General features: G+C 40.6%; 3 protein-coding genes across 5 annotated transcripts in view; all 3 read left to right on the plus strand.

Moving 5' to 3' along the window:
• The first annotated feature begins 20,165 nt into the window (after positions 1–20,165).
• Positions 20,166–35,053, plus strand: LOC119646186 (odorant receptor 56a-like). Of its 2 annotated transcripts, XM_038046568.1 has the most exons (10): positions 20,166–20,378; positions 25,602–25,652; positions 27,313–27,430; positions 33,395–33,612; positions 33,673–33,891; positions 34,046–34,170; positions 34,222–34,321; positions 34,383–34,481; positions 34,655–34,807; positions 34,873–35,053. In XM_038046568.1, exons 1-10 carry the CDS (start codon positions 20,202–20,204, stop codon positions 34,924–34,926), a joined length of 1,314 nt encoding a protein of 437 aa, XP_037902496.1. In that variant the 5' UTR covers positions 20,166–20,201; the 3' UTR covers positions 34,927–35,053. The 2 variants fall into 2 exon arrangements, with proteins under 2 accessions (XP_037902496.1, XP_037902497.1); XM_038046569.1 differs by lacking the exon at positions 25,602–25,652.
• A 6,786-nt stretch (positions 35,054–41,839) lies between these two features.
• LOC119646160 (odorant receptor 56a-like) lies at positions 41,840–58,571 on the plus strand. 2 transcript variants are annotated; one of them, XM_038046532.1, is made up of 9 exons: positions 41,840–42,075; positions 49,892–50,009; positions 50,417–50,634; positions 50,717–50,935; positions 51,073–51,197; positions 51,258–51,357; positions 57,877–57,975; positions 58,159–58,311; positions 58,359–58,571. In XM_038046532.1, the coding sequence occupies exons 1-9, from the start codon at positions 41,899–41,901 to the stop codon at positions 58,410–58,412; spliced, it is 1,263 nt and encodes a 420-aa protein (XP_037902460.1). In that variant the 5' UTR covers positions 41,840–41,898; the 3' UTR covers positions 58,413–58,571. The 2 variants fall into 2 exon arrangements, with proteins under 2 accessions (XP_037902460.1, XP_037902461.1); XM_038046533.1 differs by lacking the exons at positions 51,073–51,197; positions 51,258–51,357.
• Positions 58,572–68,088: 9,517 nt separating this feature from the next.
• The window catches only part of LOC119646765 (odorant receptor 56a-like), an 8,074-nt gene continuing 4,073 nt past the window's right edge, over positions 68,089–72,089 (plus strand). Inside the window, exons 1-2 of the mRNA XM_038047344.1 lie at positions 68,089–68,104; positions 69,960–70,077. The gene's annotated coding sequence lies outside the window, so the exon portion shown is untranslated. The remainder of the gene's footprint in view (positions 68,105–69,959; positions 70,078–72,089) is intronic.

Below are 72,089 nucleotides of genomic sequence, written 5' to 3' on the forward strand. Positions count from 1 at the left end.
AAGCTGCAATATGTATTGTGCTAAAACACCAGTATAGATGTGAATTACAATGTCTCCAAGTGCGAAAAGCCTTTGAAAGCATCTTTCGCCATAGTCGAAAATTGTGGGGAAAAGAGGCAGATGAAGGAGACAACAAAAAGCATCTTGGTTGTAGTGCCAATACAGGCCCGATAATTAATACCAAGATTGCAGAAAATGCACCCTCTAGGCGGACAAGGAGACTAGCCTCTAATTTCGGGGATCCCAGAGTTTGTAAAAAAGCGAACAAAAATAGTAGGTCTCCAAGGAAAGGAAATTGTTGAAAATACCAAAAGTGGCTAAAGAAACAAGAGAACAAGTCGGGAAACCGGAAGCTAGACGCTTCGGGTATGAAAGGTTTTCTGTATTTCTTTTATAAAGAGATTTGGGTGTGCATTTGTCCCATTAGCATGTAACACGTAAAATATGCATATATTATGTGAAAATAGCCACTTTCAAGTGATATTGACATTCATAGTCTCGAATTTGCAGAGAAGCGACAGCTTTGACTTAGTATTACTTTGTTAGTAATAGTGCGATTTTCACCAAATTTGACAGGATCATGCTCTATGCTGTAGCCTATATTGTTGTGATTTTACAAACAAAACCTTAAAAAGCAAGATAGAAAAATAACCTTAAAAGACGACAGTAGGGCAAAAGCAGTTGTAATCAATCCAACAAAAGCTCGTAGTTACAACGAAGTCTAAGAAAATTTAGAAAATTAAATGAATGAATCCACGAGGGTAAAGGGTAACGTTGTCGGAAGTCAAGAACTGGCAACCTACTTCTAGAATTCCGTTGAACAACTGAATCCAACGGTTGTAATTGAGGAGCGGATCTACAGCAATGTGAAAGAGAACGTGAAAAATGCTTTCGAGGTAGGCTCCAAATAACCTTCAGGTGGAAACAAGATTACAGTTAAGGAAACAGGATAAAATTACAAACGGCAGAGAACAGAAGCGCGTTTCATGAAAACGTACGGAGGGGAGCCAGAATGGGTCACTGCCTACAAGTAAAGAAATGCTATCTATATTTTGATCGGGTTCTTCTAGAGATGGATCACGACGAAAAAGGGTCCAAGAACAAATCGTGCTGTAAAAGACAAAAAATCTGTTTGTATGAGACTCCGGAAATACCCTGCGTGCTGACTTAAAGGAAATGAATTTCCAACTGCACAGAAGCAGAACTGTGAATACGCTAATGGAAAGACTTGTTGCACAATTTGGCACAAAGGCCAGCAGAATTTTATTTTAAGGCGAAACTGATGCAGCGGCGACCTGATAACAACAAACTGACTTAAACATAAAATGGAGCTGGAAATGCTTTTGTATAAGTTAAAACAAAAGATTTTACGCCGATGGGCTGCTACGTGAGACCCAGTGATAGCACAAAATCCAAAGCAGCAGAGTTGGAACAGTAGTGGGAATTTTTAAAAGTAAAATAATTCAATGGGGGATGCAAATGCCAGATTCAAGGGAAACACATGCTTTAGATGTAGCATTCAGGCTGCCATCTGTTGGTAGATACCTCTACCATTTTAAGATATGCGTGCAAGATATGTGAGCACCCTCGAATACTATACGTTCGATGGACGGTCGGGTAGTAGTGCGCCGCAGTCTACAACGAACTCCGGTCGACATAGCAGATTTGCAGAAAAGCCTACGAAATGTCCGTATATCGCGACGCACTCAAGACATTAAGGTAGGAAACGCGGCGATATCAATCCCAAGCGTAGCACTTCGTCACCTAACTGTTTAACATCCCCTTAGCTGGCGCAATTTTCTAGTGGACACAGATGCGGAAGTCTTGGTCCCTTTCCTACTACCAAATCCAAAAATTTAATTCCCAAACACTTAAAATTAACTCCACGTCTATAAACACTTACGACTACAAGCAAGTAGACGTGAGTCTTACTTTACATAGGCATTTTTCATGGCGCTTCATTTTAGCGGACATCAGTATCCCAATATTGAGCGTAGACTTTTAGTGTCACTACGAGCTGCTGGTGGACATGCAGCATAGGTCCCTGATTAACTCCACAACCTCTCTTAGGTCCTCGGGGATAGTTTCAGCCTGGCATTATTTTTAAGGACCTTGCCGATCTCCCAAACGCGCACTCATCCAAAAATCCCGGAATATTACTACCGAATGTAGTATATCTCCGCCAATTAAGCATTATATTCAGCACCACATCAATACTGGCTCCCAAAACTTCTCAAAGATGCGTACTTTACCACCTCAGAGGTTCGCTGTTGCGGGGAAAGAATTTGAACAGCTCCTTAAGCAAGGGGACCTTCCAACAGTTGTTGGTCATCTTCACTCAATCTGGTGCCAACGTCTAATGACCAATGCTAACCTTATTATTAGATTATATTTCTCCCAGAACGTGATCTTATGAACCTCAGCATTCGGACAGCAAACTGGCTAGTTGCTAACAAATATTTGTGGCCATTGATGAACAAGGACGTTAATTCTTGGGCCCGAGAATGCATCGCATGCCAGAAGTGTGAAGTCACTAGGGAGGAAGTAGTATAAGTAGTTTCGGACAACTAAGCTTCCACACCATACATCTCGGCATTGTAGGCCCTTTGCAAGACTCGCATGGATACAAGTATTGCCCCATGATCGGTTTACACGGTGGCCCAAAGCAGTATCTCTGAATGACATTACAACACTATCATGTGCTGAAGCACTTTGTCGAGAGTGGATTTCAGGCTTTGATGTCTCAGTAATAGTTGTATACCAAGGAATGCAATTTGAATCTGTTATCTTCTGCGAGCTCCATAAGCTCCTCGATTTCAAATGCCATCGGGCAAGTGAATAACATTCGCAGCCCAAGGGGTGGGAATATTAGCATCGGAAGCTGAAGACCACTATTCCAGCGCCTTGAGCTCGGGTCTTGCCTTTCGTTTTGCTTGTATTTCGTACGAAAAGTTTACTGACAACCCTGCTGATTTGTGCACGGAAAAAACTTACGGTTCAACAGCGACCTGGTCCTCGACAAGAGAGGCGATCTTGGAGAGACTGAATTGTTACGTCTGCTACGAGAGGCCATTGCCAACTTGGAGCCGCCTCCACCATAAAGTCCTCCAGCGGAGAGATTGCTCGTTCGAACTGGACGCATAGGACAACCCCAAGACGGTCTCCTTATACAGGCTGCGTTTCTTTAAGAGGGCAGATGTCACTGGGAGAAAGAATAAGCATCGTGTCCCTTTTAACATCCATCAGTCAGCCTCTGCGGCGTTTTCTTGATAAAACTCATGGTTTTAGTTGGTGGCTGAGTGCTGTAGCCGGGCGAGACTCGGTCCCAAGTAATATCGACCACGGAGCTTGTTTTTCAATTTTCCATTTTTGATTCGAGGTAACATTCAGATTTAAAATAAACTGATAATTAACATAAAAAAATGAACATTTTTTATTCGGTAAAGGCAGGAGAGATGTCACCCACCTATCTCTAGGTAGATCCCTCTGTTCGCTAGATATAGCTGTGCTGCACAGCGCCAAGCTATTGAAGATTCGAAAATCAGCACGGAAACCTGGAAAACGTCTGATGATTTGCCTCTGCCCTAGTAAGAAACCGTAAAGTCGTCATCGCCTAATAATCTGGAAACATGGCTTGAAGATGTAGTGACTAATGTGGAAGAATCTCAACGTGAAAACTACATTTCGAGACGAGGCATTCAATAGCCTCAGGTAGAGTTATGCCACATGTAAACACGACACACTTTTGAAGTTTCTGAATATTTACCAAAGATATAGTAGACTTATTCGAAAGTTGTACATTTGAGACAGGTGATTGCCCAGGAAGAAACCAAATAACTTTTGGTGGCATCCAGGAATCTATTCTAGATCCCTATCTCTGGACCAGATTCACATTGAATTTAAGAAGATTACAAAGCCCCTTCAGCAGTCTATTGGACAACATAGAAGAAGTCTCTGCGTCGGAGTCTCCTGCCCTCCACCATCGCAAATTATTTGATAAATTCCTATAGCCATGAAGTTCAAATGACATAATGAAGCACATCCTGGAATTTTCATTATAAATCAATCGAGGAATTCGTTTTTGCCAACAGCAAATCTTCTGACATGCCTATAAAAACAAATACAAAAATAACAGTATTTGAATTATATGTTTGCGAATTTTGGTTTATATTTCGGATCGATATTTAAATCCGGTAGCTGAGGCGGTTGTACTTCAGCCTCTCGATCTCGTGTCCTCAATTAGAGTCGTCGTTTTAGTCATAAATGTTACACTTAATTTTATCTTTATATCAAAATACCAAAAAGGCAGGATGAGACGTTAAAATTGAGATTGGTAACAATTTTCCAAAATACTGCATGCAAGGTTAATGGTGGTTTGGAATAATTCATTATTCGCCTCCTTTTATAATATTTTTATATTTTTTTAACAACTACAACACTTTAGAATTTTTCTTCTACTAACAGGCTCGCAGTATTTGGCTTCATTCGACTGATTTGGAAAAGCTAAGTCCCGCCTTGTGTGCCAGCATAACTTATGTCAACGTGTTCACTAGGGTCGTTGCATTCTACTACTACCGGGAAAGTAAGTTCATATGGTATTTAGAATTAAAGTTCCAAGTCCACACATCGGTCCGCTGGACATTCTGAAATTTCAAGCTCTCATTCGTCCACTAATTTTTAACTTGATTGCAGATCAAATTTTCATGGTAAGCACTTGTTTCCAGCAGGGGAGTTTTATAGAAGCGTTATCAAGGTGTAGCAGTGTATACTATGCTGCAACCCTTTCATGATATAGAGAGGAATCTGGCCTACGGTCACTGCCACTGCCTGTTTCATTGGAACCGGTCCTGAAAAATTCAGTTTTTTCGGATTCAATCTGAAACCGTGTTGTATAAGGCGATCATTCCATTTTGGAACAAGTTGATCGGGATCAGCTTGACTATGAGACACTAGGAAGACATCGCCGATATAAAGTAGATGGATATAGATATTTCGTGTGACGGTGTCGAGGAGCGCGTCCTTGAAGAACGCTGACATAGATAGGAATTGATTTTGATACACCCGCATACACTTCGAATATTTTCCGGATCATGTTAGAGCAATTTAACCAAGCACACAGTTTTCATAACACTAGAGCATACCAGATGAATTCGTGTGGTACACGATCAAACGCTTTCTCCAGATAAGAAAAAGCAATGTAAAGAAGGATATACTTCTCCATCAGTAACCGCGCAGTGTGTATTGTGTTAGTAGCCCCGCAGTCTATAACAAACCCAGATTTAATTCATGTTTATTTGAACTATGTCGCGAACACGGTTGTCAAGAATGTGTTCAAAACTCTTCCTGGAATGAGACAGCAACCGGACCGGACGTCGGAACTGTGGTACTTTCTTGCCAGTCAGATTCAACTTCGTCATGACAAATAAATGATTTCGGTAGTCAAAAGACCATCCTGAGCGGCCGGAAAACACCAAAAGGAGGAGCTATCGCAAAAGCTTAAAAAAATGATGAAATTGACGGTGAAGGTCCGCCCGTAAATTTTGACGCATCGGAGTGCTCCTTCTATAGATGCTCCCATCCCTCTGTTCTTGCCAGGCTCGGGAATGTGGGGAAGTCCTTTGAGCACTTCGACCCCTCACGTGTCATTGCACAAAATTGACATGTCCTTTACAGTACGTGGGTCCGCACCGGATCCTTGAGATAAACCAAAAATACGAGAATTCGCGAGCTAAACCTGAAAATAAAAATACAAAAAAGGGCCGTCGACCGCGCGTGTGGAGTCATACAACTCCGAACCCGAGTACCGCGACTGAAAAGGAGGATTCACGACGGATCGCATCCTCGATCAATGTCTCCCCTGCCTCAAATGTTCTGTGAAATGTGGGCTCAGAGGTTCCCACCCTACATCGACATCCTGAGGCCGTGATATTGGAGGATGTCCCTCAATATGAGCTTTGCCGTTAAGGAAGAGGAGGGTGGAAGAGAGTCCTTAAATTGAATTGAGTACTTTTCCAAATTCATGCTAAAACCTTTATTCATTCAATCAATAATAAACGAGTCATACAGTTCAATCAGTCAAAGAAAAGTAATAGAACAAAATAAAATAAATGAAAAACAATATAAACTGACTAATATGAAGAGAAGAAAAGAGAAAGAAAGGAAAGAAAATATTAAAAAAGACAAAATGACAAAAATACAATGAAAGCAAATGCGCACATTAAAGAAAACAAAGTAAATGAATAAAACACCCAGAAAGAATAAAAAAACCTCACCCAGACCGCGATCACATATGTTTTTTGTTTTTAAATAATTTCCCAAATACAATACTACAACCAAATATTATCCAAAGTTTATATAATCACTGTACTTAGGGATATCAAAGACATTCACTAACGCAACGAATATGGATTTGTTGAATGAAACTTAATGTTTCTTTCTGACTTATGCAATAACCACTTGGTTTTTGGTCTGACATGTCTCCAAAAATAGTAGAAACGCTTCATTAATCACTCGTTCGGATCCAGCGCATGAGGTTCGTCTATTTGAAATGGTATTGAAACATCTGATTGATATTGGTTCAGCATCAAATTCGTCTTGAAACGTCTGAATCCTTCGACTCTCCCTTTAATCATACACCGATACTTTCCCTTCAATTAAGCCAGCGTATAAAACACTATAATTACCTTCGTCAAATTTAACTCCACAAATTGTTGTTCTAACAGAATCGTCCACCTGAATATTATTCTCTTTTGCTAGTCTTCTCTTACCAATTTGAAAACTTCCACTCAATTCTGAGATGTCGCTGCGCTTACTTCGTCAAAAATGTAAGACACAGGTGGATTTCTATGAAACTGCTACCTCATCAACTGCACGGAATTTAGTCAGCTGAGATTGGATCCTGCCACATCTGCATGTATCTGCATCCATCCATCCATCCACCGTCTTTTCTGAACTTAAGTCATTTTGATCTGAAAACACAAACAGAACTCCTTGGACTACTTCACTTTAGCTACACGTCTACTCTCCCAGTTCGGATGTTCCGCTGTTCATCGATCAGCCGAGCCTGGTCCAGCTAATTTTCATGCAAAATGCATTTTCACTCACCTCAACCAGATCAACCGTTAACCCTACATTCCGAAATATATGAACTGATCTTTTTTTAAGGTTTTGTGTAAACACAAAACCTTATTAAAATCGGTTTACCGTCTGTCTGTCTGTCTGTCTGTCTGTCTGTCCGTCTGTCTGTCTGTCTGTCTGTCTGTCTGTCCGTCACACGCATTTTTCTCGGAAACGGTTATAGCGATTGACACCAAATTTGGTAAAAAGGTGGGAACTGTGAACGCTCACGCATACAGTGAGTTACATCCTCTTACGTCGAATTTAAGGGGGGGTCCCCATACATGCAAAAGGGGGGTGTAATTTTTTTTTTCATCAAATATAGTCATGTGGGGTATCAAATTAAAGGTCTCAGTTAGTACTTTTCGAAAACGGTCTTAGTTTTGACATTTGTTGGAAAGGTGGGGAGTGCGGGGGGTTGAAAGTGACCATTCCTTTACGGGGGCCATTATCAGAAACTACCCAACCGAAAAATCTGAAAAAAATCAGGAGGCTGCCACTATATGGTGCCTGGGCTTCAAAATACCTCCCACACTGATATCTGCACAAATAAAGTTAATAATAGTATATTACTATAATTTTTAGTAATTCGCTGCAAACTCCCCCTTAAATTCATGCTAGGACCACGAAATTTCGCAACAATATAGGGTGTAACGTAGAGCATGATGTTACCAAGTTTGATGGAAATCGCACTATTGCTAACAAAGTTATAATACGTCAAAGTTGTCGCTTCTTTGCAAATTCAAGGCTATAAATGTCAATATCATCCGAAAGTAGATATTCTCACATAATATTGTATATGCATATATTACGTGCTACATACTAAGAAATGCACAAAACCTTTCGTACCTGAAGCGTCCAGCTTCCGGTTTCCCGACTTGTTGTTTATTTTTATTCTTCTCGAAGCATTTTATTTTATGATTTATATTTTTTATATATAAAATTTAATTCTTCATTCCTAATTATTTTCCTCCCAATTTGTTTCCGTTTATACTTAATTTATAATACAGGATACCACGAATTTGAGCTAATTTTTTTTTAATTTGAGGACTTCCTTCCTTTTTCTTTCTCCTTGACCACGCAAAACCTTATTAGGGATATCCGCTACATAAAGGCCCGAGGATGTTAAGGATGGGGGAAACCTCAAGACCCACGCCTCAATAATCATCTGAGGCAGAAGAGCAATGATCGGGACTGTGATCCGTCGTGGATCTTCCCTCTCGGTCGCGGCACTCTGGTCCGGAAACTTACGGCTCCACGCGCCGGGTCAACGGCTTTGCAATCAGTGACGATAGTTAAATATCGGTGTCTTATGAGAATATAGTCGATTTGCGTTCCCACTGTAAAATGTAGAAAGATGAGACAATCATTTGATGGGCTATGTATTCATAAGTACACGGTAATGGGTGCTCGCAAAATCGACTATACGCTCTTTACCTCGCCTTTCATACCCCTTTCCCTATGGCACCTGCTGCCGTCTGCCTTTTACTCATATGACCATTAAAGTCACCTGCAATGATAATATAGTCATCAGCAGGTATGGTACAGGTCTTTGCATCGAGAAGTTGGCAGGCCTGTGGTGCGTATGCGGTGAAGAAGTGAATAGTACGATTAGCCGATACGATGATGAGCTTTATCAACTATCAGGGAAACCCTCTAAGATGGCAATGCCAAGACCGTATTGACAGTTTTGGCTGCCAAAATAGAGAAGTTTACAGCATTCTCATTGTATGTCGTAGCTTTTGGCACTAGACCATCGGATTTCTTGCAGAGCGCAGATATTAATGCGCCTTTTCAGAAGCGTTCTTGCGAGTCCCTCGATCTTTCCGGTCAGGGTGCATTCAAACACATATTTGATTTGCTTGAACTAATTTACCTAGATTCTGATGCCATCCATGTGTCAAAAACCCTTGCCCATTTCTCGACAGGACCGGGGATTATTTAGCCGCATTATTTAAGGTGAACTCTCTAGCGTTTTTCCAATTGGATGCATTTGCTTGGTCGGCCTGCATCGGGACCTATCACTAAAAGATATAAGGTAGGATTTGTTGTAATATAGTGGAGTAACTTCAACTATACTTTATTTATCTCTTTCCCTGATTTCAGCGTTTTATTTTTGTTTTACTGGGGATAGTACAGTTGCTGACCAGCAAATGTAAATAACATGGCCGAGTTATTTTGTGGACTTTTAGTTCTTATAAATCATGTGTATTCCTTCGCAGATAATTGATTACTATTTTTTCATCCGAAGGATACAATCAAATACTGACTGGTGCTAAAAATGGATTAAAAAAGGTTCTGGCAACAAGTTTATCAAAGGAGAACCGAATATACGACAGCTACACAAAATATATCACCACCATGAATTACACAATTATGGCTCCACTCGTACTGGCAATGCTACTGATTTCCATTGAAGGAGTGTTTTTCATTATAAACCACTCACAGGAGTGGACACTACAACGACAGGTATGTGAAAATAAAATGTGACTTTAGAACATATCCTTCCTTCCTTCATGAATCGAACTCTATTTCAAGAATAATTCTTTATTTTCCGAAGGGGGGAAATTCGACAAAAGCGAAAGGAATGAACCATTTATTCGTGTTGTACTGCACAGGAAGCTTGAGTGAAAGCTTCTTTTTCACCTTCATTTTACCCTATTATATGGTACTCGTTGGGGGATCTTCTTTATTCACTTGGCCAACATTCAATGCAGCGATAATGCGATATATTTCTTTTCGCTTAGATGTGGTAAAATATAGGATTGAAAATATGTCGGTGAGTAATGTTGATTACTCTCTTTAGATATTTATATGCATTCACTTGAGGGGAAGAAACCAATTGCATGATCTCACGAAATCAGTCTAAAGGGGATCGCAAAAGATTAACTCCTTTGACTTTCCTTTTACAGGAATATGCAGATAATTTATCGAAGAATGCACAGCCTAACACACACCACCAACTTGCCTCATCTCGTCCTACATATTTGAAGTGTGCCCTTGTCAGTTGCGTGGAGGATCTCACCGAAATTAAATCGTAGCCTATATGATGAAATTATATAACCACTTTATAGGACAGTATTTTCTTTATAGGTTCGCCAGCAATTACGAATACGTTTCAGGTATAACTGTTTTTATTGAATCTTCGACGATAAGTGCTTTACTGTGTATGCAACTACATATCATGGCAAAAGTAAAGATATTATGGTAAATACGAGTAAAGCTAAGTTTTAATATTCTGTTCTCCTCTTTAGGACCCCATGGTTGGAGATGGTCTATACGTTATGTGGAGTTTTATAACTCTGGGAACGCTGTGGATCTATTATTGGCATGCTGATGAAATTTCGGTTAAGGTAAGTGTTACTCAGATCCAGAAATCGAAAATCCCTCATAATCCTCCAATTATGAAAATACTTGAAAAATACGGAAAATTCTCTACACTTTTATTTTCAGAGCGACGGAATAACTAATGCGTTGTACACATTCAACTGGTATGAAGCGCCGCTTTCCCTTCGAAAGGATATTGCAATATTTATGGGGGCGTCAATGAGGACAATAACTCTGAAGAGCTTCTTCATTCGCATTAATACAAGTTCGCTTTTCACAGTAACCATATTTTTCTTGAATTTTCCGCTGAATGGAATCAGTAATGTTCTTCTTTCAGATACTAAAAACTTCTTACAGTTACTTCACGCTTCTTCAAAATTTCGCTAAGTAGAAGATTACCAGCTTGAATTTTCGATTTTTCTATCACCAAAGAAATTTTAGAACCATGGCTGAATAAAAGCTAAACCACCTCTTGACAAACATTTAGTAGTTGGCACCAGCACCACACACTACAATCGCTTGTCATTTCATTCTTCGTTGAAATAAAAATAATTGCAGCATTCCAAATATATTTTATATTTAAAAACAAATACAATATTAGCAAAGGATAAAAGGTTTCTATCATCTGTCTGACTGCTTTGCGTACCCGGTCAAGCGGTCTTCCCAACACTTGGTTAGTTCACAATTGTCAATCTTTATTTTGACCAAAGACTACGATATGCTAACAATTTGTATTGAATAGCATGTCATGGACTTTAGTTAACTTAGTTGAGCAAACATAAATGCTTACTTATCTCAGTGGTAAACACCCGATAAAAAATGGTTTGTTTAGTTCATAGTAAATAAAACATATACGGTTTCTGTTCACCCTTTGTGGGGTTTAGCACGACAACCGCACCTACCCCCCAGAATTATCCGAGGCACCCGCATTCCTCTTCTACTGCGCCAAATGCTCTTGGGGCGGTTCACCCATCAGCCATCTCGGGAGAGAGGATTTCACTGCCTGGCATAGCAAGCAATACAATTGTCGCCCCTCCTTAATGTGTGATCTACCCACTTCCACCTTCCAACAACATCACCAGGGTGATAGGCCCTGTGCGTAGACCAAGTTCTTTATTTGAGCCCAGAATGCTCTGTTGATACGACGCAGAGAGGTGTTCAGGACGGCACTGAGTTTTTGAGTAACAATGGGGTTCACTTTCCATATGGTGCTCTAATAAAGCTATACAGAAAGAACAACTTGAAGTTGGTATTTCGTTAATTGCATTTCCAGATTTTAGATAAAGCAGCGAAAGCCCAGTTCGGCAGAAACCGTGCTTCATATACATGGAAATCCACGCCACTGACACTCTGCCCATTAATGCGGTTAGGGAGAATGCGTTGAATCCGTCCGACTCAGAAATTGGATTTTATTGGTGTTTATCTTCAATCCAACTCTACGTCCCCCTCTTTTCAAATCCAAAGTCACTTGGCCAAGGACCATGACTTGGCGAGAGAGCAGAGCGATGTTATCAACCCAGTTGAAGTGTTTAAGGAAGGATATCATAGCCCCTTCAATTCCTCCACATCCTCCATACAAGGCAGCATGAAGAACATCACCGTTAACAAGAAGAATGAATATGGACGTCAAGATGCAAAACTGGCGAAGTCCTCTTTGGACCTGAAAATCTTCCGATTTTAGCTCGCTTTGCGCCATCATATGTGTTTTTGATAACAATTATTAGTTTCTACGGAATGCAACTCCTGCGTAGAGAACTCCAGATATATTCACTCCATCGAAAGCTTTCTCGAAATAAATGACTAGCAGGAGAAGCGAAGATCTAACCTCCGCGCACTATTTCAACATGATCCGAAGGGTGTTGACGTGGCGAAGGGTGTCCAAAACCGAAACGGGGATGCTTGACGCCTTCCAGGATTTTATTATTATCTTTGCTCCAGATTGGGGGTTGGGTAGAGCTGACAACTCTACACGGAAAACAACCTATTACGAAGCCACAACAGTAGCCTCGGACTGGATCGATAATACAACGACAAATAACGATTTGCGCATTTTCTCATGGAACGTGGGCTCCCTGTATAGAGATATAGGTGCCAAGCAGCTAGCCGATACCCGGTCCCAATATAGGGCCGATGTATCAGCGTTGCAGGAGACGCGTTGGGCAGGGACCGGTTTCCTGGAGGTGAGTCACTAAACCATATAATAAAGTGTCCATTAAGTAAACCATGTGCTCGGAGTAGGTTTCTTAGTCAGCCAAAAAATGAAACCTGTTCTTCTTTATCGGCTTTGAAAACATAAGCGAACGGCTATGCATTCTGCGCTTGCCAGGATAAAACTGAACACGGCTAAGGGAGAATTCGGTATCCCGACGAAACTGATAAGACTCACTAGGCTGACCCTGAGCAATGTACAAGGCAACACAAAAACAGCCGGCTCACTCTCCAGACCATTCGACATCAATAACGGTCTATGACAAAGGGATGCCCCATCATGTGCCCTCTTCAACCTAGCCCTGGGAAAAGTGACTCGTGAGACTGAGATAAATGCGAGGGCTACGATACTCTTGAAGTCCACCCAACTACTAGTCTATGTTGACGATATCGATATCATGGGAAGAATGACCCGAGATGTACAAATTGCCTTCATCCAGATCGAGCAGGCGACACGAGCTCTATTTCTGCACATCAATCAAGGCAAGTCAAAATAGACGGTGGCAACGTCAGCACCAAAAACCAACCAACAAACAACATCAAACCGCACTGGTCAAACGGGAAGAATAAAGAGAGGTGGCTACAACTTTGAGACCGTTGATAACTTATCGTGTCTAGGGTCGAAAATCACAATCGATAGCAGCTACGACGATGAAATCCGCGCACGGTTGTTAGCTGCAAACAGAGCCTATTTCAGCTTACAAAAACTGTTCCGCTTGAAACATTTCACCATAGGGTCAAAGCTCTTACTGTACAAGACAATGATATTGCCAGTCTTCATGTATTCCTCGGAGACTTGGGTTCTTAGCAAGCAAAATTGCGAACTCTTCGCTGCGTTCGTTGCAGTGGGCGGATCACTTAATCCGTTGTGATGAGGATGATCCCACCGGAAAAATCTATAAGGGCAATATCTATAGAAAGAAGAAGAGAGAAAGGTAGAGATGGAACGAGATGGAACGGTGGCGTAGGCCAGGACGCCACGTAGCTTTTAGTGATATCGAACTGGTGGACCTCGGCGCAAAACTGGGATGTCTGGGGTTTGTTATTAAGGCACGCCTAGACCGGATACCGGCTGTTGTGCCGTTGATGATGATGATTGTCTTTGCGACAGTAGAATGCACCCAGATAACCCTCCAATTGTCGTTGTTAGTGCTCTCCTTTCGAATCTTAATGATCATCCCCTTCTTCCACTCTTTAGGAAAGGCCTCAGGTTACGAAGATTTTTGTATAAGTGAAAGTAGAAAAGCCGCAGAGGCTACAGGTCCGGCAATAAATAACTCTGAGGAACTACATTGGATGTGATGTGATTAAGAACCGCGGTGCATTGTTTGCTCCATTTCTTCAGCTGCTTGTCTCGTGGATGGGGGGTCGACCTTCAACGTCTCTCATATGAGCAGCGAAAGATTTGTGACCACATGCAAGTTCTTCCGTGGTGTGGTGTCATTGTACTGTGCGGTATCCCCCAGTAAAGGTAAATAAAAGTCCCAACCACAATAGACATTAGAGTATATAAGTAGATGTCAGTTTCTTAACGAATGCCAGCATCGATTTTCGTCGAAACGGTGCAGAATATATGTTGTCCCATAAGTGATATGGTTAAAATTTCAAACTTTGGCGTATTTTTAAGGTGACCCCCACAATACTTATAAAGACTTAATGGATTGTGTACTGACCCACCAAGCTCTCAAAAGTTGAGTAAATGGCCAGAGCTACCCCAAAGATCTAAGGAAATGGCGAAACTGAGCTTGAACGTGCGCTCATATTTTATCCAGCTCCTTGAAGCCAAAATAATAAAACCGTTTATATTGTTTTTTTCCAAAGACAGTGATAAATTTATTTCCTGCTTACGCGCATTTCGGGTGCCAGTTATGACCTTCTTCAGTACACTCTTAACTACTTATATTGGGTCCACCATCCGCTCTTCAAACTTGTCGTCTCTCCTGCATTTCTTAACTACTTAAACAACAAAAGAAACCTTTGTTGCTGAATAATTACTGTCAGGTAGCTATCATGTGATTATTGCCAGATGCCTTAGACTTGTCAGATGTCTTTGAATCTGATGCCAGGTGATTATTGCAAGATATCGTACTTGCCATATTTCTGAGTAACTTCGATTATATATCACTCATAGCAGCTGTGAATCCGGTCTGAGGTTGCTTCTGCCGACTACGGTAAGATACGCTCTTTTCACCTGGGAGCTGATTTCCGACAGACCTTCACGATTCCAGTCCACGTTAAGGAGTATCGGAATATAGTGCAAAATAATACTCTCTACGAGCAATAGCACGAGGTTCAGGAGAGGATTCCCAAAGGTGACGACAGTGGGAGTGCTATTTTGCTGACCGGACAGCGGATACACTGAGTAACCAACCTGAGAATATTGTAAGGATTAAGCTGCCATCAAGAACGCTATTTTTCGAATTCTAGGCTGGTTGTCGACCACGTTCCAATGAGGCGTGATAACATTTGGTTGGCTGCAGAATAGAGAAAGCCAATCAAAGAACGGAAGGGCTTCAAGCCTCTGCTGAGCACTGCGAGCGACGCATGACGCGCTAGATCTTCCATGACGAGCCAAATCTCAAGAAGTTCATCGTAGTCTACACCGTGACAAAAAGGAATTTGTTATTGTGCTGGTCAGGGAACACAATGATTGCAGAAATGTATCATGAAGAAGCTTGCACGTAGTCGCAAATCTTTCGACACTCACGGTCGACTTCTCATCTACGATGATGAACAACTCCAGAGGTACATCCTTTCACATAGGTTTTTAGCCGTATCCATATTGTGGGGTTCCTCCCCTTGTGGATGAAATGGATAGTCACCGTAGCATGCGAATACGGACTGTTTCTCCACGAGAAGAGAAATTATTTCGAACAACAATGCACTCAAACAAAGTAAAGCCGCTGCGCTTGACGGTTTCCTGGCAGTGTTATTTATCGATGCACCTGCATTTTTTGCAGATCTGCTAGTTCCACTCGAACTAAAATCTTGGGAATTCCCAAAGAATGAGAGGGGGTGATTCTAAAGATTCCAAAGAAGAGCACCCGTTCTGGGTGTGGCAATTGGAGAGGTATATGCGTGCACCCTGCTTTTGCATAAAGGATTACAAATCCATGGTGTGTAATTTCGCATATGAAGTTAATTCTCGGAACCTTTTATTCCGCATTAACCAAAGGGATTTTCAGAAATATAGAGTATGCTTTATTCGAGCTTTATTATCACAGACATCTAAATTCATGATGTAGAATGGCGTGGTCAAAGGGTACTATTAGTCCCAGAACGAAACGTAGATGATGATTGATTATGGAGCATAAAACATGGGAAATGCCTGCTGAACCAACACCACCTTCACGTCATGATCGTTGGAAGTTCTTTCTTAATGAAAAACTGTAGACAGAGAAGGATGAAGGGGACAAATTGTATCAACTAGCCCTCCAGGTTAGCGGTTGGATAGGGTTGACAACCCTACATGGAAAACTGATGTTACGAAGCCACGAAAGGAGCCTTGGACAGAATGGACTTTATAACGATGAACCGGGCAACGAAAACGGAATAAGGATTTGCGCATTTTCTCATGGAACGTGCGCTCCCTGTACAGATCGAATGCCGATACCCTTGTAGTTCTACCATGTTTGGTAAAGTAACTCAATATTCATATTAATCCTTTCACATTTAATAACCGCCAATATTCAAGTTAATTCTTTTACATTTAATTAAGAACATTTAAATAGAAAATCTTTAAAATGCTTTTAAAATAAATCTCATTTCTAAGCTTATCAATATTAATATTTTTAATTCAAAAATTAATTAATCGTCATTCTACTTTTTTCTCCTTGACACCACAGGCTAATCCCATTTTTTTCTTAAACTGACATTCAAAAAACAATGTCCTAATATAAGGCTGATGTAATAGCGTTGCAAGATACATCATATATTACAGTGGATCCTCGGAGTAGGTTTCTTAGTCAGACAAAAAATTAAACCGACTGTTATCGCAACACAACCCCTATAAAGGGGAAACGGATTCCGCAATAATCGCAGCTAACAGATGTCCTGGAGGAGTCAACAAATGATCTCCTCAACCACCAAACATGGAAGAAACAGTCCATGCAATCCATCGGCTTAAAAACTATAAGTCGCAAGGGACCGATGGAATTACAGCCGAATTGGTTAAATATGGAGGCGACCAACTATACCAAGTGGTTCATCAACTTGTTCTCAAGGTATGGGACAGCGAATCAATGCCTGACGATTGACAACTAGTCACAACAAACAGGGAAATCAGCAACAGATCAGATTTTCTCAGTGCGGTAATGCACCATCTTTTGGTGAAGATATCAGTACAGGAGACACCATCCCCTTGAAGGCCACCCAACTACTGGCGTATGCTGACGATATTGATATTATGGCAAGAACAAACCGAGATGTACAGTCTACAATCATCCAGATCGAGTAGATGGCGCGAGATCTGGGGCTACACATTAATGAAGGACAGGTGAAGTATATGGTGGCAACCAAAACGCCAAAAACCAAACAACAATATCGAATTAGTGTATCTCGGCTCAAAATCGGAATGTCTGGAATTCCTTACTAAGGCAAGCCTAGATCGGATACCGGTTATTGCACCGTTGATGATAACAAATTTAGGTCTTTCTATTGACAGAGACAAGCTCGTTGGATGCATTACTCTCATTTTGCCAATACCTAACTTTTCATGGAACACTAATATGGTGACTGCGAAGTTAAACGTCAGTAAATGCAACGAAGCGGAAATAATCTGTTTTCGAGGTTTTCTACCACATAAACTTTTAGGAGCAAATATAATATTTTTTTGTGCTAGATCACCTTTATATCAATGTCTCTATACCTGTCTGGATCAAATCAGAAGTGAGCGTTGGTTTTGAGCCAGTTTCTTCAGTAAAATCGTCTTCGTCATATAGTTAATGACACTTACGCAAATCTCTGAATGTGAAGTGGTATTCAATAGATGGATTGTTTTCAAGGGCTGCATCTTCATCAGCGATATCACCATTTGCTTTAATGGTGGGTAGAAGAGCCGCAGCTAGACCTTCATTGCAAATTTCATCCTCGTTCGATTCAGGGGTTTCTAACAGCTCAAACGAGGTAGTATTATAACTAAGAAACGAAAATAATATCTCCAAATACTGTAATCCCTTTAGAAGGATATGAAAGTTTGCAGTTATGTCGACTAATGACATAATCTATATAGCAAATAAATATTTAGATTATTTGAAAAAAAATAACACTATACATTTAACAATTCCCACATAAACTAGACCCAAAACTAAAGAAGACCGTTAAAAGTTAAAGGGAGGAAAATGCCCCTCCTTCACCACAGCAACTTCTACCCTCCTGCTTGAAAAGCCGAACTATTTTAAACTAATTCAAGCTATCATAAGGATCATAAGACCCCTGAGTTAATGAGATAAAGCTGTAACCTAATAGTTGACTACAATCGGCTACAATGGGCATTTCCTAAAGAGGCTTTAATACTATCTATTATTTGTGAAAATAAAAAGGATAAAATTTACGAATGTAAAACTTGGCGGTTAGTGGTAGATCTCGTCTAATTTTTATTTATTTTTCAAAGATATACGTATATCAAGTTCCGGGAATTCAGTTATTACTTAGGAACCCTGCGTCACTCGTAAATATGCGTCTGAAAAGAGGAGACTATCTTCTAGTTGCAGGTTAAGGCGGTGTTGTATGCATGTTTTTCAACAGTAGCTTTTTTAGTAACGTTGTGCGAAAAGCAACGTGTTGTCGTCCAATTTTTACCGAAATCATCTGACGTGGTGCGCAAAAGAGTGAGCATGTCGAAAGTGCACATGTTTTTCCAAGGAGGGATGGGAACCTTGCCACGCTGATTTCTTCTAACCAGTACGGATGTGTTCGTACTTTGTCTGACATATTAAACATCAATAAAGAAATCGCTCATAAGATATTGTATGAGAATTTGAACATACGAAAAATGTATGTAAAGATAGTGTCAAACCTCCTTATGCATAAACAAAAAGACATGCGGAACGAATTTGTTCTTTTGAAAATCGTACCCCCGCATTCAAATCGACGACAAAGATTGGATGAGTGAAGTGGTCACTGGAGAAACCTCCATATTTGATTGTAACCACGAAACCGGTGAACAAAATCTGAAATAGGTGGAAAAGGGTTGGGTGTGGGCCTATGAAATCGAGAATGCATGTAAGTTCTGGCTGAAAACAATGTCGATCGTTTTCCTCGATATCCGTGGCATCATTCGCCGTGAATGGATTCCTTCTAAACGCGTAGTGACTTAACAGCTCCATATTGACGTCTTGTAGCACCTGCGATACGTATTTTCCGTATGCGAATCATATTCGTCAAAAATGGTTGCATCTTAAACCACGACACGCGCCGGCCTATTCCTGGTTAATTGTGCCGGTGAAAACGGGTATTCCAACATTTCTGTACCTACTCTATAGTCGCGATACCTTCTTTTACTCCCCACGGGCTGATGGAGTCGATTTCGGAGGATTACTAAGAGAATCATTTTATAGAGTCACAGTGAGACCATTAAGGAGGTCAATAATGAAATTTTGTTCGTAATAATTTTACTTGGGTTTCATTGAGGAATTCTCAGCACTGGACACACCTCGAATGTATCTTAAAAATATTACGATTCGATGTAAATTTGTGGCCCCAGTGTAATCCACACAATTCGCGAAAAGACTTTGCAATCGTAAAAATCCATATAGGTTGCATAATACTTATGAATAACGGAAATGAGAATGTAACCTCCAAGAAGTCACTTCAGCGGTTCCCGAAGAATGCTTGGCACATTTCCAAGGTCTCATATAATGGAGGACGATGGTGCAATTATTACAACCAACAATTATTTCAGTTGAAATAATATGCTACTGTTGCAAAATTAGGCCATTATCAGGCCCGTCAATAGTCAGTCGCTGCATGACGCATGTTACCTAACCAAATGGCAACCTAGTGAATTAATTAAGGGCTGACAGGCTAGATTACTGGAAGTGTAGTAAGTACTTCTTCAGGCGAGATCTGAGTGTTCGTGAGAAATTGTTCAGGTCGCATTTTAAGGCTTTAATTAATTATCAGATTTGTGCAGTTTAATACTAGCAAGGAAATCGTCAAAAATTTGTTGTTCGACTGTAAGAAGATTTCCGAAATGTGTTGACACAATCGAATTAAGAGCTTCCTCAAAGTCCTTTAACGTTGCTCTATTCATTTTAGAAGGGACTCCCCATAATTTTAAAAAAACTGGGTAAACCGTTTTTATTCTTGAAACCTGCAGATAGTGGAAATATTTTCAGATACCTTTGCGCATTTCAACTAACTTGGTAAAGTGACAATCGAATGGCCATCGATAGGTACCAAAGAAGATATTCTCAATTACAAATAACTTCCTTTGTGCTCATGCGCATGCCTTAAAGTGTCCATCTAAACGTTTATAAAGATATCTGCAAGTAGATCAACCACTAGTCTAGTAACAAGAGTGTCCGGAATTTACTTTCATTCGCAGAAAAATGTTGGAGAATTTTGCTTTAGATGCTGAAGTGTTCGACAATCCCCTTATCAAATGGCAACTAGTTGCTTTAAGATTTATGGGATATGTGTTTGCCCGTACAGATTCCTTTCCTTTGCTGCATTTTCTCCGTGGGATCTTGGTTTCGATCTCAATATTTGTACTGGTTTTTGCACAGGCAAGTTAGACTTAATATTTGTTTTCAATTTATATTCAGTGATTGTATCTTCAAAATGGAACCAGACTATTATTATATATTAAATATATCTGCATTCGCAACATTACCATTCCACATAATTGGTACTCCTCGATAAACGATAGATAATCCCAACAGAAAGAAAAGCCAATACGTGTATCCTTATTGTTTTACCGTGATCACAACATACTGGTCGAGACTAAGTGCGGTACATAATCGAACAGACCTGATGTAAGGAAGCAGGCTTTCGGTGGAAACAAAAGTAATTTTAGAAGTTCAATCATACAATATTGATATTGTCCTTAAATACCCAGTTAAGAAAATTCACGAAAAGTATTTCATTGATGATCCTAAATCTTGTTATATCCGGTCGACCATATTGCTGTTCGGACACAAGTTCTTGTTTCTTATGTTTTGTGGTTTTGTGTAGATCATTGAAGAAGAAACTAACCTTTTCCACGTTTCTCCGCCCATCTTTTCATTGCATTTTACTTCACAAACTATTGTCGTGGAACGATTGAAAATTTTCGAATCACAGTGGTAAACATCCTTACAAACGAAACGAAATATCTCCACAGTATTTGTATGCGGAGACTTCGCCCGATTGAAAACTGCTTCTCTGCCGCATGACGTGGAAGCGGCAGAAAGGACTTGCCGTGCTGTCCATTAAGGGAGTCCGACCCAGTTACCAAGTCAGACGACTCCCGCCGGTTATCCGTACTGGACCTTAAGTTCCTTCTTCTTCTCATTTTTGGATTTACATTTTATACCTAACTGCCAGGTGTGGCGATAGCTTCTTCAGTGAGTAATCTGCAAGACTGCAAAGTTGCTGCACTTTCCTCACCTACCCCACGCTGCGGTGGCGTACAGCTGTTAACACTGAAGCTACCTATTCCTCCTCCTTTCAAAACCAGGTTTATTTATCTAAAAATATTTGGGTGCACGTGGTGTTTTCAACAAAATCTTAAAAAGGTGTAATTCCACAACCCCATTGGATAGTACAGTCAGAGGATTATGCCTTCTCAATCTTGTGCAGGTAGGTAGGTAACGAAATAGGCAGTCTTACCGTCCTTCAGATTCACCCACGGATTTAAATTGCAGATAATTCGTGCAGTCCATCTGTCTCTTGAACAATTTTGTCAGGGAAGTTGCCACTAATTTGGAGTATGTTGCTGTTTTTCACGGGTCTTTTCCCTTGCCCTGGCAGATGGCTTTAGGTTCCTTAGCAAGAAGGGGAAAGAAAATCACTCCTGCGATCGCCATCATGAAGGGACATAAGATGGAAAGACAATCTTATGCAGTTAAGAGTATTTCTGACATCAAGCGTTACGAGGCACACCACCCGTCGAGATCAGTGGCTGTGTACCTCAACTTGATAAACCGCATTCACGAGTTACATTACAGCATCCATTGTGGATCTCCTTGCCCTAAAACCGAGCTCAGTTGGAAATAAGTCCCGGCGTATCAAGCAAGGTGGTCGGTATGCATAGGGTGGACTCCTTTTTCTAATTCTTTCACGAAAAAAAGTAAGCAATGCCTGGCGCCATCCATGCCATCTACCCCCAAGAGATGCGTGGGACATAATGCCTGCACAATACACTCTGATTTTTCGGGTTACCTGGTTATAATCAAGTTTCCAAAGGCCCCCAATCGTCTCATCGACCAGGTTCTGGCAGCATCGGGGTTTGCTTTTATTTATCGTACTGTGGATTCTCGAAGGGGTGTAAGCGTTGTGTTTAGGACGGCCCTTATGACACTTCTTCCTTGGGTCGGCAGTTTCCACCTTCCAGAAGGATATTGAAGGCTTGTCATAGCTGGAACAACTCTGCGGAATAAAAACTTCACAAGCTGTTATTATCGAGTTCATCACTGAATTTACAATGGGGGCAGCTGCAGTTGCACTTCGGTGGATATTGATCTGAAAAATGCAAATCATGCTAGCTGCGTCCTAGCTATCTCAGAATCCGCTATGAAACCCCAACCCACAATATATGTAATGCTCTCGCCAAACGCACCACGATCCCAGTTAAGATCGCAACTCTCCTCTTCGTGGCAGGTATTTACATTTACCATAGACCTGGTTGGTACTGCCCGAATACGTCTGCGGCATACTATCCAACCATTTCTAATTTTCCCGCTGTTAGACAGTTTTCTCACGTTTTGCTAGGCAACTCCCAGTGAGTTGTTTGAATTCGTAGAGGTCATTTCTATCCAGGCATTGCTAACCTTAAGGTATTCACGCTTGATAGTCTCTTCGATCTTTTCTGTGAAATAATCAAAATTTCGGGTGTCCACAGAACTAGAGTCTTCTCTCCGAGGTATCAGAGAATCATTGTCTGTTGCCTGCGGACTTTAGTTTTCCGAATGGAAGACTCTTGCTTCACGGCCTTCAGGCACGATCTTATATCGGATTTCACCGAAAACTTCCGTAGTGGTTTTTCCTCTCCCCCCGTTCTAATGAGCCGAGCTAGAGGTCAAGTTCTCCTCCATCTCTCCACCCTTTCTTTGGATGCTGTACCGCTAGTGTACGGAGAGTTTAGGCAGACAGTTTTTAGCGGCGCAATGTGTTTTTTCCTCTTGCCTTTCTTAGCCTTTCAGGGCACAAAGCCCTGGATTACCTGGGATGCACCTTCCACTTTTCGCTTTCTCAACGGTTTGCTTTACTACGGCGTTTGGCGCAAATGGTGGTCTCTACGGGAATTACAGTTGCTCCTGCTCATCGTGCATTTTCTGTTGCTCCCCATATCCACTTGAAAAGAAAAGGCGACCCAGAAATTGCTCCAGCTCAATAAACTAATTTTTCACCTGAATTGCTGAATTTTTCTACGGGAAGGTTGCAGATTGCTTCAGAACTGCCGGTCATTTCCTAAAAAGCCCTTCCTTTTCGACTTTCGCAACGACAATCGACTACATTCCCATTCAGCCATTTCAGCGATTTCTTCTGTACCTTTTTCCGGAACAGCAGTACTGCAAACCTTCTTAAAATCATCTGCCAATCTGCCACACCTGATTTACTCTGAAACGGCTGAACCAATTGCCACGAAATTTGGTGAGAAGAGGTGATCTATGAGCCCCTTTACATATAGCAAGAGGCGCTATTTTATGTTGAGTTTGAGCGGCGCTCTCCATACATACGAGAGGAGGATGTGGAGTATAAAATGAAAGGGCTAAATTAGTAATTTTCGGAAATGATCTCGTTTCTGACATTGAGTAACACATAAGGGAGTAGTAGCTCAATATGCGTGCCCAAAAACTGAAGCAGGTCTCGTTATGAAAACCTATCCAACGGAACAATCTTAAAACATTCACAATGGAGTACTATTCTTTCCTCGATGATCAGGCGAAGATCTTCAGTAGCTGGAGATGACCTGAAGAGCTATCCCAAAACCTAAAATAAATAGCTCAAATTGACCGTGGAAGTCTGCCCGCAAATACTAAAGCTCCATCCAAGCGCTTCGTCGACACGCGGCTGCACACCTCTGTGCTAGCCAGGCTCGGGAATGTGAGAGGGGGTCCTTGGAGTGCTTCAATCCCTCACCTGTCATTGTACAAAATTCAGACATAAACATGGGCATTCGCGCGAGCCTAACGAACTAAATAATACGCGAACTAAAACTTGAAATTAAAAATAAAAAAACCATGACTCGACCGCGCGAGTGCCGCAATCGAGAAGGAAGATCCACGATGAATCACAGCATCCATCCTTGTTTCTCCCGCCTCTGACGGTCAGTGAAGGGCGGCCTTGAGATCCCGCCCACCCTTGACATCCTAAGGCTTTTATTTTGGAGGATGGCAATAATTTGTGAGAGTTTTGTGAGGCTAAGGAGGAGGAGAGAAGAAAGGAGTCCTCAAATTAAAGAAATCTACTTAGAATTCATGGTATATTATATAATTAGCACTCAAAAATCAAAGCACGAAAAAAAATTCTATTTCAAAGATATGTAATAATAAAAGTATAAAATAAAAATAAATCAACAAATAGTAATGGAAATAAATCATTTAAAAAAAGGAAAAAAATAATGTATATTAAAAATAAATACGTAAGAATAATAGATAAGATAGATTGCAAAGAGCAACTCAATATCGACTCAGTAGTTGTAGGACAAGCAACTAGAGGCCAAAGAAACCTCTTTAGTTGCTATATCGATTATGCCAAGGCTTTCGACAGGGTCCCACATACCTGGCTAACCGATGTCCTACATCTGTATCGCATTGATCCGAAACTAATAAAGTTTTTGGCGACAGTCATGGAAAGCTGGCATATCACCTTATCAGTCCATACATCTGAGGGTGCTGATACAGCATTTAATTAACACCAATTACTTCAGATAATTAGCTTCGCAAACAAAAAAATTATTTCAGTATTACACTATTTTGAATTTTTTGCTATGTACGAACGGAAAACCGTGGGAGTTCCTCACATAAGATCTTTCTACCAATGGAAGCCTTGCCTCGTATCCCTTTAAATGATATCCCAAGTGAAAGTTAGGAGGGGCAAGTCTGGCTAGTGGGGCGGGTGGCGTAGAACATCACAGCAAAGTGCAGCAGTGGTGTCCCTAACTGGTTTTGATGTGTGTGTTGGGGCGGTATCGTGCTGCAAATTTCTCTTTCATGGTTGGTATTCCAGTCTGATCGCTTTTCAAACAATGCATGACTCAAATTTTTCATTACTGTCTGTAGAATTACATTTCAACAATTTCATCTGGTTTGGGAAGCTCACACCCTTGTGATCATTGATTTATTTCCAAAGCGATTAGGCTTTGCAATCGATATTGATGGTTCGCCTGCATCGATCGATGATTTCTTTCCATTTAGAATTCTTGAAACACTTCGTCCCCCGCTGCTGCTTCCGCTAAATTCAGAGATGCTCGTTGTGTCACCTTCAATTGTTCTGAAAGTTGGTTTTCATCCATTTCGTTTGAGTGTCTTCCTCATCGAGCATTGCTTGCAGTTTGGCATCTCGAAACTTTTTTGGTGGTCTTCCACATTCTTCGTTTCTCAAATCGGAATTGCTACTTTTGTATCGTCGAAATCAATCCTTGTACTCTATTTGGCATAGAGCGTACTGTATGCCTCCACCAACAAACAATGACTTAGTCGCGCTTTTCTTCAAACGAAAGAAGGTTCTCAAAAATTCCCGCAAAACCACATTTTCTGGTCGTGGATTCAAAGCAAACTATAGTACTTTTTTTTTATTTTTGTTAGAATTGCGGGGACCGAAATCCGTATCCACTTGATGCCGGACGGGACCAAATGGTGAGCAACTTACTCCCTCTTTTTTTGGTACACGGATCCCTCGCTTAGGGCTTAGTACCCAAACTTTTAAAAAATATTATGCGATGTCGGCTTCACGGTTTTTTATCAGAAGCATCAAGTAGAAGCGGGCATAGGACCCCGTAATTTAAAACAAGTCGGAATACCGGAAGCTCGCGCTTCGGGTATAAAGGTTTTGTGTTCATCTTATCTAAAAAATTTCAATGCACATTTTTCTATCCGTATATAGTTACAAATCCAACATACTCCTCCATATTTTTCCAAACTACGAGACATACGTCCATATTACAGCCGTAGATATTACGCTCAGCCTAAACAAACAAACTGCCTATTTCCGAATACTGTACACATATATGCACGTATATCAATTGATCGTACCCATCTTTCCGATTTACTTCTTATATCTATCTGAATTATCCGCAAAGTTCATTAGCACGCATATACTATATACCTACATACACACATGTCTGGTTGGAGTGATTGATATTCATATACAAATGACTAAAAACTAAAACAAAATAATCCTTTCCGCCCCCATCCATAAGAACTCATTTCGTTGTGGTATTGACGAATTGACATGTGATGATGACGTCATGCAGGTTGTAGAGTGCACGAAATTCACAAAAATTGTAAAGTTTCACACCCTATAACTTTGTTAATAATAGTCGGATTTTCTTCAAACTTGACTAAATTGTGCACCATGTTCTTCATTACACCTATGCTAAATTTTGTACTTCTGGGATGAACATAAGGGGGGTGCCGGGTAAATTTCTAAAATATGGAAATGTACTATTATTAACTCTATTTGTGCAGATATCGGAACCGGATATATTTTGAGGCCTAGATTTCATAGAGATGCACCACTGTGATTTTTTTCGGATTTTTCGGTTGGATAGGTTCTGAGAACGAGACCTGTTACACTTTTTGGGGGTCACATTTTGAGCCCTCACTCCCCTATGTTTCACCCAATATCAAATATTGAACCAGTTTCGAAAAGTACTAATTGATACCTTTCATTTGATAACCCACATGGCTACATTCTGTGAAAAAAAAATTTGCAGCCTCCTTTCACCTGTATGGGGAGCCCCCTTTAAACTTAATACAAAATGGCGCCAGTTACTGCATGTAAAGGGAACACCAGATCGCATACCCTTACCAATTTTCGTGACAATCGGTTCAGCCGTTTCCGAATAAATTGGGTGTGACAGACAGACAGACAGACAGACAGACGGACAGACAGACAGACAGACAGACAGACAGACAGACAGACGGACAGACAGACATCGAATCGATTCTAATAAGGTTTTGTTTCACACAAAACCTTAAAAAAATATATTCAGCTCTGGCCAGAAGCTTTGATCCAAAGTATGGGCGGATTTACGTTCAATATAATTCGAAGTAATGTTGTGTTCGGCGCACTTAACATCTGCGAGCCGCATCGGTCACGTTGCTTCCAGGGCAGAGGTGAGGCAGCGTCTGACGATTTGCCTCTACCCTGGTAAGAAACCGTAAAATCATCATCGCCTAATATGTACTATATTAGGCGATGACGGGGTTTCATTTTTTATCCACTTTTAGTTCAATATAGTTTATGATGAATTGATTAATGCATTATTTTTAAAAGCCAATTCTCTTTTAACAGGCTCGCAGTACTTGGCTCCATTCAGATAATTTGGAAAGGTTAAGTCCTGCCTTGTGTACCAGCATAACCTATGCCAACTTGTTTATAAAGATTCTGGCATTCTATTGTTATCGGAAAAGTAAGTTTGGAAGATGAGATATTTTGGATCAAAAGTTCAGAGCCCACATCCCAAGTCTGCTATTTTTGCCACATCCACATTATTAACGCAATGCAAAACCATTGACCAAGGTGTAATTGTCACCATTGAAGGGATTGGCTAATTTCGGAGTTTTAAGAAATTTTCTTTGTTGGTATATTTCGAATCTTGTTGTTATTAGAAATTCGCCAGGTGAGAGATTTTGCAAACAACACTTTCCTTCGCAGATATATGGAACTTGAAACATTGGGCCTCTTCGAGCACTTTAGCAGCGTGAATACTCCGTCCTTTTAGATCCTGAGTAATATATAAATCCTTTCTCAAGAATATTTAAACTTTGATTGTTAAGAAATTAAAGACAACCGAGAATTTTTTTTTCAATTTTGCCATATATTCAGTAAGTTTTTCGTTATGATTTCCCGAAGGTAATATTAAAACTTTTGTTTTGTTCCATTTTAACCACCTTTAATAGGGCAACAAGTAGGTCGAAATTCGAGTGCTAAATTTCAAAATTCAACGCTCGAGGTATGAAAGGTTCTGTGTATTCGTTTTATAAGGAGATTTGAGTGTGCATTTGTCCCATTAGTGTGTAGCACGTAGCATATATTATGTGAAAATATCCACTTTCAAGTGATATTGACATTCAAAGCCTTGAATTTGCACAGAAGCGACAGTATTTTGAAGCCTAGGCATCATATAGTGGCAGCCCCCTGATTTTTTTCAGATTTTTTGGTTGGGTAGTTTCTGAGAATGGGTGCGTTAAAAAAATTGATCACTTTCAACCCTTCGGCTTCGAAAAGTACGAACTGAGACCTTTTACTTGATACCCCACATGACTATATTTGATGAAAAAAAATGTACACCCCCCTTAAATTCGACGTAAAAGGATGTAACCTACTATATGTATGAGCGTTCACAGTTTCCACCTTTCCACCAAATTTGGTGCCAATCGCTGTAACTGTCTCCGAAAAAATGCGTGTGGTAGACAGACAGACAGACAGTAAACCGATTTTAATAAGGTTTTATGTTTACACAAAACCTTAAAAAATGGAAAAACAAAGCCAATGCAACACTAATCAACCATATTTTTAATGATTGGTCTGCAAAACAAAACCTTATTAAAATCGGTTCAATCGGTCTGTCTGTCTGTCTTTTTTTTGTAAGAAGGTGGAAATCTTCAAAGGGCTCTGGCTTGGGCACGCCAGGATGTGGGATTTTTACCCACGAAAACCACCACGACACCCTCTACTCCGTGGAATCACCTTTAGGTATTACATCACGGGGCAGAGTTAGCTAACTTTAGCTAGGTTCGTAACCGCGCCTTCCTCACTTCTTCAGCTTTTCGTAGTTTATCCTGGATTACTGCGATTATGGAATTGATCCCATCCCAGTCTTCCTGACAAGCTACCACTCTCCGGACAAAATTTTCTGGTGATAGCACTTCACCTAGAGTTTCCTCTAGTTTCCTCCTTTCTTCCATGAACCTAGGACACTGGAAGAATACGTGCCCTGGGATCTCTGGGACCCGGTCGTAGATTGGACAATTAGGCGAGGTGTCCAATTTAAACCTGTACAGGTATTGGACAGTATCCTCCATGACCGGTGAGAAACTGGGTGAGATTATAATTGATCTCCCTATGCTTTCTCTCCAGCCACTCCCCGATGGAAGGGATCAACCTGTAAGTCCAACGACCCTTTTCTGACTGGTCCCATCGCTGTGGCCATCTACTTATGGATCTCTCCCTTTCGGCTTTTTTCACCTGAGATAAGGGAGAGATGGACCTTGTGTTATAAATGTTCATCATTTCGGTTGCCAGGATCTCAATCGGCATCATTTCCGAGATGACGAACGCTAAATCGTCTGAGACGGTCCTGAAGGCAGAACACATCCTTAAGGATGTTCCTCTGTAAACCGTGCTCAGTTTATATGTATTGCCTAAAACCTGCAGCACTTTTTCCCAAACTGGGACAGCATACAGCATGATATAACTCACCACTCTGGCTACGAGCAAGAATGCCGCGGCCCTCCTACGTTCGGCATCATCTTGCGAGAGCCATACTTGTGGTGGATGCTCTTTTACAAGTATGCTCTATGAGCTGCTTAAAATTAAGTCCTCCGTCAATCATCACCCCCAAGTATTTAACGGCCGGCTTGGAAGTGATGATACGATTCCCGATTTTACTGCAGGCGTAATTTCTTTTGCGGCGCTAAGTGATGAGGACCGCTTCCGTCTTTTCCTCCTCGAGTGCCAGTCCAGCGCTCTCTAACCAAGCCTTAACAACACTGATTACTTCGCTTGAGTAAAAATCAGCATCCTCGAGATGCTTTGCGACCACAACCAGTGCTTTATCATCGGCGTAACCCACCACTCGTCTCCTTGCGTCGTAAACAAGATCATCTAACAGGTCTTCAAACTCAGGCAGTGTGAGGCGCGGCGGGGCGTAACAGCTATATACAAATATACCGCTTATTTTTGCCCACACAATGTCACTAGCCGCTTTATCCATGCTATATTGAATGACTTGACGACCGCACCCCCATATTGCCGCTTCACCAGTTGAATCTGTGACCCATACACCACCGTTAAGATTTCTGTATGGTTCACTAATGATAGCAATCTCCATCGCGGATTCATAAGTGCTCTGCGCAAGCAAATCTTGTGCGATCCGGCAATAATTGAGGTTTCTTCATATTAACCTCATTTTTAAGGTTTTGTGTAAAACAAAACCTTATTAAAATCGATTCAATGTCTGTCTGTCTGTCACACGCATTTTTCTCCAAAACGGCTAAACCGATCCGAATGAAATTTGGTGGACAGATGGGAACTATGAAATCCCACGCATACAGCGAGTGGCATAAATTTAGGTTGAGTTTAAAGGGGGGCTCCCCATACATGCAAAGGGGGGATTCAATAATTTTTTTCACCAAATATATAATAGTTGTGTAGGGTATCAAATGAAAGGTCTCGATTTGTACTTTCCGAAACTGATATTAGTTTTGGAATAAATTGCAAAGTGCGTGAGTAATGAGTCCAAATGTACGCACTTGAAGTGAGACAGGACTCATTTTCGGAAACTACCCAACCTAAAAATCCGGAAAAAATCGGAGTGGTGCACCTAGATGAAATCTAGGCCTCAAAATATGTCCCATTCGGATATCTGCTGAAATAAACTTACTAATAGTATATTACTACTTTTTAGGAATTTACTGAAAAACCCCCCTTAAATTCATCCTAGGACTTCCGGATTTTGTACCAGCATAGAGGACAATATTTTGTATATACGTAAATTTCGTAGAAATCTGGCAATTAACGCCAAAGTTATAGCAGTTCAAACTTAGCAATTTCGCGCGAATTTACCGCTTCCAAAGCCATGCAAATCAGATGCTGACGTCATAATTACCGGGTCGCATTTATGAAGAATCTATTATCTGCAGCACTTTTTAAGATTTTGTGTAAAACACTTATGTGAAATCTAATCTTCAAGAGATATCCTATTCCGGTATCTGCTCAAAAAATTTACTAATAGTATATTATCAACTTTTAAAAATTGACTAAAAAACTCGCCTTAAGTTCATCCTAAGTGTACTAAATTTTGCACCGACATAGAGGACAGCCTCATGCATACACATGCCAGGTTTCATGAAAATCCAACTATTAGTGGGAAAGTTATAGCAGTTCAAACTTATCAATTTCGTGCTAATTAACAGCATTCTAAGCCATACAAATAAGATGCTGACGTCATAATTAACGAGAATAATTGATATTCGAGTGAAATATTAAAATTCCATTCAAGAAGAATCTAATTCTCCCTAGCCCTTTTTAAGGTTTTGTGTAAACACAAAACCTTATTAAAATCGGTTTACCGTCTGTCTGTCTGTCCGTCTGTCTGTCTGTCTGTCTGTCTGTCTGTCCGTCACACGCATTTTTCTCGGAGACGGTTGTAGCGATTGGCACCAAATTTGGTAGAAAGGTGGGAACTGTGAACGCTCACGCATATAGTGAGTTACATCGTTTTACGTCGAATTTAAGGGGGGGTCCCCATACATGCAAAAGGGGGGTGCAAATTTTTTTTTCATCAAATATAGTCATGTGGGGTATCAAATTAAAGGTCTCGGTTAGTACTTTTCGAAGCCGGTCTTAGTTTTGACTTTTGTTGAAAAGGTGGGGCGTGCGGGGGGTTGAAAGTGGTCATTTTTTTAACGAACCCATTCTCAGAAACTACCAAACTGAAAAATCTGAAAAAAATCAGGGGGCTATCACTATATGGTGCCTAGGCGTCAAAATACCCTCCATACCGATACCTGTCAAAATAAAGTTAATAATAGTACATTACTATAATTTTTAGTAATTGACAGGAAAACCCCCCTTAAGTTGACTCTAGAATCACAAAATTTTGCAGCAATGTAGGCTATAGCATAGAGCATGATTCTGTCAAATTTGGTGAAAATCGCACTATTACTAACAAAGTTATACTAGGTCAAAACTGTCGCTTCTCTGCAAATTCAAGACTATGAATGTAAATATTACTTGAAAGTGGAAATTTTCACACATTATATGCATATTTTACGTGCTACCTGCTAATGGGACAAATGCACACTCAAATCTCTTTATAAAGGAAATACACAAAACCTTTCATACCTGAAGCGCTGAGCTTCCGGTTTCCCGACTTGTTTATATTTGATGTTGGTTAAATTGTAGGCATTTGCTAATAATATTAAACTCAGAGTGTGAAGCGTATGAGGTTGACTATTTCAATACGGAGCTTTCCATCAAATGATTTATTTAAATTACTTTCTAAAAAATAGATGCCAATAGAATTTTTAACTATGTGACACGGAACTGTCAGGCTCACCGCTCCTCACATCTTCTTCTTTTTCTTCAGCCTTCAGTTCACAAGCGGGGTCGGCTCGTCGTGATCGGTTCCGTCATTTTATTTTATCAAATGCCTGATCAGGATGTAATCGCGAGACCTTCAAATCCCCATCCAGTGTATCATGCGACCATTATTTTGGCCGGCTTTTTGGTAGCTTACCATTGACTTCGATGTTCTGACCAATACTGGTTGTTGAATTCTCGTTAGCGTGAATTACGTGACCACACCATCGAAAACGCCTCTCTTGCAGTTTTTCCACGATCGATGTAAACCCATATCGATCGTGGATATTCTCATTTCAGACGTGATCAAAACGTGTCACGCCACCAGTGCAATGCAACATCTTCGTCCCCATTACCGCAAAACGCCGTTCATTGTCCTTTATAGTCAACACTCAAACTATAGAGAGCGACAGACGGACAACATTGCAGTAAATTTTAGATTTGGGACGTGCGCTGATACGTCGATCACAAAGAACACCAGTTGCGGAATGCCACTTCATCCAGGTGGCGTTAATGCTTGAAACATTTCATTACGCAGTTCTCCATTGGTTGGTAGCATTGACTCGAGGTATTTAAATCGCTCAGTTCTTTCAATGGCAGTAATCTGCCCCTCCAGATATTTAAATCGCTGAGTTCTGGCAATGGCGGTAACCTGCCCAGAACTGAGCGATTTAAATATCTCGGGTCAATGCTATAAGCCAATGGAGAACTACGTTATGCTCCTCACATTGGGAAACACAAAACCTTTTATACCTGAAGCGTCAAGCTTCCGGTTTCCCGACTTGTTTCATTTAAGGATAGTAAATTTCCAAATTTTATCAAGAGATAACGTGAATCTTTTGCGGGCAGTTATACCGGTGATAGTTCGGAAAAAATATCCACAGTCTTTCAAAGTCATCTTTTTCACAACATTAGATTCGATGAAATTGATGCAGAAGAGATATTTGAAGAAATCCGTTCCCGTAAAGTTTGCTTTGTGGAATGAAGACGAGCCTGGTGGATTTTTTGGACTTTTGATGCTGTAGTTCGCTTCTCAAATAATTGCATATTTCATATTTTTTATCCGAAGGATTTAATCAAATGCTGACGAATGCCAAGGTGGGTTTAAAAAAAGTTCTAATAACAAGTTTACCGAAGGAAATTCAAATGTACAACGGTTATATAAAATATATCACGACCATGAATTATACCATTGTCATGCCATTCATAGTGATAGTTTTAATGATTTTTGCGGAAGGAGCGTATTATATTAGGCACCAGTCGCAAGAGTGGACTATACAGCGACAAGTATGTGAAAATTGCATCTAATTAAATGGAACTGCACTTTCAATGTATCTAATTTTCAAGGAAGGAAATTCAACAAAGGCGAAAGGAATGGACCATTTATTCGTTTTGTACTGCACGGGAAGTTTGAGTGAAAGCTTCTTTTTCACCTTCATTTTACCTTACTATATGGTATTGGTCGGCGGGTGTTCTTTGTACACTTGGCACACATTCAGTGCAGCTTTAATGCGATTTATTTCTTTTCGTTTAGATGTGGTAAAATACAGGCTTGAAAATATGTCAGTAAGTACGGGCCAAAGGCTGATTTTTCCTATTTCAATTCCAAAATTTACTGGATTGGGTTTGAACTAAGCTATCAGATATTATCTATACACCTGAGTACCCGGAAAGAGCAACAGGTGAATAAAAGCTAACACCTTTAACTATTTTCTCACAGGAATATGCCGATTATTTATTGAAGAAAGTTCAGTCTAGTGGAAACCACAATTGTATCTCATCACGCCCTAGACTTTTGCAATGTGTCCTTGCCAGTTGTGTGGAAGACTTCACCGAAATTAAACTGTAATCCATACATTACAATCATATGAACTTTTTATAGGACTTTTTTTATAGATTCGCCTGCAATTACGGACACATTTCAAGTATTACTGTGTTCATAGAATCTGCAACGACAAGTGCATTGCTATGCTTACAATTGTATATCCTGTCAAAGGTGAACATAATACTATATATCCGAGTAACTTCAAACTTAGATCTTCCGTTGTTATCTTCAGGATTTCACTGTTGGAGATACAGTATATGCGGCGTGGAGTGTTGTCACTGTGGGTATGCTGTGGGTTTATTATTGGCATGCTAATGAAATTTCGGATAAGGTAAGGTTTTACTCAATAGCTGTCAGTAATCTAGTGAAACTGCCACTCATGCTTGTGAAAAATCATTGAAAGGTAACAATATAGCAGAATGTACTCGTACTCTCAATAGCCCGAAAATTCAATATAAACTTTTGATTAAAAATTCCAAACAATTTCAAAATTTTTATTTTCAGAGTAATGAAATAACCAATGCATTATACTCGTTTAAGTGGTATGAAGAGCCCCTCTCCCTTCAAAAGGACATTGCTCTATTTATGACGGCGTCAATGAAACCAATAATAATGAAGAGCGGCTTCTTATACATTAATATAGATTCGTTTTGCAAGGTAGTGATACATTTTGATTTAATTTTTCTGTAAATGAATTCATATCTTTCATATCTTTCTTCCAGATACTAAAAACTTCTTATAGTTATTTTACGTTGCTTCAAAATTTTGTAGAATAATAGAAGACAAATATATATACAGCAATCTTGACTTAGAAAAACATTTTAGTAGTTGATATCGGCACCAGATGGTATAATTATTTGCAATTTCCTTGTTTGTTGAAGTATCTATATGATGAATAATAAATCTAAAAAATAATACTTTCATCTAAAAGTTTTCAAGTTTCATACAATTCAATTGAACAGGGTATTCCGTTTACTAGTAAATCTTAAACTTCCCTTCGGGTAAAGGAACTTTTGACCTGGCATCACTTCATTGTATCTATAATGGCCTGTGATAAAACGTCGCAAGAGGATCGGCTTGACAAATTCCTTTTATATGAGCTTCTTTTTCTTATCGGAATCAAATATTTCCGGCAGTAGAAAAATTCTTTTTATCAAATTAGACACCACTATACAATGTTCAACTTATTTTCCGTTTTTTCAATACATATCTAATAAACGGGATTTTCGCAATGTCAATATCTCTCCCGTGTGCGACTTGTATTCCAGTTGTATGAGGGTGACGGAGCAAATATGCAGCCGTTTGCGTCGAATTTCGTTTCGGGCGCCTTGCATACAAACATGGGCTAATCACGGGAACATGTCTAGTTTACCGATATGAGCCGCAGTCGATATTTGCTATTTCTGCGTACAGCATATATAGGGAGCCGCAAATTCTAACTGATCGGCACATATCGAACAACTAGTCTAACGTCCTCTTGGTTAACAAAACCGGTCGCCCCGCGCATATTATTAATGTTGCCATCTCTCATCTAATGGTGAACTATGAGCCGCTGGTTCAAGAAATCAAAGGAATTTGGCGTCTCGAGAAAGTGATTATAGTTCCCGTAATATTGTCAGGTACAGCTGCCAAAATAACCCACGACTTCCCTTGATGTCCTCGTACCCTCAAATAGTCTGGTTGAAACCATGCAAAAATATAGTATTCTGCATACGTTTCAATGTTGTGGGGAGTTCTCTGCGGGCTTTCTCATTAACCTACCGCCGACCACCATCACCAGCTCCCCTTTAGCTTTTAAGTAGGTAGGATCGTCCGCGGAGATTGTGATAACTCGGGAACATATAAAAAGACCGAAAAACCAAAACAAAAGCTGAAGAAAGTTTGAAATATCGAAAGTCACATGGAATACCCTCATTATGGTTGCGATTTTTTATGCAAGTAGACCTTCTTTTGCTTTGTTTTTTCAATAATTCCCAATTTTTATGCCGATAAATGTGAAATTAGTTAGTTAGTTAAACGCGATATAAGAAACCGGAGGCTTATCGCCGCAGAAGTAGAAAATAGCTAAGATTTCGTGGGGTTGCATTTAGTTTTCACGGCATATTGCTTTCATTCATGAATGGAGGAGTTGTGATCGTGTCGAAGTCTTTGTAAGAGCATTCCATGCCCTGTAATTAGTACATTTGTTTGCGAATTTTTTTTCGAAATGCAAAGAGCTTTACACTCGAAAGTTGGCGGAAAGTAGTCACTCGAAAGTGTGTAGCGAGAAAAGTTACATTTTGGCATGCGGGCTTTGTGAAAGACTTCCTTCAGTTTCACTAACTGAAAACATGAGTGATAGATCTTTGCTATGGCTTTGATATGGCTGCAGAATCTTCAAGCATAATAAAAAATAGAATGACGTCCTCATTCGTCCTGCGCTGCATTCAAACCTGTGTTACTAATAGGTACAGGTACTGACTAAGATTAGAACTGGTCTCACCGTGCCATCTCTCCAGTCACTCCTTGATAGCAGGGATGGTCCTGTGTGCCCATCGTCCTTTCCCGCGCATTCCCATGCTCTGGAAATCTATTTACCGATCCCTCCCTTTCGGGGTCCTTTGTCTGTGGAAAAAAAAGAGATCGCCTTCTCATTGTACCTATATGTTCGTCATCTCACCAGTCAAGATGTCAACCGGCATCATTCCCGAGATGACGAATGCCGCATCTGAGATAGTCCTGAAGGGCGAACACACACTTCAGGCTGCCATTCTGGCGACCGCACTCAATTTATGTCCATCACATAAAACACGAAACCCTTCTCTCCAAACTGGAGCTGCTATAGTAAAATGGAACTCACTATACTGGTTACAAGCCGCATATAAATATATCCTACGATCGGCGTCATCCTTTCTAGAGCCTTACTGAGGGTCGATACCTTTCACACATGTGCTACTAATACCAAAGTAATTTTTCATGCGGCACTTGGTGATGAAGTCCGCTTCCACCTTTTTTCCAAAAGTGTGAGTCCAGTGCTCATTAACCAATCTCAAAATGCTTTCCGATCCCAATCAGTGCTATACCGTCGACTTAGTCCACCCCGTCCACAGTAGTGGTTCCAGTATGGAGCCCTATGGGATACCTGCGGTGACAACTTACTTCTTAGATTCCTCATTGATTTCCAACCAGAGCATCCGTTTTTGTAAGTTGAGATAGGTGGGAACACCAATCGTGGCCTGAAACTTTCGAATTGGCTGAATCGTTTGCACAAACCACGGCCAGTATCACCACCACGCAATATTCGCTACCACTACACTTTCCGTAAATCGCATTTTCGGCCAGTCAACAAGTTGATCCTGCCGCCGTAAGCTAAATACCTCCAGATGAGCCATCCTCCTAAAGACTGATATATTTTCTGCACACTATGGGAGAAATGTTAGAACAGGTAATCTTTAATAGATTGCTTTCGATCTTTGAGAGGCAAGGAGATCTTTCAGGTCGGCAATATGAATTTCAACTTCTGCCGCCTATATACTGTAGATAATAAAACATACTCGGTTTAGATTTCATGTCGCGGTTAAAGGCCTTATTCGGTACTTTGTTCTGACCAGGAGTTTTGTTGTCGCCTATTCAACGATAGATTTCCAAGAGCTCATCTATGGTTACTGCAGGAATTTCTACCACTTTCAGAGATCTCTTAAATGTATCATTACTGTTTTTTCTGTTTCTTTTTTCTTATTATTTTCAACAAGATCTGAGCTGATGACGTTTCTCATCACAATTATATCTCTCTCTGTTGTAGGCGTGCTTAAGGTTTTTGCAGACTTCTTCTTATATAAACTCTTTTTGTACTTGATCCATCCTAGCTATTACCCTCTAAGCTATCTGGCTCGCAGGCTGATCGAAAGCTGGCTAGTTCCCTACTCCATCAGTATCTTGATTTTCTACTGGGGAATATGCATCTCCTAGGCACTGCTCTACTCTGGTAATGCATATGGAGCACATCCTTCTCGGCTTTGAGTATGCTGTTTCCCTGTCAAGTGACTCTCTTCATACGTCGAAGACACTTGCCTGGTGATCACTGGGAGCCAGTAACATACCAGGGCATGCCATGCACTAGTGCAGGACTGATAAGGGTCAGTTCTACGATTAAGGCAGACCAACTTTTCCGAAAATCATTAACTTTACCGTCGTTGGACAGAACAATATTTAACTGCGCGTTCAGGAGCCAACGTATCCCCTGTCTCTTACTTTCGCCCAGACAAAGCCACTGGCCAACAGGTTCTTGGTGTCATTTATAGAGCGGCGGCAGCGAGCCCACGTCGCCATTTCACCGGTCGAGTCTGTGACTCATACGCCACCATGACGAGTTTTATATGGTTCACTTATGGTGGCAATATCCCTCTCATATTTGTGGGCGGTTGGCTTGAATTAATCTTGAGCGACCCTGCAATGATTGAAGTTTATTTTAATAAACTTATTTTTTCATTACAGTCAACGCCACTCTAAATGCATTTATCATCATCAACGCAACAACCGATATCCACTCTAGGCGTGCCTTCGTAACAAACTCCAAGCATTCCGGATTTACGCTGGAATCTGCCAATGGAATAAAAAGCTATCTGGCATTCCGTCCTACGCCATCGCTCCATCCAGGCAGGGTCTGCCTCGTCTTGTTTTTCTACCATAAATATTGTCCTTATAGACTTTCCGGCCTAAATCAGATGACCTGCCCACTGCAACCTGTTGAGTCGGATTTTATCCACAATCATGCGGTCGTAGTATTGCTCATGAATTTCGCTGTTATATAAGCCACGGAATCATCCATCCTCATGTAGGGGGCTAAGCGTTTTTTAGACGATTTTTCTCTCGAACGCGGCCAAGAGTTTGCAATTGTTTTCATAAGAATCTAAGCCTCCGAGGAATTCATGAAGACTGGTAAGATCATTGTCTTGTACAATAAAAGCTTTGACTCTATCGTGAAACGTTTCAAGCGGAATAGTTTTTGTAAGCTGAAATAGACTCTGTTGGCTGCCAACAACAGTGCGCGGATATCATCGTCGTATCTGTTGTCGCTTATGATTTTCGACCCTAGATAGGAGGGATTTTCAGCGATCTAAAACTTGTTGTCTCCTATCTTTATTGTTCCCGTTTGACTAGTGTAATTTGATGTTGTTGGTTTTTCGGTTTTTGGCGCTGATATTGCCACCATGTACTTCGTCTTGCCCTTGTTAATGTGCAGCCCAATACCTCGTGCCGCCCACTCGATGTGGATGAAGTTTGTACATCACCAGTTGTTCTTTCTATAATGCAATATTGTCGGCATAGGTTGGGTGGACTTGGAGGATGATGCCTCTTGTATTAACATTTGCATCGCGGATTACTTTTTCCAAGGTCAGGTTGAAAAGGACATATGACAGGGCATCCCCTTGTCGTAGACCGTTATTAATTTTGAATGGTCTGTTTTATGTGGCCTCGAACACTGGTGAGGATCAGCTTACTCAGTCTTATCAATTTCGTCGGAAGATCGAATTCTCACATTTATCACTTCCGGCAATATACTGGTTTTCCCATCCTTCCTTTCTTTGGCACAATAGGTATTTGGAATAACTATTACATTCTCGTCTGTCTGTCTGTCACATGCATTCTTTCAGAAACGTTCACTCTTATTGATATGGAATTCCGGATAACTGTGAATTCCCTCGCAAGTACAGAGTAATATCCTTCTACGTTGTGTATAGGGGGGAGACAGTATCCTCAGGATGGGTGCAATTTTTTTTTCAAAAAGAGCTACAGCTATTAAGAAAATATCTTGGATGAGTGACTAGCTTCTGAAAACCATTTTTTGACATTTTTTTCAAAGTCAGAGAGTGAAAAGTCAGAAGTGTCAGTGGAAGGCAGTAAATAAAAAAATCAAATATCCATGAACTTATTTGAGTTATTTGAATACAAAGAATGACAATAAAAGTGCGGTCGCCTTAGAAACGAAGAGAAGGTGTAAACGTTTTTTTTTTCCGAATGAATAATTCTGAAAGTCTCGATTGGTACTTTATGAAACAACTCCCAGCTTTAACATCAGTTATAAAGCAAGAAAATAGGGGGTTGAGAAAAGAACAATCTTGAAGTGAGACAAGACCCATTTTCAGAAACCAATCCCCCAAATAAAAAAACAAATTCTGTTGTAGATCTAGGCCTTAAAATTTGTAGTAGTCCTGTTAAAGTTAATTATGGAAAATGATAAAATTTTTGAAATTTATTACTGTCTTTACATTCACTTCCCCCTCCTTCCCCATTTCGAAAGCATTAAATATAATACAGGGTGCAATATTGGAAAGTTTGAAGGAAATCCTTCTTTTATCAAAAAAGTTAAAATAAGTCGGAGCTGTCTTTTCCGAACAAATCTCGTGCACCCTAAAGCGTATGTAAAATCTAATATCACATTTAAATAAATCGTCTGATATATGCATTCACTTAAGTACATCAAATCCCACATGCAAGTCGAACCGTGTATATATTCGTACGTAAGGAATGCAATAAAAAGCCTCATATGCGTAAAGCACTGCAACACTTGGGTTCAGGGAGTTCAATCGTATTTGCGAGGAGGGTGGAACACCATTTGACTGGGAAGAAAGCACGACCTTTACAATAAAAGAAAAAGCAAGGATTCCAATGGAGTGTCTAATAGAGTCAGTGAGAAACATCACCCTCTCTTCTTTGCATTTCTGTATCTAAAGAAGTCATTAGACCCTGTGCGTACAAACCCATCTAGTATACTCAGCGGCAACACCTGGTGCAGGAAAAACTCATGCATTAAGTAAAATTCCTCTAGAACGACCCGAAGAGTAAAATTCAAGGTGTGCCGAATCGCATAAGACTTTCAATTAAAGGTAACTTTTTCAGCTACATTCAAGAAGTCACTCTACCATCGAAGCGGTTACAGAGATTGCTTGGAACTTTTCCAAGGCATATAATGTAATGGAGGATGTTGAAATAATTATTGTGACCCGCAATTAATTGCATTGCAAATAATATGCTGCCGTCGTGTATCCCAGCCTTTTTCGCAGTCAGGGCTGGATACTGAACTAAATTGCGACTTGATGAATTAATTAAGGCTACGCACTAGCCTTTGTGGGAAACTACACAGGTAAATTAAGATTTTGAACATTTTACGCAGTTCAACCTCTTGTGATTATACAAGGATATCTTAAATACTGTGTCATTCGTCGTTTAAGCAAGTCGAAGTTAAAAGATTTTCTTCAACTTTAAAACATCTCTGTACATTTGAAGAAAGGAGAAAGTTCTGAAAACTTTCTTGCGGTTGTTTCCATTATATAATTTATAAAGATTGTGTGAAAACACTTTTGATTTTTGAATCCTGAAAATAACGCAAATATTTGCAGAACCTTCCTATATTTTGAGGTGCTTCTTTGTATTTTTATTAATTTGATCGAATTTTGATATAAATCATAATTTCAAAATTGAAATTAAGAATAAAACACTCTTCCTTCGGAGCCCAGTTCTACATTTCGGATTACCTTTGTAATAATTCAGTTTTAATTGCAAAAGAATAGATACATGTGTACGTACACGACTATTCCCAACTGTAAATATAATATCACTATTTTCGCTAATTCGCATGACTCAAAATCCAGTCCTTTCAAGGCTTTACCAAGTTATCTGCTAATAGGACAATCTTATTCGATACCTAGACTAACAACGCGAGTGATTGACTCCATTAATAAAGGAAATTTCCTTTCGTTCCCAGAGAAATGTTGGAAAATTTTGCTTTAGATGCTGAAGTGTTCGACAATCCCCTTCTCAAGTGGCAACTAACCACTTTAAAACTTATGGGATATATCTTTTTACGTACAGATTCCTTTCGATTACTGCATTTTCTTCGTGGGGTTTTGGTTTCAATCTCCATATTCGTCCTGGTTTTTGCACAGGTAAGTTAGACCTAATATTCCTTTTCAAATTATGTTCGGTCATAACAAGTTCGAAATCGAATCCAATCCTTATTATACCCCAATACAACCTCAAAAGTTTGATTGTGGCCTGCGCCGAAAGATATTGTCAGCGAAATGTTATTTTTGCCATTTAGTACCTTTCAGTAAACGGTGTGATAACCCTAGCAGAAAGACAGCAAACAAGTTTGCTCTTATCGTTGCAATTCTGGTCGGGATTGCGAAGACAAAAATTGGTCATAATCAGGAGAATTTTCCGGCATTATATCACCAACAAAACTTCCATTTTTCGGCGAAAATCAAATTGCCTTCATTTCGTCTGATAGCAAGCTACTACATTCCGCCAATAAATACATTTTTATTATCAACGTACCTACGATAGAATTACACATGTCCTGTCGTTGATGACTTTCAGTAACTGAACGTAATGCCCAAAGCCCAAAGACTCCTCCTGTTCGTTTGGCCACGTCTGGAGTCCCGAAGGAAACGGGGATCGACAAAAATGCTAGCTGCTGAAATCCAGCGTAGTAGTAGAAGGCCTAGTCGCGAGCCGACATTAGAAGGCCATCGATATTCTGAATAACACTGCGAAGAATGAGAAAGCCAGCACTGCCGACAAGAGAAACTAAAAGGACAACGCTGGGAAAATTAGGGAAAACTAGCTCCCAAGCGCAACTGATCCCAGGACAAAGTCAAGGAGGAAGGAAACAACAGCAGAGTTTGCAAGGGCTCATATGATAAGCAACCTCTGCAGACAGAAAAACTGCAACGGCCGAACCAAGGAACACGCTCTGCCAAATTTTTCAGCGTTGTAACTGGTAGTCACTTACGGATGGCGCTGGCGGATATTAATTCCGGTATTTGCAAGCTGGACCAGTGACAAGACCAACAGCAACGCTTGGAAGGTGCTCCCGTATTTGTATGGCCAAGCAGATATAAGCTCACCCAACTCCTCATCATCATCAACGGCGCAACAAATGGTATCCGGTCTAGGTTTACCTTAGTAAGGAACTCCAGATATCCCACCTCCTAATTCGATATCCCCTGAAGTTATTCGGTATCCTGACCTACCCCATAGCATCATTTGAGGCAGTGTCTACCACGTCTCCTTGCCTTATAGATTTTTCAAAGTGAACCATCTTCACTCATACTGATTAAGTGACCCGCCCACCGTGACATCAGTCTTATATTGAAACAAATTATCAGTTTGCTGTTTATCAGCTCCTCTTATGCACGAAGAACGCATGTTCCATGAAAAACTGGGTAAATCATTTGTTCATTTTCGTTCTCGAGTCTATCGTTGTAAAAAACATTCAGCTCGAAGCAAGATGGTATAATTCATTTCGTTTTCAGGTAGACTTCATCCTCTTCACTCTGCAGCTTTGCGTAAACACCGAAAGCATCAACGATTCTACAAGAATTATTGAGAAAACTAAGTAAGATTCTGGTCAAGGATCATAGGAAACCTTCGTTTCTTGAAAAGTAGAAGGACGCCTGGATGGAATTTTCTGACAAAACCATGGAGCTTCTTGCTGGATGTAGTTTGCAGTCAACGAGGGGAGCTGCGAATCAGAATCCCGGAGTTTTGCAGCGAACGCTGGCAGGCGGGGTTAGTAGTCGAGGATGAACTTTAGTCCAATCAGCCTCACCGTCTTTATGTTAAAGACTCTATAGCGCGTCCTGGACATCCATTTAAAGACGATGATGAAGAGGTCGCCCTTCTAAAACTCTCACCAAGTTTATGTCCAAGACAAATCTATAGAAATCACTCCTTACGACGTAATTAGCACGGCTGAGCGATCATTACACCACGGACAACATACCTTAGCTTCATTCGTGGATATAGAGCCATGAAGGTGACTTCAACCGAAATAGGATTAGCGGCGTATCTTACGCAATGGATAAAATCCATACTAAGAACGTGAACAATCCAATCTAATCTGGAGGATAATCAAGCTGTAATTAGAGGAACTTCTCAAAATTGCGCAACCTGTCCGGTATTTTGTTGGTTAGCGCTGGAGGAAATTATACGGATACTGAGCAGTAGCGGAAACTGTGCAGTGGCCGCGACTTTGTTTAGAGGCGATCTAATTCCTTCGTTTTCTCCCGCCCTAACACCCCTTAGCTTTCCCAATTTATTCCTTTCAATTTACCAGTTCCCCTACATTCCAATTTTAACTTTCAACTTTAACATGTAACTTTCAAATTGAGTAATTTTCTTTATTTTACAAAAATGCCTAACAATTGGTCGTTTTCTTCTAACCCCAAGAATTTATTTACATTTGAACAATCGCAAATTTTATTTTGATTTCCCAAATAGTGTAAGCCAATATTGAATGGTGAAAACATACATTCATACTTCTGAACGAGGCATGAGGTGTTGTCTTTGTCATTGAGCCGGCATGAACTTTTAAGTCCAAGGCCAGGTTTAGTGGGACCAGGACCGGTAGATGGATGGACAGCTGATCAGCTGGGCCGGGGGAATTGATGATGTGTCTTGAAGAGAGCAGACGTTGGCAGCTTTGATATCGAAAATTGGTGCTATTGTGAATTGCAGACGGAACGGAGACGGGTGGGGGCATTACGTTTCTTGGAAAAAGCACGTGAAAATTTCTTATGCGCAAGATTTAACTTCTGTTGTGCGGTTCAACAGTTTTCCCAAAAGAGGCTTTTCACAATATGGAGTGATTTCGAACTACGGCTTTTGATTGGTGGGAGGAAAGTTTCCCTTGATGGCCGGCAACAATAAGAATTTTTAAGGTAGATAGAAAAGGAAATCGAACTGGAGTTAATTATTTCGTGAGTCTTCTTCAACCTTTGTGGACTTGATAGCTGGGGAACTGGAAACACAGCAATCCAATGTTTTGAAATTGACTGAAGTGCTAGTATTTTGCTATCAACTTGAAATAGAAAGTTTAACTAATAAAGTTAATGACTTCTAACGTATTGCCCTATAGAATAGTGCTCAAGTGATTAGAAAAAAAGAAAAGAAATACGTAAGAAAATATGCGTTGCTTCCGCCTGCCTTTTGGTCGTTTACCATCGACTGCGATGTTCAGACCAATCTTGGCAAGTGAATTCTCGTTAGCACGAATTGCGTGACCATACCATCAAAGACGCCTCTCTGGCAACTTTTCCACGATCGGTGCAACCCCATAACGATCGCGGATATCCTCATTTCGGTTGTGATCTAAATGTGTGACGCCACTAGTCCAACGTAGCATCTTCGTCTCCATTATCGCAAGACGCCGTTCATTGTCTTTTATGGTCGGCCAATACTCAGAACCATAGAGAGCGACTGGACGGACGACATTGCGGTAAATTTTAGATTTGAGACGTTCGTTGATACGCGTGAAGCAATTTCATAACGTAGTTCTCCATTGGCTGATAGCGTTGACCCGAGGTATTTAAATCGCTCAGTTCTGGGCAGATCACTGCCGCTGACAGTGATTGTGTCTGTTTCATGGGGATCGGTCGTCAATAATTCAGTTTTGTTTAAATTTAATCTGAGACCGTGTTGCATGAGGCGATCATTCCATTTTTGAACAAGTTGCTCGAGATCATTTTTGCTATCAGATGCTAGGAAAACATCATCTGCATAAAACAGTGTGTAGGGCGCTGGACGTTGGATATCCCGTGTGACGGTGTCCATAACAAGGACAAAGAGGAGTGGTGAAAGGGCACTTCCTTGATGAACACCAACAGAGACACGAAGCGGTTTTGATACACCCGCCATACTTCGAACTTTACTTTTCGGATCGTGGTAGAGCAATTGAACCTAGCGCACGAGTTCTTCTGGCACGAAGTGTTGTCGTAAAGCATACCAGATGAGTTCGTGTGGTACACGGTCAAACGCTTTCTCTAGATCCAGAAAGGCAACGTAAAGAGGGCGATGCTTCTCACGGTGTTTCTCCATGAGTAACCGCGCAGCGTGTATTGCGTCAGTAGTTCCGCAGTTCTTGACAAATCCGGCTTGATTCACGGTTATTTCAACGATTTCGCGAATACGGTTGTCAAGAATGCGTTCAAAAATCTTCATGGTATGGGAAAGTAACCGGATCGGACGGTAATTTGAACATTCTGCTGGGCTACCTTTCTTTTTCCATATTGGAACAGTGGTACTTTCTTGCCAGTCAGATGGTGTTCTTCCTTCCTGAATAACCCGGTTAAAGAATTCACTGAGCCACAGTGTTGGGTCCCAGCTCTTCGCTTTCCAGAGCTCAGATGCGATGTCGTCAGGTCCTGTTGCTTTCCCCGATTTCATTTGTTTTATTGCCTCCTCGACTTCAGTTGCGCTGACTGATGGAACTGCTCCAAATGTCGGCAATGATTGTGAAAGTGGAGGATGAGCAAATTCTTCAGTTGAAATCTGCTCGAAGTATTCTCGCCATCTATCCGTCACGGCTCGACGATCAGTAAGCAAAGTACCGTTCTTGTCATTAACACAACAGAAGTGTTCGATATCCTGTGTGCGTTCATCACGGCTTTTAGCAAGTCGATACAGATCTCTCTCGCCATCCCGAGTGTCCAGTTTATCGTAAAGATTTTTGAAATGGTTCGCTCGGGTGACAGCGACCGCTTTCTTTGCTTCCCGGTTGGCATTCTTATAAATTTGCCAGTTAGCAGGCGTTTTCTCGTCGAGAAATTTGTGCTAGAGGCGTTTCTTTTCATGGACCTTCATTTCAACATCATCTGCCGTGACTAGTATTTGTATTATATTGCTGATAGGTAGCCAGCACCGCATTCCGCTTCTGGATTCCGCTGATTAGTCAACCGCGGTTATTGAGGAAATAGCTACAATCGAGATATTTTTTTGACTATTGTGAAAAAGTGGTCCAGTCAAGTTTTCAAATAATTCATTTGAACTTCACCTTTTGAGCTCTAGAGGGGGGAATAATAATAATAATCGTTGGCGCAACAATCCATATTTAATCAGGGCCTTGAAGTATAATAGAGCACTTCCAAGACCGTAACGGTACACTACAGTACACTGTATGAGGCAATGTGATCAGCATTGCGCTCGCCCAAGATTACTACCCTGATTTTACTCAAGTACTCATTTTACTCAGTCGGCTCAGTTGACTGATATGAGACATCCAGTCATGATAACAAATCACTGTGCCATCAGTAAGATTTGAACCGCGACCTTCCGCTACCACAACCTAGCGCTCTAACCACTTGAGGATAAAGGGGGGAATGCCTGAATTAAAGTAATGTGTGTAATGTGTTGATTTTACTTTATTCATCATTTTGTTTATTATATTATTATCTAATATCCTACTAGATCCATGAGTTTTAGTTTTGTTTTCCTTTATTTTTTTTATCATCTTCTCTTTTGAGGTTTTGTGTGAAACAAAATCTTATGAGAATCGAGTCGATGTCTGTCTGTCTTTCTGTCTGTCTGTCACACCCAATTTATTCGGAAACGGCAAAGCCGATTGTCAAAAGTTGGTTCGAGCGTGTGATCTGTAGGTCCATTTACATACAGCAGGTGGGGACATTTTATGTTGAGTTTAAAGTAGGGTTCACCATACATGCAAGAGGAGGGTCTAGGTCTGTAATATGTACGTATAGTTTGTAAAAAAAATTGGAGATATATTTTGGGTTTTTTGACCATATTCGAATGGAAAAATGTGCTTAGAGAGTTTCTCACACAAAATGAACCCAAAACCTCTATTCTCAAAGTGCCAGCTGCCCGTATTCCGACTTGTTTTTCAGTTTCTTTATATATTCATTTTAGCTTTTCCTAGAATTTCTCTTTATGATACTTTTTTTACTTTATCATTTTTTTTCTACGATTATGATTATCTTCCTCGTTTAATTGAGTAATTTTCCCATAATTATTATAGAAATATACTTTATGATGAATCATATCTAGACACTTCTGATTTGAGGACTCCCTCTTCCACTTTTCCTTCCTAGCTCCTCAAGGCTCACGTTTAAAAGGCACATCCTCCAATATCATGTCCTGAGGATGTCAAGACAGGGTGGCAACCACAAAGGCCGCACCTCACAATACATCTGAGGCAGGGGAAAAATCAATCGAGGATGCGATCCGTCGTGAATCCTCCTTTTCGATTGAGACACTAGGGTCTGCAGTATTATCGCTCCACACGCGCGGTCGAGCTGTGATTTTGCTTCATTGTTTTTGAATTTCAGGTTGAGCTCGCACTTCGATAAGTGCACGCAAACACAAGATCCTGCATTTTTATTAAATGACACGTGAAGGATGGAAGTGTTCGAAAACCCTCACCCCCCACATTCCCGAGCCTAGCTGGCACAGAAGCGTGTCGACGGAACACTTCGATGGAACTTCAATATTTAGGGGAGACCTTCACGGTCAATTTCGTTGTTTTGGGACAGCTCTCCCCTCTTCGTCATCGCCAGGATGGCTTTTTGACCACCGACAAGCCATATTGTTATAACAAATGGCACCCAACGTTGTGCCCTACATTTCCTAGGTTCAGGCACAAAATTTCCTAGGTTTTGAATACTTGAACCAGTGGAAGATAGCCTATGTGAGCTTCGTTTTTTAATGTTGGATAGGGAAACGAAAGTTTCTCAACATTGTTCACGGCTGGGCTCCACGTGCATTTGAATTCATCTCATCATCATCATCTTCGTTTTGGGTTTTACGCCTTCTTCTTCAGAAGCAAGTTTTCCCATACCTCAATTTCCCTTCCCACCTAGTAGAGTAGAGTTTCCTATCCTATATTTGGCACTTGAAACTGATCGTTTCCTGTGTTTGTAATTGGGATTTAGTGTCTTGTAGGTGACTGCCTTCCAGAAGTCTCTGGATCTACGGGCTTTTGCGGCTATAGTTTGAAAAGCATGCCGTCCGAGCTTCTGAGGAGTGTTTTTCCCAACGTTTGTGTAAAATAGGATGGGGGATGGTTTGTTGCCTACCTGCAAGCTTTGGTGCCACGAATGTTTTCCTTCGACCGAAGATGGTCTCTGATATCTAAAACACTAACATCAAAGAAACCTTGATCTCAATGATCTCAAATTTATACACTACTATCATACTATACTATCATTATAATGGGCGCAACATCGGGTGTCCCAGGTAGGTCTGCCCCGATAAACAACTCGAATTGGCTTCACCAATTTGACGTGACTTGTCTAGAACTAGGCGATTCAAATATCTCGGATCAATGCTATCAGCTAACGGTGGCATTAGTGAAACCTGGAAAAAGTGGCGTTCCACAACTCTCAAGTTAAAAATTTACAGCAGTATCGTCCATCCTGGTGGAGTTGAGTGTTGGCCGACAATGAAGACAATGAACGGCGTCTTGCGATAATGGAGACGTAAATGTTGCGTTGGACTAGCGGCATGACACGCCTTGCTCACATCGTAAATGAGGATATCCGCAATCGATATCGGGTTACACCGATCGTGGAAAAATCCAACTCCATGGCAAGCGACCAAAAGGCTTGATGCACTGGAATGGTCACTTGGCAGCTGCATCTAGATGAGGTCATTAACAGGACAAAATGGCGGAACCGATCGCGACTAGTTGACCCGCTTTTGAACTGGACAAATACTGAAGATGAAAAATAACAACGACTGGCGTGCTGGCATATGCCATCGCTCCATCTTTGGCAGGGGATATTTTCCCAAGAGATTTTCCAAGCTGGATCATCTTCACTCGTGTAGATTAGATATACAAACCCATGATTCAATGCCATAACGCGAATGCAAATATTAAGTGTTTTGTTAATTATTCACCCATTTCTAGTTCATTTACATCAACCGATTGATTACTGCACTTTTTTAAAAATAATTCTCCATTAACAGGCTCGCAGTATTTGGCTCCATTCAGATAATTTGGAAAGGCTAAGTCCTGCTTTGGGTTCCAGCATTACTTATGGCAACGTGTTTACAAGGGTCATTGCGTTTTATTGCTACCAGGAAAGTAAGTTTGTCTGATCGGGTTTTCGGATCAAAAGTTCAAAGTCCGCATATGTGTCTGCCTACGTAATTTTGGTTTATATTATATCTTGAATTAAAAAGGTTTTTTTTAATCTTCTTCTTTAAACACCATATTTTTAAGAGAGAGTATGCATAAAATAATATACCTTATCTAACTAGGAGAAAGGGTGCAAACATTCAAATGTAATTTCATGAATCTTCAGCTCCATACATAGTGTAGTTTAGATTTTGCTGTAAGAAGCAAGTGCTGAAGAACTGAGAGATACAGTTTTTAGTATTTTTCATGAGGAGGGATTTAGTTAATATTATGGACTCTGATCCTAAAACTCTTTTATATCCTTTCATTGATGATTATAGTATGTATTTATATCTAAAGTATTTCATTCAAAGGATACAATCAAATGCTGACGCATGCCAAGGCTGGTTTAAAAAAGATTCTGGCAACAAGTTTACCGAAGGAAATTCTACTGTATAACAGCTACATAAACTATATTACCACAATGAGTCACACTATTATGATATTAATGACAGGGGCAGTTGTACTGCTATCTATCGAAGGAGTGTATTTTATAATCCATCAATCTCAAGAGTGGACTATACCGCGACAGGTACGTAAAAGTAACATGTGATTGGAAAGAATTGTGATGTTAATGTATCTACCAATATTACGGAATAAATCCTTTTTTTAAGGAAGGAAATTCAACAAAAGCAAAAGGAATGAATCATTTATTCGTTCTGTATTGCACAGGAAGTTTGAGTGAAAGCTTCTTTTTCACGTTCATTTTGCCGTACTACATGTTGCTCGTCGGCGGATGCTTTTTCTTCACTTGGCAAACAATTAGTGCAGCCTTAATGCGATTGATTTCTTTTCGTTTAGATGTGATAAAATATAGACTTGAAAACATATCAGTAAGTACCCATAAAACAACGATCCTTCCAATTTCAATTCCAAAATTTACATAATTGAGGTTGGACTCATCCATATAACTGTGTAGTGGAAAGCTCCGAAGTGGATAAAAGTTAACCCCAAGGATATCTTTTTTAAGGAATACGCAAACAATTTATTGGCTAAAGTTCAGCCTAATGAAAACCACAAACATGCTCCGTCCTATCCTAAGGTCTTGAAGTATGTTCTTGGCAGTTGCGTGGAAGACCTCACCGAAATTAAACTGTAATATATATGCATATATAACAATTATATGAATACTTCACACAACATTTTTTTTTATAGTTTTGCCAGCAATTACGAGCACATTTCAAGTATTACTGTTTTCATAGAATCTGCAACGACAAGCGCGTTACTGTGCTTACAATTGTATATCCTTTCAAAGGTAAAGATAATATATAGTGGAGGAAAAATAGGGCATCACCTATTATTTTTAAGGTTCTTATTAAAATCAACTCAATGTCTGTCTGTCGGTCTGTCACGCCCGATTCACTCTGAAACTGTTGAATTAATTACTATGAAATTTGGTGAAAACATGTGGTCTGTATGTCTCTTTATATGCAGCGAATGGCATTTTGAGTCGAGTTTCAACAAGAGGGTGTAATTTGTTTTTAAATGAATATAGTCATGTGGGCTTGATTAGTACTTTTTGAAACTGGTTTTATTTTTGCTATTAAGTGAAGCACAGGAGAGTGTCCCAAAAAGAGAAACAACTCTAAAAAAAATCACAATGATACATCTCTACAAAATCTAGGCTTCAAAATACATCCCGTTCCGATATCTCCACAAATAAAGTTAATAATAGGATATTATCATATTTTGGAAATTTACGAGAAAACCCCCTTAACACAACACATAACAGGAGATAACTCTGGGAAGTTTGAATGCAATCCAACTATTATTAACAAAGTTATTGAAGGTCAAAGTATTGCATGTCACGTAAATTTATTGCATTCTAGAACGTGTATGACGTCATGAACATAAAGTGAATTTATGTGAACGGTGGCTTGGAGGCACTTTTGCTTTCCTTTTTTAGTTTATTTGTTTAGTTTATTTGAATATTAGTATTGCTGAAGACAGGCATGTGTGTGTCTATGTATATGCTAATGAAATTTGCAGGTAGTGTTCAATAAAATGGAATAAAATCGGTGTCTGCCTATCTGCCGGTCCGTGTGTATGTCCGCCTGCCTTTTTTTTTGTTTTGGCTAGGGGAAATCCATCGTGGGTACGCATCTGGAATCTAGGGCACGCATGCCGGACTTAAAGTAAAACCTCCCATATTTTCTCCACACTCTCCTCGTGGGACCATGGTTCTGGTATTGCTTCGCGGGACTGTTCAATTCTTAACTATTCATGTTAAACGAGATGCTACCGCTTGTGTGGGATTAATTACAGTATCTATGTCTTCGCTGCGCTTCTGTTGCTTTTAGCTGCCTAGTGGATTCGTTTCACCATTGCAACTACCATGTCCAATGTTGTGTTTGATTGCACCATGTACTTTATCAGATTTTCCATCGTTAAACGGGTATTTAACTCCGTTCCAAGCTTTCTCCTTGAGTTTTCTAATTTTGGGCAGGCGAAGAAGACGTGTTCTGTATCTTCACACGTAGGACAATTGGGCGATTCATCTAGACCGAAACTATAGAGGTAGCCACCGTGTTTGGTTTAGAACACGAACACCGTCTTGTGTTCGGCAAGCTCCAGCTCGTGATCTTTAAGCCAAGACTTGATGGTCCGTATAGTCTCGTTTGCATATATCTGTATTTCGTCGGTATGATTGGATGTTGTAACCACTCCAACATCATCAGCGAATCCGACGACAATGGCATGCCTAGCTACTAAAACGCCATTATACATTAAGTTCTATGGTAGAGGGCCCAGAACAAACCCCTGTGAAACTCCTGCCGTGATTACGACCCTTCGTCCATATCAGAAAGTAGCTTTCGCTGGCGGAAATAATTGAAGATTATATTTAATATATATTTTAGTGCGATGAGCGTTTCGATTATATGGGTCCATCTGGCAGAATTGAATGCATTCTTGATGGCAAGAGTCAACAGTGCGCAGTATTTCGTCGTAGATTTTTCTAGCTAGTTCGAAAACCAGTTTGGTAGCATCAACCGCTGGCCGAGCCTTCCGGAAGCCAAACTGCCTATTTAATAAATAACCGCCACTCTCAATTAACGGATGTTGCTGGTTATAAATTACCCGCTCGAGGACCTTGTCTATTGTATTCAGAAGGCAGATAGATCTATAGGATGTTGGTTAATCTATCGGCTTACCTGCCTTCGGGATCAATACAAGCTTTTGTATATTCCACTCTGCGGGGAAGGAGCTTCCTTTTAGGCTATCTGTAAATACCCGTGCCATCATGTTTGGTCCCGTTTTCATTGCCAGTTTCAACGCCTTGTTGAGGATTCGATCAATGCCGGGGGCTGCTATATCCCAGACCCTTTTCACTGCGTCCAAGATTTCGCCTGTGGTTACTGGAGGTGTGTCTTCGGCGCTTATTGATATCATTGATCATGAAGATTGTTTTCGCATGTTGGGGGAACATCTTCCACAATAATCTAGGGCACATAATAGAAGAAGACCTTTTGTCTTTTATTGCCGACATACCTAACTTGTACGCTCCTCCTCATGGATCTGAGTCTGCCCCATCACAGAACCGCTTGAAGCAATAGCTTTTACTTTTCGTAATGGCCCACTGCAACCTTTTGCTTACCTGTTTATATTTGAGGTACCGTTGTTCATACTCTGGCATGCTCGTCGTTGACTCCGCCTTCTGGCCTTTAAGTATTCCATACGACACTTCGCTATTTCAACGTTCCACCAGTAGTTAGAGTTGCGCTTCCGAGAGTGTGCATGTCTTGGGATGGAAGAGTCACATGTTGCGATGCTTTTTATATGACCGTTCCAGTAAACTCGGCGTTCCACAGTAATACCTCCAGAAATGTATCCTCATCAAGTGCTCTTAATGATCAACCTGTTTCTAGTTTCTTCAGGTGAGGATTTATTGTTCTGGGTCCTTTATCAATATATATCGCCTGGTGGTCGCTATGCGTGTATTCATCGCTAACATGCCAGTGTAGATGGTTGACCAGCGAATCACTTACGAAAGTAAGATCTACAACGAAGCTTAGCTATCCACGCCTAAAAGTTTTTACGTTTCCGATGTTAGCCAGGGTGGTGTTTAGGCAAGAGAAAACCCCGAGTAGGATTCCTCCCTTTCGTTTGTTTTCTGGCTTCCCCACTCTATTACCCAAGCGTTGAAGTCGCTACCAATAATCTTGGGGTTTCGATCTTTGTCGTCTCTCGCCAGTCTATCTAGAATGTTCTAATACTCTGATATTGTCATACTTGGGGCGGCATAACAGCTGTAAATGTAGAAGTTATCGATCTTAACCCTTACAAAGTCGTGTTCACGGTGCTTCATTGCTTGCTGTAACACTCGATTACCGCACGCCCACACCTCAGCCTTATGTTTGTTTCCTAAACGCTCTGATAGAGGCTTTTGTATGGTTCGCAGACAATAGCAACATCGATTTCCTCTTCATACTTTTTCTGTGCTAGCAGGTCTTGCCGACTTGGGAGTGATTTAGATTCAGTTTGATGACTCTTATTTAAGTAGGGTACTTAAAGCTATCCTGTAGGCTGGACACCTGATGCTACCCGTTATGTGGTTATAATCCCGATCTTTGGTTTCCCTTCATAAAAGGCAGTGAGGGTTTTTACTACAGTCCTTCGCCAAATGATTTTCATTTCCGCATCTTCGACACAGTTTAGATCTGTCAGTCGTACTAGCACTGTCTGTCTGTCACACGCATTTTCTCAGAGATGGTTATAGTGGTTCACTCCAAATTTGGTACCTAGGCTCCCCATATCGATATCCTTTCAAATAAAGTTAACAATAATCTATTACTATAATTTTTAGTAATTGGCTGCTCCCCCCCCCCCCATGCAATAACGTAGGGTATCACATAGAGCATAATCCTACCAAGGTGGGTGGAAATTGCACTATTACTAACAAAGTCATAAAAGTCAAAGTTGTTGGTTCTTTGCAAATTCAAGACTGAATGTGGTTATTCTCACATAATATGTGCATATATTACGTGCTATGTACTAATGGGCCAAATACACACTCAAATGTCTTTATAAAAGAAATACACAAAACCTTTCATACCTGAAGCATCTAGCTTCCAGTTTCCCGACTTGTTTATATATTTCGAAAAGTCTATCAAATAATTGTATTTAATTTATTTATAAAGTTTACCGATTTATCACATTATCAACCTTAGAAAAATATTTCATGTTTTGAAAATAAGGTCGTTTATAAATTGGTTCTACTTACTCCGTACTGATTGAAGATTGGTTGGCGTAGTTTCTTTCAACATTGAATCTTTCAATATTGTCCATAGAGTTTTATTGGGGTTACGATTATGTGAGTTTCCTGGCCAATCCGTTCATGCCATTGGCAAGTACTGATTCGTCGTCGTGGTCACCGATGTTCAGGATACTCTTTCTCCAACCATTCCCAGTCATCGTTTGCGTCCTGCAATTTCAAAACATCAGCAGTGATGTCCTGCCTTCGTCTTTAGAATCTGCCCAGTACTTTCCCGGTTTTTCTACCGGCCTTCGTCCTGCTATTCCCCTTCGAATACACGTTTAGGTGTGTTTAACGTGGCCATTGCAGCCCCGAAGTATGTTTATTTTAGGGACTTCATGGATGTTTGATATCTGATAAAACTCATCGTGGTATCTGCATCTGGTATCCCTAAAAGGTGCCTGGCGTCCTGGCCTACGTCATCGCTCCATCTTAGGCAGATCTGCCTTGTCTTCTTTTTCTACCAAAGATACTACCCTTATAGACTTTTCGGGACCCACCCACCGTAACCTGTTGGGCCGGATTTTATTCACAATCAGACGGTCATGGTATCGCTCTTAGATTTCATCGTTATGTAGGAATCGTCCATTCTCATGCAGCGGGCCGAAAATTCTTCGGAGGATTCTTCTCTCGAACGCGGCCACCCAAGTCTCCGAGAAATATATAAGGACTGGCAAGATCATTGTCTTGTACAGTAAGAGCTTTGTACCTATGGTGAGACGTTTCGACCGAAACAGTTTTTGTAAGCTAAAATAGGCTTTGTTGGCTGACAACAACCGTGCGCGGATTTCATCGTCGTAGCTGTTATCGGTTGTGAATTTCGATCCTAGATAAGAGAAATTATCAACAGTCTCAAAGTTGTAGTCTCCTATCTTTATTCTCCCCGTTTGATCAGTGCGGTTTGATGTTGTTTGTTGGTTGGTTGTTGGTGCTGACGCTACAACCATATATTTTGTCTTGCTTTCATTGATGTGCAGCCCAAGATCTCGCGCCGCCTGCCCGATCTGGATGAATGCAGTTTGTACGTCTCGGGTCGTTTTTCCCATGATGTCGATATCGTCAGCATAGGCCAGTAGGTAGGGTCAGCTTAGCTAGCCTTATCAATTTCGTCGGGGTACCGAATTCTCTCATGACCGTGTACAGTTTTACCCTGACTATGCTATCATAGGTGGCTTTAAAGTTGATAAAAAGTATGGTGCAACTGATGTCTATATTCCAATCGTTTTTCCATCGCCTACCGCAGGGAGAAAATCTGGTCTGTTACTGATTTGCCTGGAATGAAGTCTCTTCGGTATGGGCCAATGATGTTCTGGTAGTATGTGGCTATCCGGCATAGCAAGATAGCGGAGAATATCTTATAGATGGTAACCACCAACACGATACTTCAATAATTGTTACACTGTGTGATATCTCCCTTTTTATGTATGAGACAGATAACAGCTCTTTGCCAGTCGTCAGGCATTGATTCGCTGTCCCACACCTTCAACACAGGTTGATGAGCAACTTGCTACTATTGGTCGCCTCCATATTTACCAAATTCGGCTGTAATTCCATCGGCTCCTGGCGACTTATGATTTTTTAGCCGATGGATTGCACGGACTGTTTCTCCTAAACTTGGTGGTGGCAGTATTTGTCCGTCGTCTTCAGTTGGCGGGACCGCCAACTCGCCGATGTTCTGGTTATTCAGTAGCTCATCAAAGTACTCAACCCATCGCTCTAATATGCCCATTCTGTCGGAAATCAGATTTCCCTCTTTGTCTCGGCAGGATGAGCATTGAGGTGTATAAGGCTTCATCCTACTGACTTTTTGGTACAACTTCCGCGCCTGGTGTGGTTGCTCCCTGTACTTTTCAAGCTCAGAAACCTGTTGATTCTCTAAGGCTTCCATTTTCCGTCTGTGAAGACGTTTTTCCTCTCGACGGAGTTCGTGATAAGTTTCCGCGCTCGGTATGCAGCATTCTTTCGTTCCATAGCAAGCTTACATTCGTCAAACCAGCCGTTACGACTCTTTTTGCGGCTGGGGCCAAGTATATTTGTGGCCGTATTTATGATAACATTGTTCAGGTGATTGTGAAGATCATTTGTTGATGCTTCATCTCCAGGATCTCTGTTGACTGCGATTATTGCGGCATCTATTTCCCTCTTATAGGTGTTGCGGAGGGTTGTGTTGTGGATGCTTTAGTGTTAACAGTTACCTGGTTGTCAGAGGGGATGGTGTTATCATTCAAGCTCGGAGCACCATGCATCGAGATAGTGATCCAAGTCTATATTGGCCCCCCTATATGTTCTGACATTCATCAAGGCTGAGGTAGCGACGTTCGATCAACGCATGGTCACTTTGACTGAAAGTAGTCCCGTCTGGAGAGGTCCATGTATGTTTGTGGACCGTTTTCCGCGCAAACTGTGCGATACTGCTAACTGAATAGTCCACAGTCCATTATCGTTCGTATCCTGCATTATTTTTACCCACCCTGTATATACGAGTAACTGCCAACTTGAATATTTTGTTGCTCTCTTCAGGATTTCAGTGTTGGAGATATAATATATGCGTCCTGGAGTGTGGCCACCGTTGGGCTGTTATGGATTTATTATTGGCACGCTAATGAAATTTCAGATAAGGTAAGGTTTCTTTCAGTAGCTGCCAATAATCCAATGTAACTGTGATTATTACTTATGCTATAGATCGTGGAAAATAAGTATTATGTGCTCCTACATTCAATCGCACCAAAATTCGCTATTATCTTTAATTTAAATAGCTTAGCAATTGGAAATTCGAAAGATTTTCCACATTTTTATTTTCAGAGTAACGAAATAACTAATGCGTTATACTCGCTCAACTGGTATGAACAGCCACTTTACCTTCAAAAGGACATTGCCGTATTTATGGCGGCCTCAATGAAGCCAATAATAATGAAGAGCGCCTTCTTACATATTAACATAGACTCATTTTGCACGGTAATAACTTCTTTTCACCTTTTCGCTAAATAATATCTTTCTTTCAGATACTGAAAACTTCTTATAGTTATTTTACGTTTCTTCAAAATTTTGTGAAATAATTGAAGGCGGTATTAAGTTGGCGACACGCTCTCTCCAAGAGAATTTTTCATAGAGTGTCTTGACTTTGCAGTTTTAGTAGCTGACACTGAGAGCAAATGTTAGAATTATTTGCAATTTCATTGTTGGCTAAAGTAATAAAAATGACAGTATCCTAAAAAGAATGTTTTAATTTAAAAGGCTTTACATTTCGCCTTATTCAATTGAAGAATATTTTTTCTCTACTTGTACAGCTTAACATTTCTCTAATGCGATCGATTATTGCCGCAAACCCATTTTGGAATGACCTGTAATGATCCATGGCTTGGGCGGAATGGTTGAGACGCCGCGGGAGGATTGGCCTGACAAATTTCATTTATTTAAGTATTTTTTCGGATTCAAATGTTTTCGGCAGTGTAATTCCTAATTTAAAAGATACTTAACCTGGCAGTATTCTTAACAGCTAGTTTAATCTAAGGTTTAAACTATGGAACCAAATCTAATAAAATTTCGTTATATTGCTGATTGTAGAGAAAAGGGTACCTGGAAGAAAGTTAACAAAAACCTCCAATCATTGTTGTCGGCACTTTTAAAATAGGGAGAGATGCGAGAAAAAAGACAAAGATGGGAAAGGAATTAGGAAGGAAAAGTGAGAGTAATAAATGGTGTCGGAAGAATGTATTGGGCGTGGGAGTGAAAACTTCTTGTGTAGAAAAGGAGACTTTGTAGGAATCGGTTCGAGCGAGGGAGGTTTTTCTCGCTGATTTCAATCAAAAGACACTCAGCAACTAAGGAGTTAGGATGTAACAGACAATTGTCAATAAATTTGACCGCAAGTCTAGCCAGCAAGGTCTCGAGCAGTGGTGTTTTGGATGCTTCGTAGAGGATCTAATTGGATATATACTTGGTACCATCGTCGTTTTAAAATATCCCTGCACGATTGCAGAGGATTTACGTCTCCTTCAGGCGCAGGCTCTTCATCTGATAAGGGGAGATGTCGGTGCAGAAGATGAAGCCGAAAGTGAGTAAGGGTCAGATTAACTGCTTTTAGCTTAAAATCTTGACTTTTGTGAGGTAAGCTTGTTAAGGTGGCGTTTCTGCGGGTTAAGGACTAGTTTCCACTTAGTGAAGTTTCGATAGAGCTCATCTAAATACGAATTCAGACAAGCTCCGCCGCGTACTCGTGCCCTCCTTCGTGCTGGTCTAGATCATGATGTCGTCGAAATATCGCAGGATATTGATAGGATTGGATGTGAAAGTACGTTTCGGGATATCTGCAGCAAAAAGTGAGAAAAGCATTGCGGAGCGAACTGACCCTTCCAGCTTAATTGGTGTAAGGTGATGATAGTTGCTGCTGAATTTTTACTTCAAGAAGACTGAATATTAATTTACAGAGGTGCGGATGGAAGTGTAATGCATTGTTTAGCTTATAAACGTATTGCGAAAAGTCAAAAGCTTTCCTTGTATCAAGGAGGCAGGCTATTGTAGGTGTATTGCGATTAATTCCAAGCAAGACATCGGTTTCAGTACAAGGAGAGCATGCTCAACCGAATGACCTGTTCGGTTGGCGAATTGGAAGTCCGAGATAGACTTATTTCTATCGCAGCGCTCATGTGCCATTAACTGGATAGTCTGCTGGAAGATTTTCGCGGAGGTTGAAAGGATAGAGATATGCCTGTAGCTATCTGGGATTAGAGGATTTTGATTTTTTTTTGGGATAGGTGCGATCTGAGCGCATTTCCAGCTCAAGTGAAAATTAGCGTTCAGTAAGCAGTGGTTGAATATTGTTGACAGGGAGGAGCTGATAGAGACAGAGCATTTTTTAAGGATTCTGGGAGGAATTTCGATCGATTTTTTTCCACTTGGGATTGGGAAAGAAAATTTGGCGACTTGGCCTTCTGACCGCCAGTGTTAATCAATAAGCCACCGCGATCATACCACTTGACACCCCTTGATTTTTTAGGTATACATCAAATTCTTCGTCCACGCTAATAAACCAACTACTTTGGATAAACTTGAGACCAACATTCGATAGGCAATTGTCTGGTCAACGTCGTACATATTGTACTAACTTACGCAAAATCGGGTACCTGTTTCAAGGTATACCAGCAAAACTGAGGCGACCATTCGAATGTGCACTATTGCATACACAATGATATCATCCAATAAACATCCAAAATTATTTCCTCCTTTTGTTATGGATCAGGGGAGTCCTAAGTCCGCATCGACTTGATGCCAGACCGGGAAAAATGGGGAGCAGCTTGCTCCCATTCTTGATGGTCCACGGATTCCTCTTTTTAGGTTTAACACTCAAGTTTCCAAAATTAAAAGAGGAACGAAAATGGCTACGGTTTCTTACCAGGGCAGAGGCGACTCTTCGGATGCTGCCTCACCCCTGCCCTGGGAGCAGCGTGACCGAGCGACTCGCAGATGTTATGCGCTCCCTTTTATAATTCGCAAAACACGACGAGGGTGCAAATTGCCCCTCTTGATCTCTAACAAAAGGAAGAAATTGGTTAGCTCCGGCCAAGCTTTTGGTCTGAACTGTAGGCGGATTCACGTAGAATATAATTCGCACCCTTGTCGTGTTTTGCGAATTATAAAAGGGAACGTGTGTATACGAAACATTGTCCTCTATGTTGGTGCGAAAGTTGGTACACCTAGGATAAATTTAAGGGGGGTTTTTCAGTAAATTTCTAAAAGTTGGTAATATACTATTAGTAAGTTTATTTGAACAGATATCGGAACGGGACATATTTTGAGGCCTAGATTTCATATCAACGCACTTTCCTGATTTTTTCCAGATTTTTGGGTTGGGTAACTTCCAAAAATGGGTCCTGTCTCACTTTAAGTGCATACATTTTAACTCCTTACTCGCACACTTTGAATTTATGGAAAAACTAATATCAGTTCCGAAAAGTACTAACCGAGTCCTTTTTTTTGATATCCCACAGGACTATATGCGGTGAAACAAAATTTTAAATCCCCCCTTTGCAACCCACCTCTAAACTCTACCTAAATTTATGTCACTCGCTGTATGCGTGGGATTTCATAGTTCCCATCTGTCAGACAGACAGACAGACTGACAGTAAATCGATTTTAATAAAGTTTTGTTACCTTAAAAAGCTCCATGTACCAAAAGTTGGAAAAAAGTGAAAGTATAAATTTTGTTAGTTCTCGGCATAGACGAGAAGTTGGTCGCAGTCCTCAAAAGCTTGCTGAGTGATAGCTCCTACATGCGGATTAAGGAACAGCCCATGCAATTTTCTCGTGAATCTAAAAAATTGAGTTCGCTGGGTAGCAACACATTACTTTACAGTATATGGCCCTGATAGTTGGCACATTTATTTAATACGCAAAAACGCAGGAGCTCTGTCCTCCCTTTCCCCCCGACCTTACAAACTTTTCCCTCAGCAGATGATATTAGCGGCAGCAAACTCCACGCTCATCACAACTTACGGCAAATAGATAAGAGTGTTAGCAGCGTAGGACTCTTTCTTGACACTTCATTTCGGCTGACATCAGTGTCTGCATATTTCGCAAACAACACCGTTCCATCAATTTCTAGGCGCACAATCCTCCGTACCACTGAAATAATAAAAAAAAACTTGTTGTTTCTTTTTCTTTGCTGTAGCTATTTATTCTTGCAAATACCGATATTTCGGGAACCACTTGTTCCCTTCATCAGTGCGAGCAAGTCTCCGTACTTCGACATTCGGACAACGAACCGGCTAGACACCGTGGGAAACCTTACTTCAGGAAGTAAATAATGAAGGTTGCAGCATCAATCAGCGGCGCAACTTAGAGAAAGGAAATATAGCTCATGAAACTTCATATGGGGAAAACGGTTTCTCCAAACTAGGAAGGAAGTATGTGTTTTTTTTTTGGTTTAGGGATTGAGGAATCCTACGTCTGCATCAACTGGATGTCGGACCGAACCAAAGGAGAGCAACATCCTCATGGTCCATGGACTTCTCTAGGAGCAGTTTCAGTCACGCTACCCCCAGGGCAGAGGTGAGGCAGCGTTTGAAGAGCTGCTTCTGCCCTGGTACGAAACCGTAAGCCGTCTTCGTCCCTCTTTAAATTGAAGTAGGTGTAGTCCCTAAGTCAACAAAGTGCTTACAAAGAACACGACATTGCAGGTACTTTGCGAGACTCGCACAGCTACAACTATTGAATCACATCTAGGCTATCTATTGGGAGTAGATTCCGCACTTTGGTGCTCCTTGTATAAAAATGCCAACAGGAAATCGACACCACTATGGCGGAGCCATGTCAGCGACCGGAAGAGAGCGAGTCGCCCCGAGGCCGGTGGTGGCGAATTTTTCAAATTTTGAGTTGGCCATGGAATCAGCGTTTGTTTGTTATTTTAATCTCGTACGTGCTGGACATTTGTTTTTAAAATATTTCTCAAGCAAAAGTAAATTTCCGTGTAATAGCACATTTTACAATCAAATCATAAGTGGAATAATTATATTTCACTAAACTACCTACCTTCATTTAGATCGAACGGGCTGTTGGATGCTTTAAACAACTGAGGATAATAGAGATGAGAAAATACAAGTTTAGGACTGTTAATAATTTATCCTTCCTAAGGTTGAGGATCACAACCGATAAACCCCTATAACGATGAAATCCGCGCATGATTGTTGATCGTCAATAGAGCGTATTTTAACTTACAAAACCTGTTCCGTTCGAAATTTCTCTTACTGTACAAGACCTTATTGTATTCTTCGGAGAGGGTATGAGGGTAGTTTATCGGCGATAACACGATCATCTGATTATTAATAAAATTCGGCTCAAGTGGTTGCGGTGGCTGTGTCACTTAACCAATATGGTTGAGGATGATTTAGCGCAGAAAGTCTTTAAAGACCAATATCTATGGTAACAAAGAAGACGAGGCAGACCCTGCCTGCGTTGGAGCCATGGCGTAGGCCAGGGCGCTTGGCAGCTTTTAGGGACATCGAATTGGTGGAACTCGGTGCAAGAGTGGGCCTAGAGTTCCGCTGTTGATGATGATAATGGTGGTGCATGCTTCCGACTTCATATTCTTTTGAGATCTCTCAATATGCAACGATATTTTGTACCGCCATTTATCTTAGCTTTACCAGAATGCTGGTTGCCGAAAAGTTAAAACGGTCCGCATTACATTTGACGGCCGAGAGTTCGTTCCCTTACGAGCACACGCAGCAAAAATATCGTACGGAAGGTAAGGTGAGATCAATGTCAGCACCTCTTACCTTACCACCTGCTACGCACATTCTGAGGGCAACTCCTAGATCTGTTGATGACCATGGTCTGGTCGATCTGAGTGAGGGTCATAAGCTATTAAAGCCGGAGGAATGGAATTAAATTGTGTAGTCGAGGAATCTCCGCTATCTTGCTAAGCCGGATAGCCTCATACGCGCAGAGCATCATTGGCCCATACCAAAGAGGCTTCACTCCAGGCAAATCAGCAACAGATCAGATTTTCTCTCTGCGGCAAGCGATGGAAAAACTGTTGGAACATGAACATCAGTTGCACCATCTTTTCATCTATTTTAAGATCGAGCAGGCGGCGCGAGATCTTGAACTGCACATCAATGAAGGCAAGACAAAGTACATGGTGGCAACAACGTCAGCGCCAAAAACCAACGGTGGCACTGGTCAAACGGGAAGAATAAAGATAGGAGACTACAACTTTGAGACCGTTGATAATTTCTCCGATTTAGAGTCAAAAATCACAACCGATAACAGCTACGATGATGAAATCCGCGCATCGTTGTTGTCAGTCAACAGAGCCTATTTCAACTTACAAAAACTGTTCCGCTCCAAACGTCTCACCATAGGGTCAAAGCGCTTACTGTACAAGACTATGATCTTGCCAGTCCTCATGTATTCCTCGGAAACTTGGGTTCTTAGCAAGAAAAATTTCAAACACTTGTCTGCGTTCGAGAGAAGAATCCTCCGAAGAATTTTCGGCCCGCTGCATGAGGATTGACGATTCCGTATCCGGCTGAATAGGTTACGGTGGGCGGGTCACTTAATCCGTGTGGATGAGGATGATCCAGCCCGGAAAGTCTATAAAGGCAATATCTATGGTAGAAAAAGAAAACAAGCCAGACCCTGTCTAAAATGGAGCTATGGCGTAGGTCAGGTCGCCAAACAACTTTTAGGGGTATCGAATTGGTGGACATCGGCCAAAACCGGGATGTCTGGGGTTCCTTATTAAGGTAAGCCTAGACTGGATACAGGTTGTTGCGCCGTTGATGATAATGATGATGATGATGAGTAGAGGAACCAGAGAAATAAAATAGGCAGAATCTGAAAACTATTCTATTGTTGGAATGCTTTAGATGGGGCTAAAGCTGGTTAATGGAAATGCTTAGATTCCCTGTCGTCGAGATACTGAACACAACAATGTATACTTTAATGGAGAACAACGATTTTTTACGAATGATGCCAAAATGAAAAGTGACCCACGATCCTTATTTTTGCATTCAAATTAGTCAGTGAAAAGGCACACAAGAGTTTATCATGGTCAGATATGTGAAGCTGCACTAAAATGCTGGCAGATTTCTGTGGCCAATATTTACATTCTTTTGGCTTCAAATTAACCTTTGTTCCCAGTGTTCATCAAAGTTAACCCAAAACAACTCAGGAAACTTCCTGATATACTTCACACTATTAACAAAAATAACAATAATAAAGCAATAGAAATTCATCATTTCCTGGGGAGAACGTATTAATGAATAAAAAGACAATTTACATACTCGTAACATATGCATGTCACTGAATAACCGCAATGAACGTTCAAAGTCTGAATCCAGCTCCTACAATATTTATTAACTGCCGGACAAAGGTGTGATTATTGATAAGAACTATTAATTTTACTACGCGGATGGGTTACTATTGTAGACGACAACCTGTTATATAAATTCAATTAAGGATCTAATTTCAACATATAAAAGTAGGAACCTTTTCCAGAAGGAATTCGAAGGAGTCATAGTGAGAGAACTTCCAGATGTTATATCCGCGTAGGTTTAGGTCTAGTTAGCTCGGCATTTGAAATTAAAACTGGCTGGATCCCGGTTTACTTTGTAAGATTTTTTGGAAAGCGTCAGAGAAATGCTGGAGAGCTTCGCTTTAGATGCCGAAGTTTTCAACAATCCCCTTATTAAATGGCAGCTTGTCGCTTTGAGGTTGATGGGGTTTATTTTTGCACGTTCAGATTCCTTTCAAATATTTCATTTTTGTCGTGGGATTTTGGTATCGATTTCAGTGTTTTTGCTCTTTTGTGCCCAGGTAAGTTGGATTCAGTTTCCTTCTAAAGGATGCATATATTCACATCTGTCTTTCACAATTCACATCATATAATATTCACAAAATTTGTTACTATTAATTTGTTTGGAGGAGTTCGAAAAGAAAGAAAAATTTTCTAAGCAATTATATGTTCCTAAGTGAAAGAAATGGTCATGATTGCGTACTTTCCCTTTTTGTGAGAATTTTCTAAGAAATGCATGTGTAAGACTCCAATGAAAAAGGCATCGCGAACGTTAGCTTAAAGCTCTCATATCGTTGGAGTTGATGACGATGATGGTTGCTTTTACCTGACGACGCGATCACCGAGCTGATGAAGTGTCAGCCTCCAAATCTCCTTGCCCCAGATTTGAATCGCGATAATGCTTGTTTACATTTTTGTACTTCTCCTGCTTTTGTGAGCTTATCATTAGAGCGTTATATGTGATGATAACGAAACTGAAATCCAATCTCATTAAAAACAAAAAAAAAATAACAATAAGATAGAAGATACCGTTTGGATTTTCGATGATCCACAAAGAAGTGAATAGTACATACCAGTAAATGACAGTGTAATACAAATTTAATAGAAAATAATTAGAGGTATCGAAAGCCAGTACTATACTATGCTAATGTTCTCTTTGTGCTGCTATGTGGAAGGTGACCGCCACTCTTTCCCGAAAGTTTCATGCTTTAATCGACTCATGTCTGAATCATGTCATCGTATTACTCTGACCTGGAACGAAAATGAACAATCTTGTCGGCACACCATTGGGGAGGTTAATCAGAAGGTGCTAGTGACAGTGAATAGGTCACATATTGGCAAAGAAAGGCAAGGCCATGTCACGTAGCAGAATCTTCTATGGGAAGGTGACCAACGAATGGAACACCCTAGAAATACGCAACACAGGAAAGTATAAAAGGAGGAGTATAAGTTCCTCGAGAATATTTACAAGCAACGCAAATTCATTTGAAGGTAGGTGTGGCTAACGCCCAATGTAATGTGGTTAATATAGTTAAATGTGCAGATCATGGGTGCATATGCTTCGACAAATATTCCTCCATTAGTGCATCGACTTGATTACAACCCCTAAAGCATAAGTTTTGAGACACATTTCCCGGGCGAAACTGCGACCAACGTAGACTTTTTAAGTTTCACTTAAAGTCACACTCAAAGTGAGATAGATCTTGCTTTAGCATTCGTTTTGACCGGACTGAAGCTACGTAACCTTCTGTGATTGGAAAGAGCTTGAAAAACTCAAGAGCTTTTTCCATATTTCCCCGATTGAAATGTCTTTCTTTTCAAAAAAATTGGTTTTGCGTAGTCTCAGATTTTTTTGAGGAAATCATAAGAAACCATTGATCAACCTTCGTCTGAAGTTTAAACAATAGCAAGTGCCTGGCAAGAGTTGTTTCAAAAGCAGCCGGGTTAAGATTCCTGATCGACATCGGAAAGGATACTTCTTTCATTTTCGTTCTTTTATATAACAACACGCAATCCGCTAAATATAAATTGTTTGGACAAACAATTCTGCTGCCGATACCTCTGGAAACTCAGATTTTCGCCTTTTTTGAATTTCGGCATCCTCATTTAAAATCCTCCGAAATTAAATGGCAGATGAGCAATTCGTCGATATGAAATGGGATTGCGCCCTCCTGAAAATTTATTGACATCACTAGATTTCCCAAGTCACCATAATTGAAAATGAAAAACGTCTGTCCCCAAACATTACAGAAAGTTCAACAGACGCAAAACAAAACCAGGTTACGCCAACAGAGTACAACAAATGGATCTCAATTTCAGTGTAGTGTCAGTATTTATGAATTGCTTCTATCGCGGCAATCATCGTGATTATAAAACTGAAGCATTGTCTAACCACCAATAAAACAGAAAATAGAATATTAGAAAAGAAAGGAAAAGAAAACAAAAATTTTCTTGACGAAGGATTAAGTAGAAGGTGTACATCAAGGATTAAGTAGAAGATCATCTATCGGTGACAGGATAAAAAAGATAAGATAGTACAATTCGAGTGATATGCTTATGAACTCATGCCGCATTGGCAATTATACTTAAAGGAACCTGTAACTATGCAGTCTTCAACAACTATAGTACATTAACAATGGTTATTTTCCCACCATTTGGAAAATAACGAAGTTAGTTGCCATTAAGAAAAAAGGCGGCTCTCACAACAAAACTTCAGGCTTGTCTCTCTCCGTTCTAACTTGGGAAAGCTTTTCGAGAAAGCATGGACAGTGAGGTTAGTCCAACATTGCGATCAGAAGACCATTATTTCAAACCACCAGTTTGCGTTCCGGGTCAAGCACGGGACTCAACACGCACTAAGCTACCCTCACTACACAGTGAGCAGCAGACTTAACGTCAACGACAAACCCACTGTAGTGTGTGCATTAATTCTTGAAAAAGGCATTTGATTCCGTATGTGTTAACGGACTCATATTCAAATTAGTTAGCATTGAATTCCCTATCCCTATCCCCTAGACTTGTAATAAGCTTCTGTGAAGATAGTCACTCTTACGTCAGCGTGCGAAGTGAATAGTCCGGTCTCCTACTCGTGACTTCTGGAGTACCGCAGGAATCCATTTCAGGACCTACCCTTTACAACATTTTTACGGCTGACGCTTCAACCCCAGATGGAGGCACAGAACTATTATAGTTTGTCGACGATATACTCATCTTCTCGTCTGCCTCCTATTTATCAGATCTCTGCATATACTACCAAACTTGGAGCATAAAAATCAATAAAGCAAAAACACAGGTCATCACTCTTCGGAGAAAATCTAGATACTTGTTATCTAGATCTATCCACAGAAAGGCTAAACGCTCAAAACTACGCATCGGGAATACAGTAATGAGCACTTCACAAAAAATTGAATACTTGGGAATGCTATTTCATGAACAGTTAAGATTCAATCCCCACCTTGAGCTCGCTCTCAGCAAAGCACGCGGTGCAGTAAGTAGTATCTACTCTTTTCTTCGTAAAATAGTAGGTAGGTAGGTAGGTATCAGTGGCCGCTCCGAGGAGCCCAATTAGCGCTTTGGTGCGCCGTTTTGATGCCACAAACTCCTAAGACCATGACTGTTGGACTGTAGGAACAGGGAAGCAGAGTCCAGCTGGCTCGGATCTTCAGAGCCAGCCCGTAGCATTCACGAAGGAAAGCAACTCTCCGACCCTGCAGCTAGAAATCTCACTGAGGTCCCCAAAGAATGGTTTACCCAGTGTCCGCAGCCTGACTCGAGCCAGAGCTGGGCAATCGCAGAGAAAGTGCATGAGAAAAAAAAAATAGTAGGACTTTACACTAAAACTAAGCTGACTCTGTATAAAGTCCTTACAAAACTCATTCTGTATTACGGAGTCCCTACATGGATCACTTTCTAGACCAGAACTATGAAGAAATGTGAGTTCTTCGAGCACAGAATCTTAAGACACTCGTCATCGAACAATTGGAAAGCCAAGAAATGAGGCCGCAATGCCGAAGTGTACCGACGAGCAAGAATAAAACTGCTTCGAGAGTTCGCTCTCAGCTTGATAGAAAGATTCTTCGAAAGAACGGAGAATCATTTCAAACCACTTATGAAGCAATTTTATCTGGAAGGTAACTCCACCCCATTGACCACGTTCTTAAGACCTTGCCAAATTGTGACCGCCGAACTAAAACCTGCCATTGTCTCCCTCTTCAACACTCCTTGCCTAATAGGGGTGCATAGAGGATAAACGTAAAATTTGTAAGCGCTATTGTAAATATTAGATTTAAGTATTATTATTAGACTAAGTTAGAATAAGTAAGTAGATAAGCCTTCTCGCGCTCTAGGTGCAAGGGCAGTTTTTTAAATAAATATGTTTCTCTTACAACTATATAATTGGGAAGATCTATGTGTAGAGTAAATACGCAAAGTTAAATCAGACAAGGTCGGCCAGGCCAAAAACATTTGTAATAGCCACCCGTTTCTAATAAATATTTAAGATAGATAAGCTACATTAAAGCTAGAAATAAAAAATTATCTGTATTCAAGTTTAGACACTGAGAAAATAAATGATTTTAAAATTTAAAAAGAAAACTTGGAACCACTTTCGGTCAAGCTGAGGCCTAGACAAAACCGTCAGTCGCTCTTATTGCTTATCTGATTTTGTATTTATGGGGCTACAGCTAGAAAAAATTTGAAATCGTAGTCCTTAGAGGCTTGTTATTTATACATATTCCCACTTTTAGTCTTATATTTTTTATGAAACAGATGCTGCTTCTATCTTTAAAAAATGATTTTCTTTTAACAGATTCGAAGCATTTGGCTCCATTCAGACGATTTGGAAAAATTAAGTCCAGCTTTGTGTGCCAGCATTACTTACGTTAACGTGTGTACAAGGATCGTTGCATTTTATTGTTATCGAGAAAGTAAGTTGCCTAAATGAGGTATTTATCTTCAAAAGTTCAAAACGCATACACCATTCTTATAGCTTGTTTTGTATTGCAGATTAACTTTTCCTTGATTATTTTTATTTTTACCCATTTCATCCGTTTCATTTCGTACCGCATCTAAAATGTATAAGTGAGTCTAAATAGTAACACTTAACGTATCATTTCACATTGCTCAAATTAAGGCGGTCAACTACCCTTTGTTGCCATATCAGCCACAGATATCCTCATATTAGATGTGATTGTTATTAATGACTTTATTTACACTTTCAATATTTAAACAATTTCAGTCAATTCAATTAATATTCAATCTTTAATTAAAATTAATGCGAATCCGCAGGGGGTGCGCATGTGGCGACGAACTTTATTATATTTCTCCTTTGACATCCAAAAACAATTTTCGCTGTTTCTTGGTGTTATGTCCAACACGACTCGAAATAGCATACAGCACTGCACCGCCAGCTGAAATAGAGGGGTTTCGACGAGTGACCCCGCGGCGGGCTACTCGGCAGCGGTCTACTTGCGGACGTCAGAACCTAAAGTTGATCCTATTTAGGGAATGCCTAAAAATGTAGCGTCTACCAGCTGTTGCTTGGTTATTTTAGACGCTTGGATGGCTGCTAAAGACTACACAACCACCTGCGATTCTTTGGTCTTAGGACCAGACAGGCGGGTTTAAGTTAAGTTCGCCATACCTAAGAACCTTCTTTGGTGGAAAGCTCGCGATTTCTTACACCTTGTCTGAGTCGGATTCTATGCCTTCAGGAATGATGTAGTGGACTAGAAATTTCACCTGCTGCTGGTAAACGCCATTGTCAAAGAGACATTGAAAAATGTACTCGAGATGTGCCAAATACTCGAACTCAGTGGAAAATGCCACCAAAAAAGTTATTCAGGTACAAAAAACAGAAGTCAAAGTTTCATAGTGGATAGTGAATGAATCTCAAGAAGATCTTCATCGCATTACATGGACCAAAAGTCATCCGCGTGAACTCCAAGAGTCCGGAAGGTTTGCAAATTAGCATGTTTGAAATATCGTCGGGAGGTACAGGAATTTGATGGTAATCCTTGGCGAGATCCCAGTTCGGTAAAGCTCGACAGTTTGCTAAATAATATGAAAAGTCTTACATGAGTGGAATGGGTTACCGGTCCGGAATCATTTGAGCATTTAAGCGTTTATAATCTTCACAAGGTTGCCATTCGCCGTTGGTCTTGCGGACCAAATGGAATGAAGATGACCCACTGCTGTTGAAAGCATGCATGCTTAAGTAGCTGTTCAAACTCTTTCCGCATAACAGCGAGCTTCTGGGGTGGATGGGCCAGTAGTGTTGGTACATCATGCATAACTAGCGGAAGTATAGTAGTAAAGTTGCGATATTTATGGGAGGCTGCACAAATACGTGGTTTGGCACCGTCCCACCATCGTTAAAAATGATGGAAAAAATGTTGATGGAAAAAATGTTGAAATTTGAAGAGAAGTTGTGGGGTTTATCAACGATCTATCTACGCTATATATTCACCAGTAGCCCATAGTGGCATAGGAAGTCTGCGCCTGATACGACAACAAAGATTTCAGCTAAAATGAAGGGTCACGAAAGGTTCCTACGCAAGGCTAGACTCACGACTACGCCTGTAGTCGTAAGTGATGATGCGTGTGGAGTTTGCTGCTGCTAATTTTAGCTGCTGAGAATAAGTTTGTTGAGTCTGTGAAAGAGGAGGACCTAGACCTCCGACTCGTGTAAGGCGACGTCTTGTTGCGATTCGATTAGACGTCGCCTGGTCACTCAACGAACTCAATTTTATGGATTCGTGAGACAAGTGCATGGTCTGGTACATTTAGTGGCCTGATCAGCAAACCTGCGATGATACCAGCACACGTCTGAGTTCAATGCGCACCGCGGCTAGCCTAACGGCAATTTTTTAGGCCGTATGTCGAACGTGTTCACGACCACTCCCTCCAAAGCAAAGTATTAATCGCCGCCGGCAGTGTG

Source organism: Hermetia illucens, chromosome 1, assembly GCF_905115235.1.
Source record: "Hermetia illucens chromosome 1, iHerIll2.2.curated.20191125, whole genome shotgun sequence".
In the NCBI taxonomy this organism is placed as follows: Eukaryota; Metazoa; Arthropoda; class Insecta; order Diptera; family Stratiomyidae; genus Hermetia; species Hermetia illucens.

What these genes read in the sequence shown, in the direction of transcription:
- LOC119646186 (XM_038046568.1), top strand. Translation starts at nt 20,202, where the DNA reads ATGTTGGAGAATTTTGCTTTAGATGCTGAAGTGTTCGACAATCCCCTT. An exon ending in TTGTACTGGTTTTTGCACAG is followed by an intron (nt 20,379 to 25,601) that starts GCAAGTTAGACT and finishes TATTTTTGTTAG; the next exon opens with AATTGCGGGGACCGAAATCC. An exon ending in CTAATGAAATTTCGGATAAG is followed by an intron (nt 34,482 to 34,654) that starts GTAAGGTTTTAC and finishes TTTTATTTTCAG; the next exon opens with AGTAATGAAATAACCAATGC.
- LOC119646160 (XM_038046532.1), top strand. Translation starts at nt 41,899, where the DNA reads ATGTTGGAAAATTTTGCTTTAGATGCTGAAGTGTTCGACAATCCCCTT. An exon ending in GACCTCACCGAAATTAAACT is followed by an intron (nt 51,198 to 51,257) that starts GTAATATATATG and finishes TTTTTTTTATAG; the next exon opens with TTTTGCCAGCAATTACGAGC. An exon ending in AATTGTATATCCTTTCAAAG is followed by an intron (nt 51,358 to 57,876) that starts GTAAAGATAATA and finishes TGCTCTCTTCAG; the next exon opens with GATTTCAGTGTTGGAGATAT.